The following is a 72,089-nucleotide window of genomic DNA, read 5'->3' as shown; positions in this document are numbered from 1 at the left end:
GATAACCAATTGGAAAGTTGTGAAGATTGGCTACATTAGGATATTGGGGTTAACAGAGATATACAAACACAGGTGAAATATATAATCACCAAAGACCTACGGAATTCCAAGAGAAGACTACTCAACACTGTGTCATAACCTACATTGGGTAGGGATCCGAAGATGAATAGATATATGTATATGTGTAAGAAAACCACATCTTGCACACCTAGAACAAACAAAACATTGTAATCAAATTTGCTGTGATAACAAATAAAATTTAAATTAAAAAAACGGACAAGACGTAATGAGACAAACGTATGGGGGGTTTTCCTGGCACATTCCATTCTAATTTACAACCTAGGAACAGGACTTCCAGGAAGGCTCTGTTGCCCTAGTAACCAGATTTGGGCATGGAGAAATGCTGCAGCCTTGTGACCGTATCCTGCAACAGCAGCTGTTAACCCAGGGATAATGGTCACTTAATATTCACAATAATTGCAGACCCGTAAATGACACCTGCCATCAAAAAAAATCCTGGGATCGAAAATAGACCAAGAAATTCAAAACAGGGCAACATTTCAACACGACAATTTCAAAAGGTATATTTTACTCACACTTTTTTTCTTTTCTTTTTAAACAACAACAACAAAAAAGGCGTGGCAGAACGCTCAACATTAGGAATTATTAAAGACATGCAAATCCAGCCTACAAAAATGTATCCGAATGACCATCAGCAAAAATTCTGCAAACAATAAATGCCAAAGGGGTTGTGGAGAATTGCGTACCCTCAGCTCTAAGTGGGATGTAAACTGGTAAGAGCCATCAATGAAAACAGAATGGAGGAGCCTTCACAAGGTAAACATTGAGCTACGATTCAATCCAGCAGGCCCACTGCTGGGCCTATCACCTGAGAAGACAAAAATCAAAAAGACCCAGGCTAGCAATCCTGCCTTGCAGCAATATTTACCACAGCCAAGACTTGGAAGCAACCAAAATGTCCATCAACAGATGAATGCACAAAGAAGAAGTGGTCCACGTACACAATGGAATATTACTCTGAGAAAAAATATAAATTAAGTTTTATAAACAAACATAAGGAAGGAGACATAAGCTTTTGGAGGTTTATCGGGGCACATTCCACTCTAATGTAAAACCGAGAAACACAACTTTCAGGAAGATTCTGTTTCCCTAGTAACCAGAGTGTGTAATGTAGAAATGCTACCGCCCTGTGGCTGTTACCCACAACAGCAGCTTTAAAAGCTGTGCTAATGCTCACTTCATATTCACAAGAACTGCGGGGCGGCAAATGACACCTGCCGTCTAAATGCCTTTTTTTGTTTGTTTTAATGTCTTGAGGGAGGTAATCGCCAAAAAAATTCAAAATGTGGCACATACTACATGAAAACAATTTGAATATGTAAGTTTTACTCTTTAAAAAGAAAGAAAAAGCATATGGCTAATATCTCAATATAAGGAATTATTAGACGCATGCAAATTCAACCACAAAAAGGTATCAGCTCATTCCAGTGAGAATGACCATCAGCAAAAACAACTACAAACAATAAATGCCGAAGGGGTTGTGGAGAAATGCATACTCTCAACTTTAAGTGGGATGTAAACTGGTAACAGCCACTAATAAAAACAGAAAAAGGTGTCTTTAAAAGGTAAATTGTGAGCTACCATATGATTCAGCGGGCCCAATCCTGGGCCTATGATCTAGGAAGACAGAATTGAATGACACAGGCAGGCAATACTGCACTGTAGCAGTATTACAATAGACAAGACATGAAAACAACCAAAAAGTCCTTCAAAAGATGAATGGCCAAAGAAGAACTGGTACATGTACAGATGGAATATTAGCCAAGGAAAAAAACGGAAACAACATCGTTTGCAGCACCATAGATGAGTCTACAGGTACTCACACAACTTGAAGTAACTCAGAAAGCGAAAGACACATATCCTATGGTATCACTTATAGGTGTTACCTAAAAATTGATACCCGTGAAGATATTTCCACGAAGAAAGGCAATCACAGATTCATTAAAGAAACTTATGGTTAACCAAATGAAAAGGTGTGAGGATTAGATACATTAGAATACTGGGGTTAACAAAGATATACAAACACATGTGAAATATATAATCGCCAAAGACCTACGGAATTCCAAGAGAAGACTACTCAACACTGTGTCATAACCCACAGGGGAAATGGATCCGAAGATAAATAGATATATGTATCAAAGAACCACATCTTCCACACCTAGAACAAATGAAACATTGTAATCAGATTTGTTGTTACAAAAACTAAAAATAAACATTAAATTAAAAAAATGAATAAGAAGTAATGAGACATAAACTTATGGGGGTTTTAACTGGCACATTCCATTCTACTTTACAACCTAGGAACCCTACTTCCAGGAAGGTTCTGAACACTCTGTATTAATTTATATGGGAAGAGGACCTGTTCATAAATATATAAATATATATAATGTTCAAATGAACTAGACTGTGTACACCTAGAATAAATAATATTCTAATCATTACCCTGATTAAAAAAATTAAAACAACAAAGAGGATGTACTCAGACATAAATTGATGGGGTTTTTTCCTTGCACATTCCATTCTAATTTACCACCTAGGAACACGACCTCCAGGAAAGCTCTGCTGCCCTAGTAATCCAGTTTGGGAATGGAGAAACGCTGCTGCCGTGTGGCCGTTTCCCACAACAGCAGCTTTCAACCCAGTGTAATGGTCACTATATAATAACAACAATTGCAAGCCTGTGACACACGCCCTCAAAACAAACACTGGCGTCGAAAATCGACCAAAAAATTCAAGAGAGGGCAAGGTTTCAAGAAGACAATTTCAAGAGGTATATTTAACTCACATTTTCTCTTTTCTTTTTTTTGTTTAACAAAAAAGACCATGGGAAAAGCTCACCATCAGGAACTAATAAAGACACGCAAATCCAATCTACAAAAACGTTTACCAGACCACAGTCAGAATGATCATCAGCAAAAAATCTCTAAACAATAAATAATCAAGGGGTTTTAGAGAACTGAGTACCCTCTAGCTGCTGGTGGGATGTCAAATGGTAAGAGTCAGTAGTGAGAAAAGAAAGGAGGTGCGTTTAAAGGTAAAAATTGAGCTCACATATGATCTGGTGGGACCATTACGGGCCCTATCACCTGAGAAGACCAGAATCAAAAGACACAGGCTGACAATCCTACACTGCAGCACTATTTCCCCTAGCCAAGACTTGGAACAACCAAAATGTCCATCAGCAGATGAATCCACAAAGAAGAAGCGGTCCATGTCCACACAGGAATATTATTCCGATTAAAACATATAAATTAAATATAAAAAACAAACCTAAGGAAGGAGACATAAGCTTTGGGGGTGTATCCGTGCACAATCCACTCTAATTTACAACCAAGGAACACTACTTCATAAAGGTACTGTTTCCCTAGTAACCAGAGTGGGGAATGTAGAAATGCTGCTGCCCTGTGGCCGTGTGCCACAACAGCAGCTTTAAAACCTATGCTAAAGGTCACTTCATATTCAAAAGGACTGCAGGGCTATAAATGACACCTGCCAACAAAATGGGTTGAGGGAGGTAATGGCCAAAATATTCAAAATATGGCACCTACTTCAACAAATCATTTGAATAGGTAAGCTGGACTCACTCTGTAAAAAACAAAAAGTATAAGTACATGCCTATAAGCTCAATATAAGGAATTATAAGACATATGCAAATCCAGCCACAAAAAGGTATCACCTCACACGGGTCAGAATGACCATCATCAAAAATTCTGCAAGCCACAAATGCTGAAGGGGCTGCGGAGAAATGCGTACCCTCATCTTTGAGTGGGACTAAACTGGTAAGAGAAAATCACGTAAACCGAATGGAGGTGCCTTGAACAGGTACACATTGAGGTACCATAGGATTCAGCAGGCACACTCCTGGGCATATGACCTAAGAAGACAGAATTAGAAAGACACAGGCAGGCAAAACTGCACTGCAGCATTATTGCAATAGCCAAGACATGGAAGCTAGCAAAAACTCCATCAACAGATGAATGGAAAAGAAGAACTGGTATATGTACAGGTGCAATATTAGCCCAGGAAAAAAATGCAACAATGCCGGCTGCAGCACCATAGATGAGTCCAGAGTTAATCACAACTTGAAGTAAGTCAGAAAGCGAAGGACACATAACCTATGATATCACTTATCGGCGTTACCTAAAAACGGATACCAATGAAGATTTTTCAGAGAGAAAGGCAATCATACATTCAATCAACAAACGCATGGTTAACCAAATGGAAAGGTGTGAGGATTGGATAAATTAGGATATTGGGATAAACAGAGATATACCAACACATGTGAAATATATAAGCACCAAAGACCTACGGAACACCGAGAGAAGACTACTCAACATTGTGTCATAACCCACATGGGAAATGGATCCCAAGATGGATAGATATATGTATATGTGTAAAACAATGACACCTTGCACACCTAGCAGAAACAAAACATTGTAATCAAATTTGCTGTGATAACAAATAAAAATTAAATTAAGAAAGCCAACAAGAAGTAATGAGACCTAAACTTATGGAGGTTTTTGCTGGCACATTCCATTCTAATTTACAAGTTGGAACGTTACACCCAGGAAGGCTCTTTGGCCCTAGTTAACCAGATTTGGGAATGGAGAACTGCCACAGCCTTGTGACCATCTCCTGCAAAAGCAGATTTAAACACAGTGCTAAGGGTCACTTAATATTCACAAGAATTGCAGCTCTGTAAATGACACCTGCCCTCAAAAAATATCCTGGGTTCAAATATCGACGAAAAAATTCAAAAGAGGGCAACCTTTCAAGAAGACAATTTCAGGAGGCATATTTAACTTATATATTTTTTTCGTTCTATTTTTTGTTTGTTTGTTTAACCATAAAGGCCATGGAAAAAGCTCAACGTCAGGAATTAATAAAGATATGCAAATGCAATCTACAAAAACTTTTACCTGACAACAGTCAGAATGATCATAAGCAAAAATCTCTAAACAATAAATACTCAAGGGGTTTTAGAGACCTGTGTGCCCTCTAGCTGCTGGTGGGATGTCAACTGGGAACAGCCAATAGTGAGAACAGAAAGGAGGTGGGTTTAAAGGTAAAAATTGAGCCACCATATGATCTGGTAGGCCCATTACGGGCCCTATCACCTGAGAAGACCAGAATCAAAAGAAACAGGCTGACAATCGTACACTGCAGCACTATTTACCCTAGCCAAGACTTGGAACAACCAAAATTTCCATCAACAGATGAATGCACAAAGAAGAAGTGGTCCACGTACACAAAGGAATATTACTCCGATAAAAAATATAAATGAAATATAAAAAACAAACCTAAGTTAAGGAGACATAAGCTTTGGAGGTGTATCCGTGCACAATCCACTCGAATTTACAACCAAGGAACACTACTTCCAGGCAGGTACTTTTTCCCTCGTAACCAGTGGGGAATGTAGAAATCCTGCCGCCCTGTGGCCCTTTGCCGCAACAGCAGTTTTAAAACCTGTGCTAAAGGACACTTCATATTCCCAAGGAATGCAGGGCTATAAATGACACCTGCCAACAAAATGTGTTGAGGGAGGTAATGGCCAAAAGAATTCAAAATATGGCACATACTTCAAGAAACCATTTGAATAGGTAAGCTGTACTCACTCTTTAAAAAACAACAAAAAAGTACATGGCTATAAGCTCAATATAAGGAATGATAAGACATATGCAAATCCAGCCACAAAAAGGTATCAGCTCACACCGGTCAGAATGACCATCAGCAAAAAAATACAAACAATAAATCCTGAAGGGGTTGTGGCGAAATTCATACCCTCAACTTTAAGTGGCTCGTAAACTGGTAAGTGCCACTAATGAAAACAGAATGGAGCTGCCTTTAAAAGGTAAACATTGAGCTACCACATGAGCCTGCAAGCCCACTCCTTGGCCTATAACCTAGGGAGACAGAAATATAAAGACACAGGCAGGCAAAACTGCACTTCGGCAGTACTAAAATAGCCAAGACATGGAAAAAACCAAAAAGTCCATCAAGAGACGAATGGACACAGAAGAACTGGTATGGGAACACATGGAATATTAGTCACGAAAAAAAAATGAAACAATGCAGTTTGCGGAACCATAGATGAGTCTGGAGGTAATCACACAACTTGCAGTAAGTCAGAAGGCGAAAGACACATACCCTATTATATCAATTATAGGTGTTACCTAAAAATTGATACCAATGAAGGTATCTCCACAGAGAAAGGCAATCACAGATTTCTTAAACAAACTTTTGGGTAACCAATTGGAAAGTTGTGAAGCTTGGCTACATTAGGATATTGGGGTTAACAGAGATATACAAACACAGGTGAAATATATAATCACCAAAGACCTACGGAATTCCAAGAGAAGACTACTCAACACTGTGTCATAACCTACATTGGGTAGGGATCCGAAGATGAATAGATATATGTATATGTGTAAGAAAACCACATCTTGCACACCTAGAACAAACAAAACATTGTAATCAAATTTGCTGTGATAACAAATAAAATTTAAATTAAAAAAACGGACAAGACGTAATGAGACAAACGTATGGGGGGTTTTCCTGGCACATTCCATTCTAATTTACAACCTAGGAACAGGACTTCCAGGAAGGCTCTGTTGCCCTAGTAACCAGATTTGGGCATGGAGAAATGCTGCAGCCTTGTGACCGTATCCTGCAACAGCAGCTGTTAACCCAGGGATAATGGTCACTTAATATTCACAATAATTGCAGACCCGTAAATGACACCTGCCATCAAAAAAAATCCTGGGATCGAAAATAGACCAAGAAATTCAAAACAGGGCAACATTTCAACACGACAATTTCAAAAGGTATATTTTACTCACACTTTTTTTCTTTTCTTTTTAAACAACAACAACAAAAAAGGCGTGGCAGAACGCTCAACATTAGGAATTATTAAAGACATGCAAATCCAGCCTACAAAAACGTATCCGAATGACCATCAGCAAAAATTCTGCAAACAATAAATGCCAAAGGGGTTGTGGAGAATTCGTACCCTCAGCTCTAAGTGGGATGTAAACTGGTAAGAGCCATCAATGAAAACAGAATGGAGGAGCCTTCACAAGGTAAACATTGAGCTACGATTCAATCCAGCAGGCCCACTGCTGGGCCTATCACCTGAGAAGACAAAAATCAAAAAGACCCAGGCTAGCAATCCTGCCTTGCAGCAATATTTACCACAGCCAAGACTTGGAAGCAACCAAAATGTCCATCAACAGATGAATGCACAAAGAAGAAGTGGTCCACGTACACAATGGAATATTACTCTGAGAAAAAATATAAATTAAGTTTTATAAACAAACATAAGGAAGGAGACATAAGCTTTTGGAGGTTTATCGGGGCACATTCCACTCTAATGTAAAACCGAGAAACACAACTTTCAGGAAGATTCTGTTTCCCTAGTAACCAGAGTGTGTAATGTAGAAATGGTACCGCTCTGTGGCTGTTACCCACAACAGCAGCTTTAAAAGCTGTGCTAATGTTCACTTCATATTCACAAGAACTGCGGGGCGGCAAATGACACCTGCCGTCGAAATGCCTTTTTTTGTTTGTTTTAATGTCTTGAGGGAGGTAATCGCCAAAAAAATTCAAAATGTGGCACATACTACATGAAAACAATTTGAATATGTAAGTTTTACTCTTTAAAAAGAAAGAAAAAGCATATGGCTAATATCTCAATATAAGGAATTATTAGACGCATGCAAATTCAACCACAAAAAGGTATCAGCTCATTCCAGTGAGAATGACCATCAGCAAAAACAACTACAAACAATAAATGCCGAAGGGGTTGTGGAGAAATGCATACTCTCAACTTTAAGTGGGATGTAAACTGGTAACAGCCACTAATAAAAACAGAAAAAGGTGTCTTTAAAAGGTAAATTTTGAGCTACCATAGGATTCAGCGGGCCCAATCCTGGGCCTATGATCTAGGAAGACAGAATTGAATGACACAGGCAGGCAATACTGCACTGTAGCAGTATTACAATAGACAAGACATGAAAACAACCAAAAAGTCCTTCAAAAGATGAATGGCCAAAGAAGAACTGGTACATATACAGATGGAATATTAGCCAAGGAAAAAACGGAAACAACATCGTTTGCAGCACCATAGATGAGTCTACAGGTACTCACACAACTTGAAGTAACTCAGAAAGCGAAAGACACATATCCTATGGTATCACTTATAGGTGTTACCTAAAAATTGATACCCGTGAAGATATTTCCACGAAGAAAGGCAATCACAGATTCATTAAAGAAACTTATGGTTAACCAAATGAAAAGGTGTGAGGATTGGATACATTAGAATACTGGGGTTAACAAAGATATACAAACACATGTGAAATATATAATTGCCAAAGACCTACGGAATTGCAAGAGAAGACTACTCAACATTGTGTCATAACCCACAGGGGAAATGGATCCGAAGATAAATAGATATATGTATCAAAGAACCACATCTTCCACACCTAGAACGAATGAAACATTGTAATCAGATTTGTTGTTACAAAAACTAAAAATAAACATTAAATTAAAAAAATGAACAAGAAGTAATGAGACATAAACTTATGGGGGTTTTAACTGGCACATTCCATTCTACTTTACAACCTAGGAACCCTACTTCCAGGAAGGTTCTGAACACTCTGTATTAATTTATATGGGAAGAGGACCTGTTCATAAATATATATATATATGTAATGTTCAAATGAACTAGACTGTGTACACCTAGAATAAATAATATTCTAATCATTACCCTGATTAAAAAAATTAAAACAACAAAGAGGATGTACTCAGACATAAATTGATGGGGTTTTTTCCTTGCACATTCCATTCTAATTTACCACCTAGGAACACGACCTCCAGGAAAGCTCTGCTGCCCTAGTAATCCAGTTTGGGAATGGAGAAACGCTGCTGCCGTGTGGCCGTTTCCCACAACAGCAGCTTTCAACCCAGTGTAATGGTCACTAAATAGTAACAACAATTGCAAGCCTGTAAGTGACACACGCCCTCAAAACAAACACTGGCGTCGAAAATCGACCAAAAAATTCAAGAGAGGGCAAGGTTTCAAGAAGACAATTTCGAGAGTTATATTTAACTCACATTTTCTCTTTTTTTTTTTTGTTTAACAAAAAAGACCATGGGAAAAGCTCACCATCAGGAACTAATAAAGACACGCAAATCCAATCTACAAAAACTTTTACTAGACCACAGTCAGAATGATCATCAGCAAAAAATCTCTAAACAATAAAGAATCAAGGGGTTTTAAAGAACTGAGTACCCTCTAGCTGCTGGTGGGATGTCAAATGGTAAGAGTCAGTAGTGAGAAAAGAAAGGAGGTGCGTTTAAAGGTAAAAATTGAGCTCACATATGATCTGGTGGGCCCATTACGGGCTCTATCACCTGAGAAGACCAGAATCAAAAGACACAGGCTGACAATCCTACACTGCAGCACTATTTCCCCTAGCCAAGACTTGGAACAACCAAAATGTCCATCAGCAGATGAATCCACAAAGAAGAAGTGGTCCATGTCCACACAGGAATATTATTCCGATTAAAACATATAAATTAAATATAAAAAACAAACCTAAGGAAGGAGACATAAGCTTTGGGGGTGTATCCGTGCACAATCCACTCTACTTTACAACCAAGGAACACTACTTCATAAAGGTACTGTTTCCCTAGTAACCAGAGTGGGGAATGTAGAAATGCTGCCGCCCTGTGGCCGTGTGCCGCAACAGCAGCTTTAAAACCTATGCTAAAGGTCACTTCATATTCAAAAGGACTGCAGGGCTATAAATGACACCTGCCAACAAAATGGGTTGAGGGAGGTAATGGCCAAAATATTCAAAATATGGCACCTACTTCAACAAATCATTTGAATAGGTAAGCTGGACTCACTCTGTAAAAAACAAAAAGTATAAGTACATGCCTATAAGCTCAATATAAGGAATTATAAGACATATGCAAATCCAGCCACAAAAAGGTATCAGCTCACATGGGTCAGAATGACCATCATCAAAAATTCTGCAAGCCATAAATGCTGAAGGGGCTGCGGAGAAATGTGTACCCTCATCTTTGAGTGGGACTAAACTGGTAAGAGAAAATCACGTAAACCGAATGGAGGTGCCTTTAACAGGTACACATTGAGGTACCATAGGATTCAGCAGGCACACTCCTGGGCATATGACCTAAGAAGACAGAATTAGAAAGACACAGGCAGGCAAAACTGCACTGCAGCATTATTGCAATAGCCAAGACATGGAAGCTAGCAAAAACTCCATCAACAGATGAATGGAAAAGAAGAACTGGTATATGTACAGGTGCAATATTAGCCCAGGAAAAAAATGCAACAATGCCGGCCGCAGCACCATAGATGAGTCCAGAGGTAATCACAACTTGAAGTAAGTCAGAAAGCGAAGGACACATAACCTATGATATCACTTATCGGCGTTACCTAAAAACGGATACCAATGAAGATTTTTCAGAGAGAAAGGCAATCATACATTCAATCAACAAACGCATGGTTAACCAAATGGAAAGGTGTGAGGATTGGATAAATTAGGATATTGGGATAAACAGAGATATACCAACACATGTGAAATATATAAGCACCAAAGACCTACGGAACACCGAGAGAAGACTACTCAACATTGTGTCATAACCCACATGGGAAATGGATCCGAAGATGAATAGATATATGTATATGTGTAAAACAATGACACCTTGCACACCTAGGAGAAACAAAACATTGTAATCAAATTTGCTGTGATAACAAATAAAAATTAAATTAAGAAAGCCAACAAGAAGTAATGAGACCTAAACTTATGGAGGTTTTTGCTGGCACATTCCATTCTAATTTACAAGTTGGAACGTTACACCCAGGAAGGCTCTTTGGCCCTAGTTAACCAGATTTGGGAATGGAGCACTGCCACAGCCTTGTGACCATCTCCTGCAAAAGCAGATTTAAACACAGTGCTAAGGGTCACTTAATATTCACAAGAATTGCAGCTCTGTAAATGACACCTGCCCTCAAAAAATATCCTGGGTTCAAATATCGACGAAAAAATTCAAAAGAGGGCAACCTTTCAAGAAGACAATTTCAGGAGGCATATTTAACTTATATATTTTTTTCGTTCTATTTTTTGTTTGTTTGTTTAACCATAAAGGCCATGGAAAAAGCTCAACGTCAGGAATTAATAAAGATATGCAAATGCAATCTACAAAAACTTTTACCTGACAACAGTCAGAATGATCATAAGCAAAAATCTCTAAACAATAAATTCTCAAGGGGTTTTAGAGACCTGTGTGCCCTCTAGCTGCTGGTGGGATGTCAACTGGGAACAGCCAATAGTGAGAACAGAAAGGAGGTGGGTTTAAAGGTAAAAATTGAGCCACCATATGATCTGGTAGGCCCATTACGGGCCCTATCACCTGAGAAGACCAGAATCAAAAGAAACAGGTTGACAATCGTACACTGCAGCACTATTTACCCTAGCCAAGACTTGGAACAACCAAAATTTCCATCAACAGATGAATGCACAAAGAAGAAGTGGTCCACGTACACAAAGGAATATTACTCCGATAAAAAATATAAATGAAATATAAAAAACAAACTTAAGTTAAGGAGACATAAGCTTTGGAGGTGTATCCGTGCACAATCCACTCGAATTTACAACCAAGGAACACTACTTCCAGGCAGGTACTTTTTCCCTCGTAACCAGTGGGGAATGTAGAAATCCTGCCGCCCTGTGGCCCTTTGCCGCAACAGCAGTTTTAAAACCTGTGCTAAAGGACACTTCATATTCCCAAGGACTGCAGGGCTATAAATGACACCTGCCAACAAAATGTGTTGAGGGAGGTAATGGCCAAAAGAATTCAAAATATGGCACATACTTCAAGAAACCATTTGAATAGGTAAGCTGTACTCACTCTTTAAAAAACAACAAAAAAGTACATGGCTATAAGCTCAATATAAGGAATGATAAGACATATGCAAATCCAGCCACAAAAAGGTATCAGCTCACACCGGTCAGAATGACCATCAGCAAAAAAATACAAACAATAAATCCTGAAGGGGTTGTGGCGAAATTCATACCCTCAACTTTAAGTGGCTCGTAAACTGGTAAGTGCCACTAATGAAAACAGAATGGAGCTGCCTTTAAAAGGTAAACATTGAGATACCACATGACCCTGCAGGCCCACTCCTTGGCCTATAACCTAGGGAGACAGAAATATAAAGACACAGGCAGGCAAAACTGCACTTCGGCAGTACTAAAATAGCCAAGACATGGAAAAAACCAAAAAGTCCATCAAGAGAAGAATGGACACAGAAGAACTGGTATGGGTACACATGGAATATTAGTCACGAAAAAAAAATGAAACAATGCAGTTTGCGGAACCATAGATGAGTCTGGAGGTAATCACACAACTTGCAGTAAGTCAGAAGGCGAAAGACACATACCCTATTATATCAATTATAGGTGTTACCTAAAAATTGATACCAATGAAGGTATCTCCACAGAGAAAGGCAATCACAGATTTCTTAAACAAACTTTTGGATAACCAATTGGAAAGTTGTGAAGATTGGCTACATTAGGATATTGGGGTTAACAGAGATATACAAACACAGGTGAAATATATAATCACCAAAGACCTACGGAATTCCAAGAGAAGACTACTCAACACTGTGTCATAACCTACATTGGGTAGGGATCCGAAGATGAATAGATATATGTATATGTGTAAGAAAACCACATCTTGCACACCTAGAACAAACAAAACATTGTAATCAAATTTGCTGTGATAACAAATAAAATTTAAATTAAAAAAACGGACAAGACGTAATGAGACAAACGTATGGGGGGTTTTCCTGGCACATTCCATTCTAATTTACAACCTAGGAACAGGACTTCCAGGAAGGCTCTGTTGCCCTAGTAACCAGATTTGGGCATGGAGAAATGCTGCAGCCTTGTGACCGTATCCTGCAACAGCAGCTGTTAACCCAGGGATAATGGTCACTTAATATTCACAATAATTGCAGACCCGTAAATGACACCTGCCATCAAAAAAAATCCTGGGATCGAAAATAGACCAAGAAATTCAAAACAGGGCAACATTTCAACACGACAATTTCAAAAGGTATATTTTACTCACACTATTTTTCTTTTGTTTTTAAACAACAACAACAAAAAAGGCGTGGCAGAACGCTCAACATTAGGAATTATTAAAGACATGCAAATCCAGCCTACAAAAATGTATCCGAATGACCATCAGCAAAAATTCTGCAAACAATAAATGCCAAAGGGGTTGTGGAGAATTGCGTACCCTCAGCTCTAAGTGGGATGTAAACTGGTAAGAGCCATCAATGAAAACAGAATGGAGGAGCCTTCACAAGGTAAACATTGAGCTACGATTCAATCCAGCAGGCCCACTGCTGGGCCTATCACCTGAGAAGACAAAAATCAAAAAGACCCAGGCTAGCAATCCTGCCTTGCAGCAATATTTACCACAGCCAAGACTTGGAAGCAACCAAAATGTCCATCAACAGATGAATGCACAAAGAAGAAGTGGTCCACGTACACAATGGAATATTACTCTGAGAAAAAATATAAATTAAGTTTTATAAACAAACATAAGGAAGGAGACATAAGCTTTTGGAGGTTTATCGGGGCACATTCCACTCTAATGTAAAACCGAGAAACACAACTTTCAGGAAGATTCTGTTTCCCTAGTAACCAGAGTGTGTAATGTAGAAATGCTACCGCCCTGTGGCTGTTACCCACAACAGCAGCTTTAAAAGCTGTGCTAATGCTCACTTCATATTCACAAGAACTGCGGGGCGGCAAATGACACCTGCCGTCGAAATGCCTTTTTTTGTTTGTTTTAATGTCTTGAGGGAGGTAATCGCCAAAAAAATTCAAAATGTGGCACATACTACATGAAAACAATTTGAATATGTAAGTTTTACTCTTTAAAAAGAAAGAAAAAGCATATGGCTAATATCTCAATATAAGGAATTATTAGACGCATGCAAATTCAACCACAAAAAGGTATCAGCTCATTCCAGTGAGAATGACCATCAGCAAAAACAACTGCAAACAATAAATGCCGAAGGGGTTGTGGAGAAATGCATACTCTCAACTTTAAGTGGGATGTAAACTGGTAACAGCCACTAATAAAAACAGAAAAAGGTGTCTTTAAAAGGTAAATTTTGAGCTACCATATGATTCAGCGGGCCCAATCCTGGGCCTATGATCTAGGAAGACAGAATTGAATGACACAGGCAGGCAATACTGCACTGTAGCAGTATTACAATAGACAAGACATGAAAACAACCAAAAAGTCCTTCAAAAGATGAATGGCCAAAGAAGAGCTGGTACATGTACAGATGGAATATTAGCCAAGGAAAAAACGGAAACAACATCGTTTGCAGCACCATAGATGAGTCTACAGGTACTCACACAACTTGAAGTAACTCAGAAAGCGAAAGACACATATCCTATGGTATCACTTATAGGTGTTACCTAAAAATTGATACCCGTGAAGATATTTCCACGAAGAAAGGCAATCACAGATTCATTAAAGAAACTTATGGTTAACCAAATGAAAAGGTGTGAGGATTGGATACATTAGAATACTGGGGTTAACAAAGATATACAAACACATGTGAAATATATAATCGCCAAAGACCTACGGAATTCCAAGAGAAGACTACTCAACATTGTGTCATAACCCACAGGGGAAATGGATCCGAAGATAAATAGATATATGTATCAAAGAACCACATCTTACACACCTAGAACGAATGAAACATTGTAATCAGATTTGTTGTTACAAAAACTAAAAATAAACATTAAATTAAAAAAATGAACAAGAAGTAATGAGACATAAACTTATGGGGGTTTTAACTGGCACATTCCATTCTACTTTACAACCTAGGAACCCTACTTCCAGGAAGGTTCTGAACACTCTGTATTAATTTATATGGGAAGAGGACCTGTTCATAAATATATATATATATAATGTTCAAATGAACTAGACTGTGTACACCTAGAATAAATAATATTCTAATCATTACCCTGATTAAAAAAATTAAAACAACAAAGAGGATGTACTCAGACATAAATTGATGGGGTTTTTTCCTTGCACATTCCATTCTAATTTACCACCTAGGAACACGACCTCCAGGAAAGCTCTGCTGCCCTAGTAATCCAGTTTGGGAATGGAGAAACGCTGCTGCCGTGTGGCCGTTTCCCACAACAGCAGCTTTCAACCCAGTGTAATGGTCACTAAATAGTAACAACAATTGCAAGCCTGTAAGTGACACATGCCCTCAAAACAAACACTGGCGTCGAAAATCGACCAAAAAATTCAAGAGAGGGCAAGGTTTCAAGAAGACAATTTCAAGAGGTATATTTAACTCACATTTTCTCTTTTCTTTTTTTTGTTTAACAAAAAAGACCATGGGAAAAGCTCACCATCAGGAACTAATAAAGACACGCAAATCCAATCTACAAAAACTTTTACCAGACCACAGTCAGAATGATCATCAGCAAAAAATCTCTAAACAATAAAGAATCAACGGGTTTTAGAGAAATGAGTACCCTCTAGCTGCTGGTGATATGTCAAATGGTAACAGTCTGTAGTGAGAAAAGAAAGGAGGTACGTTTAAAGGTAAAAATTGAGCTCACATATGATCTGGTGGGCCCATTACGGGCCCTATCACCTGAGAAGACCAGAATCAAAAGACACAGGCTGACAATCCTACACTGCAGCACTATTTCCCCTAGCCAATACTTGGAACAACCAAAATGTCCATCAGCAGATGAATCCACAAGGAAGAAGCGGTCCAGGTCCACACAGGAATATTATTCCGATTAAAACATATAAATTAAATATAAAAAACAAACCTAAGGAAGGAGACATAAGCTTTGGGGGTGTATCCGTGCACAATCCACTCTAATTTACAACCAAGGAACACTACTTCATAAAGGTACTGTTTCCCTAGTAACCAGAGTGGGGAATGTAGAAATGCTGCCGCCCTGTGGCCGTGTGCCACAACAGCAGCTTTAAAACCTATGCTAAAGGTCACTTCATATTCAAAAGGACTGCAGGGCTATAAATGACACCTGCCAACAAAATGGGTTGAGGGAGGTAATGGCCAAAATATTCAAAATATGGCACCTACTTCAACAAATCATTTGAATAGGTAAGCTGGACTCACTCTGTAAAAAACAAAAAGTATAAGTACATGCCTATAAGCTCAATATAAGGAATTATAAGACATATGCAAATCCAGCCACAAAAAGGTATCAGCTCACATGGGTCAGAATGACCATCATCAAAAATTCTGCAAGCCATAAATGCTGAAGGGGCTGCGGAGAAATGCGTACCCTCATCTTTGAGTGGGACTAAACTGGTAAGAGAAAATCACGTAAACCGAATGGAGGTGCCTTTAACAGGTACACATTGAGGTACCATAGGATTCAGCAGGCACACTCCTGGGCATATGACCTAAGAAGACAGAATTAGAAAGACACAGGCAGGCAAAACTGCACTGCAGCATTATTGCAATAGCCAAGACATGGAAGCTAGCAAAAACTCCATCAACAGATGAATGGAAAAGAAGAACTGGTATATGTACAGGTGCAATATTAGCCCAGGAAAAAAATGCAACAATGCCGGCCGCAGCACCATAGATGAGTCCAGAGGTAATCACAACTTGAAGTAAGTCAGAAAGCGAAGGACACATATCCTATGATATCACTTATCGGCGTGACCTAAAAACGGATACCAATGAAGATTTTTCAGAGAGAAAGGCAATCATACATTCAATCAACAAACGCATGGTTAACCAAATGGAAAGGTGTGAGGATTGGATAAATTAGGATATTGGGATAAACAGAGATATACCAACACATGTGAAATATATAAGCACCAAAGACCTACGGAACACCGAGAGAAGACTACTCAACATTGTGTCATAACCCACATGGGAAATGGATCCGAAGATGGATAGATATATGTATATGTGTAAAACAATGACACCTTGCACACCTAGCAGAAACAAAACATTGTAATCAAATTTGCTGTGATAACAAATAAAAATTAAATTAAGAAAGCCAACAAGAAGTAATGAGACCTAAACTTATGGAGGTTTTTGCTGGCACATTCCATTCTAATTTACAAGTTGGAACGTTACACCCAGGAAGGCTCTTTGGCCCTAGTTAACCAGATTTGGGAATGGAGCACTGCCACAGCCTTGTGACCATCTCCTGCAAAAGCAGATTTAAACACAGTGCTAAGGGTCACTTAATATTCACAAGAATTGCAGCTCTGTAAATGACACCTGCCCTCAAAAAATATCCTGGGTTCAAATATCGACGAAAAAATTCAAAAGAGGGCAACCTTTCAAGAAGACAATTTCAGGAGGCATATTTAACTTATATATTTTTTTCGTTCTATTTTTTGTTTGTTTGTTTAACCATAAAGGCCATGGAAAAAGCTCAACGTCAGGAATTAATAAAGATATGCAAATGCAATCTACAAAAACTTTTACCTGACAACAGTCAGAATGATCATAAGCAAAAATCTCTAAACAATAAATACTCAAGGGGTTTTAGAGACCTGTGTGCCCTCTAGCTGCTGGTGGGATGTCAACTGGGAACAGCCAATAGTGAGAACAGAAAGGAGGTGGGTTTAAAGGTAAAAATTGAGCCACCATATGATCTGGTAGGCCCATTACGGGCCCTATCACCTGAGAAGACCAGAATCAAAAGAAACAGGTTGACAATCGTACACTGCAGCACTATTTACCCTAGCCAAGACTTGGAACAACCAAAATTTCCATCAACAGATGAATGCACAAAGAAGAAGTGGTCCACGTACACAAAGGAATATTACTCCGATAAAAAATATAAATGAAATATAAAAAACAAACTTAAGTTAAGGAGACATAAGCTTTGGAGGTGTATCCGTGCACAATCCACTCGAATTTACAACCAAGGAACACTACTTCCAGGCAGGTACTTTTTCCCTCGTAACCAGTGGGGAATGTAGAAATCCTGCCGCCCTGTGGCCCTTTGCCGCAACAGCAGTTTTAAAACCTGTGCTAAAGGACACTTCATATTCCCAAGGACTGCAGGGCTATAAATGACACCTGCCAACAAAATGTGTTGAGGGAGGTAATGGCCAAAAGAATTCAAAATATGGCACATACTTCAAGAAACCATTTGAATAGGTAAGCTGTACTCACTCTTTAAAAAACAACAAAAAAGTACATGGCTATAAGCTCAATATAAGGAATGATAAGACATATGCAAATCCAGCCACAAAAAGGTATCAGCTCACACCGGTCAGAATGACCATCAGCAAAAAACTACAAACAATAAATCCTGAAGGGGTTGTGGCGAAATTCATACCCTCAACTTTAAGTGGCTCGTAAACTGGTAAGTGCCACTAATGAAAACAGAATGGAGCTGCCTTTAAAAGGTAAACATTGAGATACCACATGACCCTGCAGGCCCACTCCTTGGCCTATAACCTAGGGAGACAGAAATATAAAGACACAGGCAGGCAAAACTGCACTTCGGCAGTACTAAAATAGCCAAGACATGGAAAAAACCAAAAAGTCCATCAAGAGACGAATGGACACAGAAGAACTGGTATGGGTACACATGGAATATTAGTCACGAAAAAAAAATGAAACAATGCAGTTTGCGGAACCATAGATGAGTCTGGAGGTAATCACACAACTTGCAGTAAGTCAGAAGGCGAAAGACACATACCCTATTATATCAATTATAGGTGTTACCTAAAAATTGATACCAATGAAGGTATCTCCACAGAGAAAGGCAATCACAGATTTCTTAAACAAACTTTTGGATAACCAATTGGAAAGTTGTGAAGATTGGCTACATTAGGATATTGGGGTTAACAGAGATATACAAACACGTGAAATATATAATCACCAAAGACCTACGGAATTCCAAGAGAAGACTACTCAACACTGTGTCATAACCTACATTGGGTAGGGATCCGAAGATGAATAGATATATGTATATGTGTAAGAAAACCACATCTTGCACACCTAGAACAAACAAAACATTGTAATCAAATTTGCTGTGATAACAAATAAAATTTAAATTAAAAAAACGGACAAGACGTAATGAGACAAACGTATGGGGGGTTTTCCTGGCACATTCCATTCTAATTTACAACCTAGGAACAGGACTTCCAGGAAGGCTCTGTTGCCCTAGTAACCAGATTTGGGCATGGAGAAATGCTGCAGCCTTGTGACCGTATCCTGCAACAGCAGCTGTTAACCCAGGGATAATGGTCACTTAATATTCACAATAATTGCAGACCCGTAAATGACACCTGCCATCAAAAAAAATTCTGGGATCGAAAATAGACCAAGAAATTCAAAACAGGGCAACATTTCAACACGACAATTTCAAAAGGTATATTTTACTCACACTTTCTTTCTTTTCTTTTTAAACAACAACAACAAAAAAGGCGTGGCAGAACGCTCAACATTAGGAATTATTAAAGACATGCAAATCCAGCCTACAAAAATGTATCCGAATGACCATCAGCAAAAATTCTGCAAACAATAAATGCCAAAGGGGTTGTGGAGAATTGCGTACCCTCAGCTCTAAGTGGGATGTAAACTGGTAAGAGCCATCAATGAAAACAGAATGGAGGAGCCTTCACAAGGTAAACATTGAGCTACGATTCAATCCAGCAGGCCCACTGCTGGGCCTATCACCTGAGAAGACAAAAATCAAAAAGACCCAGGCTAGCAATCCTGCCTTGCAGCAATATTTACCACAGCCAAGACTTGGAAGCAACCAAAATGTCCATCAACAGATGAATGCACAAAGAAGAAGTGGTCCACGTACACAATGGAATATTACTCTGAGAAAAAATATAAATTAAGTTTTATAAACAAACATAAGGAAGGAGACATAAGCTTTTGGAGGTTTATCGGGGCACATTCCACTCTAATGTAAAACCGAGAAACACAACTTTCAGGAAGATTCTGTTTCCCTAGTAACCAGAGTGTGTAATGTAGAAATGCTACCGCCCTGTGGCTGTTACCCACAACAGCAGCTTTAAAAGCTGTGCTAATGCTCACTTCATATTCACAAGAACTGCGGGGCGGCAAATGACACCTGCCGTCGAAATGCCTTTTTTTGTTTGTTTTAATGTCTTGAGGGAGGTAATCGCCAAAAAAATTCAAAATGTGGCACATACTACATGAAAACAATTTGAATATGTAAGTTTTACTCTTTAAAAAGAAAGAAAAAGCATATGGCTAATATCTCAATATAAGGAATTATTAGACGCATGCAAATTCAACCACAAAAAGGTATCAGCTCATTCCAGTGAGAATGACCATCAGCAAAAACAACTACAAACAATAAATGCCGAAGGGGTTGTGGAGAAATGCATACTCTCAACTTTAAGTGGGATGTAAACTGGTAACAGCCACTAATAAAAACAGAAAAAGGTGTCTTTAAAAGGTAAATTTTGAGCTACCATATGATTCAGCGGGCCCAATCCTGGGCCTATGATCTAGGAAGACAGAATTGAATGACACAGGCAGGCAATACTGCACTGTAGCAGTATTACAATAGACAAGACATGAAAACAACCAAAAAGTCCTTCAAAAGATGAATGGCCAAAGAAGAGCTGGTACATGTACAGATGGAATATTAGCCAAGGAAAAAACGGAAACAACATCGTTTGCAGCACCATAGATGAGTCTACAGGTACTCACACAACTTGAAGTAACTCAGAAAGCGAAAGACACATATCCTATGGTATCACTTATAGGTGTTACCTAAAAATTGATACCCGTGAAGATATTTCCACGAAGAAAGGCAATCACAGATTCATTAAAGAAACTTATGGTTAACCAAATGAAAAGGTGTGAGGATTGGATACATTAGAATACTGGGGTTAACAAAGATATACAAACACATGTGAAATATATAATCGCCAAAGACCTACGGAATTCCAAGAGAAGACTACTCAACATTGTGTCATAACCCACAGGGGAAATGGATCCGAAGATAAATAGATATATGTATCAAAGAACCACATCTTCCACACCTAGAACGAATGAAACATTGTAATCAGATTTGTTGTTACAAAAACTAAAAATAAACATTAAATTAAAAAAATGAACAAGAAGTAATGAGACATAAACTTATGGGGGTTTTAACTGGCACATTCCATTCTACTTTACAACCTAGGAACCCTACTTCCAGGAAGGTTCTGAACACTCTGTATTAATTTATATGGGAAGAGGACCTGTTCATAAATATATATATATATAATGTTCAAATGAACTAGACTGTGTACACCTAGAATAAATAATATTCTAATCATTACCCTGATTAAAAAAATTAAAACAACAAAGAGGATGTACTCAGACATAAATTGATGGGGTTTTTTCCTTGCACATTCCATTCTAATTTACCACCTAGGAACACGACCTCCAGGAAAGCTCTGCTGCCCTAGTAATCCAGTTTGGGAATGGAGAAACGCTGCTGCCGTGTGGCCCTTTCCCACAACAGCAGCTTTCAACCCAGTGTAATGGTCACTAAATAGTAACAACAATTGCAAGCCTGTAAGTGACACACGCCCTCAAAACAAACACTGGCGTCGAAAATCGACCAAAAAATTCAAGAGAGGGCAAGGTTTCAAGAAGACAATTTCAAGAGGTATATTTAACTCACATTTTCTCTTTTCTTTTTTTTGTTTAACAAAAAAGACCATGGGAAAAGCTCACCATCAGGAACTAATAAAGACACGCAAATCCAATCTACAAAAACTTTTACCAGACCACAGTCAGAATGATCATCAGCAAAAAATCTCTAAACAATAAAGAATCAACGGGTTTTAGAGAACTGAGTACCCTCTAGCTGCTGGTGGGATGTCAAATGGTAACAGTCTGTAGTGAGAAAAGAAAGGAGGTACGTTTAAAGGTAAAAATTGAGCTCACATATGATCTGGTGGGCCCATTGCGGGCCCTATCACCTGAGAAGACCAGAATCAAAAGACACAGGCTGACAATCCTACACTGCAGCACTATTTCCCCTAGCCAAGACTTGGAACAACCAAAATGTCCATCAGCAGATGAATCCACAAAGAAGAAGCGGTCCATGTACACACAGGAATATTATTCCGATTAAAACATATAAATTAAATATAAAAAACAAACCTAAGGAAGGAGACATAAGCTTTGGGGGTGTATCCGTGCACAATCCACTCTAATTTACAACCAAGGAACACTACTTCATAAAGGTACTGTTTGCCTAGTAACCAGAGTGGGGAATGTAGAAATGCTGCCGCCCTGTGGCCGTGTGCCACAACAGCAGCTTTAAAACCTATGCTAAAGGTCACTTCATATTCAAAAGGACTGCAGGGCTATAAATGACACCTGCCAATAAAATGGGTTGAGGGAGGTAATGGCCAAAATAATCAAAATATGGCACCTACTTCAACAAATCATTTGAATAGGTAAGCTGGACTCACTCTGTAAAAAACAAAAAGTATAAGTACATGCCTATAAGCTCAATATAAGGAATTATAAGACATATGCAAATCCAGCCACAAAAAGGTATCAGCTCACATGGGTCAGAATGACCATCATCAAAAATTCTGCAAGCCATAAATGCTGAAGGGGCTGCGGAGAAATGCGTACCCTCATCTTTGAGTGGGACTAAACTGGTAAGAGAAAATCACGTAAACCGAATGGAGGTGCCTTGAACAGGTACACATTGAGGTACCATAGGATTCAGCAGGCACACTCCTGGGCATATGACCTAAGAAGACAGAATTAGAAAGACACAGGCAGGCAAAACTGCACTGCAGCATTATTGCAATAGCCAAGACATGGAAGCTAGCAAAAACTCCATCAACAGATGAATGGAAAAGAAGAACTGGTATATGTACAGGTGCAATATTAGCCCAGGAAAAAAATGCAACAATGCCGCCCGCAGCACCATAGATGAGTCCAGAGGTAATCACAACTTGAAGTAAGTCAGAAAGCGAAGGACACATATCCTATGATATCACTTATCGGCGTTACCTAAAAACGGATACCAATGAAGATTTTTCAGAGAGAAAGGCAATCATACATTCAATCAACAAACGCATGGTTAACCAAATGGAAAGGTGTGAGGATTGGATAAATTAGGATATTGGGATAAACAGAGATATACCAACACATGTGAAAGATATAAGCACCAAAGACCTACGGAACACCGAGAGAAGACTACTCAACATTGTGTCATAACCCACATGGGAAATGGATCCCAAGATGGAGAGATATATGTATATGTGTAAAAGAATGACACCTTGCACACCTAGCAGAAACAAAACATTGTAATCAAATTTGCTGTGATAACAAATAAAAATTAAATTAAGAAAGCCAACAAGAAGTAATGAGACCTAAACTTATGGAGGTTTTTGCTGGCACATTCCATTCTAATTTACAAGTTGGAACGTTACACCCAGGAAGGCTCTTTGGCCCTAGTTAACCAGATTTGGGAATGGAGCACTGCCACAGCCTTGTGACCATCTCCTGCAAAAGCAGATTTAAACACAGTGCTAAGGGTCACTTAATATTCACAAGAATTGCAGCTCTGTAAATGACACCTGCCCTCAAAAAATATCCTGGGTTCAAATATCGACGAAAAAATTCAAAAGAGGGCAACCTTTCAAGAAGACAATTTCAGGAGGCATATTTAACTTATATATTTTTTTCGTTCTATTTTTTGTTTGTTTGTTTAACCATAAAGGCCATGGAAAAAGCTCAACGTCAGGAATTAATAAAGATATGCAAATGCAATCTACAAAAACTTTTACCTGACAACAGTCAGAATGATCATAAGCAAAAATCTCTAAACAATAAATACTCAAGGGGTTTTAGAGACCTGTGTGCCCTCTAGCTGCTGGTGGGATGTCAACTGGGAACAGCCAATAGTGAGAACAGAAAGGAGGTGGGTTTAAAGGTAAAAATTGAGCCACCATATGATCTGGTAGGCCCATTACGGGCCCTATCACCTGAGAAGACCAGAATCAAAAGAAACAGGCTGACAATCGTACACTGCAGCACTATTTACCCTAGCCAAGACTTGGAACAACCAAAATTTCCATCAACAGATGAATGCACAAAGAAGAAGTGGTCCACGTACACAAAGGAATATTACTCTGATAAAAAATATAAATGAAATATAAAAAACAAACTTAAGTTAAGGAGACATAAGCTTTGGAGGTGTATCCGTGCACAATCCACTCGAATTTACAACCAAGGAACACTACTTCCAGGCAGGTACTTTTTCCCTCGTAACCAGTGGGGAATGTAGAAATCCTGCCGCCCTGTGGCCCTTTGCCGCAACAGCAGTTTTAAAACCTGTGCTAAAGGACACTTCATATTCCCAAGGACTGCAGGGCTATAAATGACACCTGCCAACAAAATGTGTTGAGGGAGGTAATGGCCAAAAGAATTCAAAATATGGCACATACTTCAAGAAACCATTTGAATAGGTAAGCTGTACTCACTCTTTAAAAAACAACAAAAAAGTACATGGCTATAAGCTCAATATAAGGAATGATAAGACATATGCAAATCCAGCCACCAAAAGGTATCAGCTCACACCGGTCAGAATGACCATCAGCAAAAAAATACAAACAATAAATCCTGAAGGGGTTGTGGCGGAATTCATACCCTCAACTTTAAGTGGCTCGTAAACTGGTAAGTGCCACTAATGAAAACAGAATGGAGCTGCCTTTAAAAGGTAAACATTGAGATACCACATGACCCTGCAGGCCCACTCCTTGGCCTATAACCTAGGGAGACAGAAATATAAAGACACAGGCAGGCAAAACTGCACTTCGGCAGTACTAAAATAGCCAAGACATGGAAAAAACCAAAAAGTCCATCAAGAGACGAATGGACACAGAAGAACTGGTATGGGTACACATGGAATATTAGTCACGAAAAAAAAATGAAACAATGCAGTTTGCGGAACCATAGATGAGTCTGGAGGTAATCACACAACTTGCAGTAAGTCAGAAGGCGAAAGACACATACCCTATTATATCAATTATAGGTGTTACCTAAAAATTGATACCAATGAAGGTATCTCCACAGAGAAAGGCAATCACAGATTTCTTAAACAAACTTTTGGATAACCAATTGGAAAGTTGTGAAGATTGGCTACATTAGGATATTGGGGTTAACAGAGATATACAAACACAGGTGAAATATATAATCACCAAAGACCTACGGAATTCCAAGAGAAGACTACTCAACACTGTGTCATAACCTACATTGGGTAGGGATCCGAAGATGAATAGATATATGTATATGTGTAAGAAAACCACATCTTGCACACCTAGAACAAACAAAACATTGTAATCAAATTTGCTGTGATAACAAATAAAATTTAAATTAAAAAAACGGACAAGACGTAATGAGACAAACGTATGGGGGGTTTTCCTGGCACATTCCATTCTAATTTACAACCTAGGAACAGGACTTCCAGGAAGGCTCTGTTGCCCTAGTAACCAGATTTGGGCATGGAGAAATGCTGCAGCCTTGTGACCGTATCCTGCAACAGCAGCTGTTAACCCAGGGATAATGGTCACTTAATATTCACAATAATTGCAGACCCGTAAATGACACCTGCCATCAAAAAAAATCCTGGGATCGAAAATAGACCAAGAAATTCAAAACAGGGCAACATTTCAACACGACAATTTCAAAAGGTATATTTTACTCACACTTTCTTTCTTTTCTTTTTAAACAACAACAACAAAAAAGGCGTGGCAGAACGCTCAACATTAGGAATTATTAAAGACATGCAAATCCAGCCTACAAAAACGTATCCGAATGACCATCAGCAAAAATTCTGCAAACAATAAATGCCAAAGGGGTTGTGGAGAATTGCGTACCCTCAGCTCTAAGTGGGATGTAAACTGGTAAGAGCCATCAATGAAAACAGAATGGAGGAGCCTTCACAAGGTAAACATTGAGCTACGATTCAATCCAGCAGGCCCACTGCTGGGCCTATCACCTGAGAAGACAAAAATCAAAAAGACCCAGGCTAGCAATCCTGCCTTGCAGCAATATTTACCACAGCCAAGACTTGGAAGCAACCAAAATGTCCATCAACAGATGAATGCACAAAGAAGAAGTGGTCCACGTACACAATGGAATATTACTCTGAGAAAAAATATAAATTAAGTTTTATAAACAAACATAAGGAAGGAGACATAAGCTTTTGGAGGTTTATCGGGGCACATTCCACTCTAATGTAAAACCGAGAAACACAACTTTCAGGAAGATTCTGTTTCCCTAGTAACCAGAGTGTGTAATGTAGAAATGCTACCGCCCTGTGGCTGTTACCCACAACAGCAGCTTTAAAAGCTGTGCTAATGCTCACTTCATATTCACAAGAACTGCGGGGCGGCAAATGACACCTGCCGTCGAAATGCCTTTTTTTGTTTGTTTTAATGTCTTGAGGGAGGTAATCGCCAAAAAAATTCAAAATGTGGCACATACTACATGAAAACAATTTGAATATGTAAGTTTTGCTCTTTAAAAAGAAAGAAAAAGCATATGGCTAATATCTCAATATAAGGAATTATTAGACGCATGCAAATTCAACCACAAAAAGGTATCAGCTCATTCCAGTGAGAATGACCATCAGCAAAAACAACTACAAACAATAAATGCCGAAGGGGTTGTGGAGAAATGCATACTCTCAACTTTAAGTGGGATGTAAACTGGTAACAGCCACTAATAAAAACAGAAAAAGGTGTCTTTAAAAGGTAAATTTTGAGCTACCATATGATTCAGCGGGCCCAATCCTGGGCCTATGATCTAGGAAGACAGAATTGAATGACACAGGCAGGCAATACTGCACTGTAGCAGTATTACAATAGACAAGACATGAAAACAACCAAAAAGTCCTTCAAAAGATGAATGGCCAAAGAAGAGCTGGTACATGTACAGATGGAATATTAGCCAAGGAAAAAACGGAAACAACGTCGTTTGCAGCACCATAGATGAGTCTACAGGTACTCACACAACTTGAAGTAACTCAGAAAGCGAAAGACACATATCCTATGGTATCACTTATAGGTGTTACCTAAAAATTGATACCCGTGAAGATATTTCCACGAAGAAAGGCAATCACAGATTCATTAAAGAAACTTATGGTTAACCAAATGAAAAGGTGTGAGGATTGGATACATTAGAATACTGGGGTTAACAAAGATATACAAACACATGTGAAATATATAATCGCCAAAGACCTACGGAATTCCAAGAGAAGACTACTCAACATTGTGTCATAACCCACAGGGGAAATGGATCCGAAGATAAATAGATATATGTATCAAAGAACCACATCTTCCACACCTAGAACGAATGAAACATTGTAATCAGATTTGTTGTTACAAAAACTAAAAATAAACATTAAATTAAAAAAATGAACAAGAAGTAATGAGACATAAACTTATGGGGGTTTTAACTGGCACATTCCATTCTACTTTACAACCTAGGAACCCTACTTCCAGGAAGGTTCTGAACACTCTGTATTAATTTATATGGGAAGAGGACCTGTTCATAAATATATATATATATAATGTTCAAATGAACTACACTGTGTACACCTAGAATAAATAATATTCTAATCATTACCCTGATTAAAAAAATTAAAACAACAAAGAGGATGTACTCAGACATAAATTGATGGGGTTTTTTCCTTGCACATTCCATTCTAATTTACCACCTAGGAACACGACCTCCAGGAAAGCTCTGCTGCCCTAGTAATCCAGTTTGGGAATGGAGAAACGCTGCTGCCGTGTGGCCATTTCCCACAACAGCAGCTTTCAACCCAGTGTAATGGTCACTAAATAGTAACAACAATTGCAAGCCTGTAAGTGACACACGCCCTCAAAACAAACACTGGCGTCGAAAATCGACCAAAAAATTCAAGAGAGGGCAAGGTTTCAAGAAGACAATTTCAAGAGGTATATTTAACTCACATTTTCTCTTTTCTTTTTTTTGTTTAACAAAAAAGACCATGGGAAAAGCTCACCATCAGGAACTAATAAAGACACGCAAATCCAATCTACAAAAACTTTTACCAGACCACAGTCAGAATGATCATCAGCAAAAAATCTCTAAACAATAAAGAATCAACGGGTTTTAGAGAACTGAGTACCCTCTAGCTGCTGGTGGGATGTCAAATGGTAACAGTCTGTAGTGAGAAAAGAAAGGAGGTACGTTTAAAGGTAAAAATTGAGCTCACATATGATCTGGTGGGCCCATTGCGGGCCCTATCACCTGAGAAGACCAGAATCAAAAGACACAGGCTGACAATCCTACACTGCAGCACTATTTCCCCTAGCCAAGACTTGGAACAACCAAAATGTCCATCAGCAGATGAATCCACAAAGAAGAAGCGGTCCATGTACACACAGGAATATTATTCCGATTAAAACATATAAATTAAATATAAAAAACAAACCTAAGGAAGGAGACATAAGCTTTGGGGGTGTATCCGTGCACAATCCACTCTAATTTACAACCAAGGAACACTACTTCATAAAGGTACTGTTTGCCTAGTAACCAGAGTGGGGAATGTAGAAATGCTGCCGCCCTGTGGCCGTGTGCCACAACAGCAGCTTTAAAACCTATGCTAAAGGTCACTTCATATTCAAAAGGACTGCAGGGCTATAAATGACACCTGCCAATAAAATGGGTTGAGGGAGGTAATGGCCAAAATAATCAAAATATGGCACCTACTTCAACAAATCATTTGAATAGGTAAGCTGGACTCACTCTGTAAAAAACAAAAAGTATAAGTACATGCCTATAAGCTCAATATAAGGAATTATAAGACATATGCAAATCCAGCCACAAAAAGGTATCAGCTCACATGGGTCAGAATGACCATCATCAAAAATTCTGCAAGCCATAAATGCTGAAGGGGCTGCGGAGAAATGCGTACCCTCATCTTTGAGTGGGACTAAACTGGTAAGAGAAAATCACGTAAACCGAATGGAGGTGCCTTGAACAGGTACACAGTGAGGTACCATAGGATTCAGCAGGCACACTCCTGGGCATATGACCTAAGAAGACAGAATTAGAAAGACACAGGCAGGCAAAACTGCACTGCAGCATTATTGCAATAGCCAAGACATGGAAGCTAGCAAAAACTCCATCAACAGATGAATGGAAAAGAAGAACTGGTATATGTACAGGTGCAATATTAGCCCAGGAAAAAAATGCAACAATGCCGGCCGCAGCACCATAGATGAGTCCAGAGGTAATCACAACTTGAAGTAAGTCAGAAAGCGAAGGACACATATCCTATGATATCACTTATCGGCGTTACCTAAAAACGGATACCAATGAAGATTTTTCAGAGAGAAAGGCAATCATACATTCAATCAACAAACGCATGGTTAACCAAATGGAAAGGTGTGAGGATTGGATAAATTAGGATATTGGGATAAACAGAGATATACCAACACATGTGAAATATATAAGCACCAAAGACCTACGGAACACCGAGAGAAGACTACTCAACATTGTGTCATAACCCACATGGGAAATGGATCCGAAGATGGATAGATATATGTATATGTGTAAAACAATGACACCTTGCACACCTAGCAGAAACAAAACATTGTAATCAAATTTGCTGTGATAACAAATAAAAATTAAATTAAGAAAGCCAACAAGAAGTAATGAGACCTAAACTTATGGAGGTTTTTGCTGGCACATTCCATTCTAATTTACAAGTTGGAACGTTACACCCAGGAAGGCTCTTTGGCCCTAGTTAACCAGATTTGGGAATGGAGCACTGCCACAGCCTTGTGACCATCTCCTGCAAAAGCAGATTTAAACACAGTGCTAAGGGTCACTTAATATTCACAAGAATTGCAGCTCTGTAAATGACACCTGCCCTCAAAAAATATCCTGGGTTCAAATATCGACGAAAAAATTCAAAAGAGGGCAACCTTTCAAGAAGACAATTTCAGGAGGCATATTTAACTTATATATTTTTTTCGTTCTATTTTTTGTTTGTTTGTTTAACCATAAAGGCCATGGAAAAAGCTCAACGTCAGGAATTAATAAAGATATGCAAATGCAATCTACAAAAACTTTTACCTGACAACAGTCAGAATGATCATAAGCAAAAATCTCTAAACAATAAATACTCAAGGGGTTTTAGAGACCTATGTGCCCTCTAGCTGCTGGTGGGATGTCAACTGGGAACAGCCAATAGTGAGAACAGAAAGGAGGTGGGTTTAAAGGTAAAAATTGAGCCACCATATGATCTGGTAGGCCCATTACGGGCCCTATCACCTGAGAAGACCAGAATCAAAAGAAACAGGCTGACAATCGTACACTGCAGCACTATTTACCCTAGCCAAGACTTGGAACAACCAAAATTTCCATCAACAGATGAATGCACAAAGAAGAAGTGGTCCACGTACACAAAGGAATATTACTCTGATAAAAAATATAAATGAAATATAAAAAACAAACTTAAGTTAAGGAGACATAAGCTTTGGAGGTGTATCCGTGCACAATCCACTCGAATTTACAACCAAGGAACACTACTTCCAGGCAGGTACTTTTTCCCTCGTAACCAGTGGGGAATGTAGAAATCCTGCCGCCCTGTGGCCCTTTGCCGCAACAGCAGTTTTAAAACCTGTGCTAAAGGACACTTCATATTCCCAAGGACTGCAGGGCTATAAATGACACCTGCCAACAAAATGTGTTGAGGGAGGTAATGGCCAAAAGAATTCAAAATATGGCACATACTTCAAGAAACCATTTGAATAGGTAAGCTGTACTCACTCTTTAAAAAACAACAAAAAAGTACATGGCTATAAGCTCAATATAAGGAATGATAAGACATATGCAAATCCAGCCACCAAAAGGTATCAGCTCACACTGGTCAGAATGACCATCAGCAAAAAAATACAAACAATAAATCCTGAAGGGGTTGTGGCGAAATTCATACCCTCAACTTTAAGTGGCTCGTAAACTGGTAAGTGCCACTAATGAAAACAGAATGGAGCTGCCTTTAAAAGGTAAACATTGAGATACCACATGACCCTGCAAGCCCACTCCTTGGCCTATAACCTAGGGAGACAGAAATATAAAGACACAGGCAGGCAAAACTGCACTTCGGCAGTACTAAAATAGCCAAGACATGGAAAAAACCAAAAAGTCCATCAAGAGACGAATGGACACAGAAGAACTGGTATGGGTACACATGGAATATTAGTCACGAAAAAAAAATGAAACAATGCAGTTTGCGGAACCATAGATGAGTCTGGAGGTAATCACACAACTTGCAGTAAGTCAGAAGGCGAAAGACACATACCCTATTATATCAATTATAGGTGTTACCTAAAAATTGATACCAATGAAGGTATCTCCACAGAGAAAGGCAATCACAGATTTCTTAAACAAACTTTTGGATAACCAATTGGAAAGTTGTGAAGATTGGCTACATTAGGATATTGGGGTTAACAGAGATATACAAACACAGGTGAAATATATAATCACCAAAGACCTACGGAATTCCAAGAGAAGACTACTCAACACTGTGTCATAACCTACATTGGGTAGGGATCCGAAGATGAATAGATATATGTATATGTGTAAGAAAACCACATCTTGCACACCTAGAACAAACAAAACATTGTAATCAAATTTGCTGTGATAACAAATAAAATTTAAATTAAAAAAACGGACAAGACGTAATGAGACAAACGTATGGGGGGTTTTCCTGGCACATTCCATTCTAATTTACAACCTAGGAACAGGACTTCCAGGAAGGCTCTGTTGCCCTAGTAACCAGATTTGGGCATGGAGAAATGCTGCAGCCTTGTGACCGTATCCTGCAACAGCAGCTGTTAACCCAGGGATAATGGTCACTTAATATTCACAATAATTGCAGACCCGTAAATGACACCTGCCATCAAAAAAAATCCTGGGATCGAAAATAGACCAAGAAATTCAAAACAGGGCAACATTTCAACACGACAATTTCAAAAGGTATATTTTACTCACACTTTTTTTCTTTTCTTTTTAAACAACAACAACAAAAAAGGCGTGGCAGAACGCTCAACATTAGGAATTATTAAAGACATGCAAATCCAGCCTACAAAAATGTATCCGAATGACCATCAGCAAAAATTCTGCAAACAATAAATGCCAAAGGGGTTGTGGAGAATTGCGTACCCTCAGCTCTAAGTGGGATGTAAACTGGTAAGAGCCATCAATGAAAACAGAATGGAGGAGCCTTCACAAGGTAAACATTGAGCTACGATTCAATCCAGCAGGCCCACTGCTGGGCCTATCACCTGAGAAGACAAAAATCAAAAAGACCCAGGCTAGCAATCCTGCCTTGCAGCAATATTTACCACAGCCAAGACTTGGAAGCAACCAAAATGTCCATCAACAGATGAATGCACAAAGAAGAAGTGGTCCACGTACACAATGGAATATTACTCTGAGAAAAAATATAAATTAAGTTTTATAAACAAACATAAGGAAGGAGACATAAGCTTTTGGAGGTTTATCGGGGCACATTCCACTCTAATGTAAAACCGAGAAACACAACTTTCAGGAAGATTCTGTTTCCCTAGTAACCAGAGTGTGTAATGTAGAAATGGTACCGCCCTGTGGCTGTTACCCACAACAGCAGCTTTAAAAGCTGTGCTAATGCTCACTTCATATTCACAAGAACTGCGGGGCGGCAAATGACACCTGCCGTCTAAATGCCTTTTTTTGTTTGTTTTAATGTCTTGAGGGAGGTAATCGCCAAAAAAATTCAAAATGTGGCACATACTACATGAAAACAATTTGAATATGTAAGTTTTACTCTTTAAAAAGAAAGAAAAAGCATATGGCTAATATCTCAATATAAGGAATTATTAGACGCATGCAAATTCAACCACAAAAAGGTATCAGCTCATTCCAGTGAGAATGACCATCAGCAAAAACAACTACAAACAATAAATGCCGAAGGGGTTGTGGAGAAATGCATACTCTCAACTTTAAGTGGGATGTAAACTGGTAACAGCCACTAATAAAAACAGAAAAAGGTGTCTTTAAAAGGTAAATTTTGAGCTACCATATGATTCAGCGGGCCCAATCCTGGGCCTATGATCTAGGAAGACAGAATTGAATGACACAGGCAGGCAATACTGCACTGTAGCAGTATTACAATAGACAAGACATGAAAACAACCAAAAAGTCCTTCAAAAGATGAATGGCCAAAGAAGAGCTGATACATGTACAGATGGAATATTAGCCAAGGAAAAAACGGAAACAACATCGTTTGCAGCACCATAGATGAGTCTACAGGTACTCACACAACTTGAAGTAACTCAGAAAGCGAAAGACACATATCCTATGGTATCACTTATAGGTGTTACCTAAAAATTGATACCCGTGAAGATATTTCCACGAAGAAAGGCAATCACAGATTCATTAAAGAAACTTATGGTTAACCAAATGAAAAGGTGTGAGGATTGGATACATTAGAATACTGGGGTTAACAAAGATATACAAACACATGTGAAATATATAATCGCCAAAGACCTACGGAATTCCAAGAGAAGACTACTCAACATTGTGTCATAACCCACAGGGGAAATGGATCCGAAGATAAATAGATATATGTATCAAAGAACCACATCTTCCACACCTAGAACGAATGAAACATTGTAATCAGATTTGTTGTTACAAAAACTAAAAATAAACATTAAATTAAAAAAATGAACAAGAAGTAATGAGACATAAACTTATGGGGGTTTTAACTGGCACATTCCATTCTACTTTACAACCTAGGAACCCTACTTCCAGGAAGGTTCTGAACACTCTGTATTAATTTATATGGGAAGAGGACCTGTTCATAAATATATATATATATAATGTTCAAATGAACTACACTGTGTACACCTAGAATGAATAATATTCTAATCATTACCCTGATTAAAAAAATTAAAACAACAAAGAGGATGTACTCAGACATAAATTGATGGGGTTTTTTCCTTGCACATTCCATTCTAATTTACCACCTAGGAACACGACCTCCAGGAAAGCTCTGCTGCCCTAGTAATCCAGTTTGGGAATGGAGAAACGCTGCTGCCGTGTGGCCCTTTCCCACAACAGCAGCTTTCAACCCAGTGTAATGGTCACTAAATAGTAACAACAATTGCAAGCCTGTAAGTGACACACGCCCTCAAAACAAACACTGGCGTCGAAAATCGACCAAAAAATTCAAGAGAGGGCAAGGTTTCAAGAAGACAATTTCAAGAGGTATATTTAACTCACATTTTCTCTTTTCTTTTTTTTGTTTAACAAAAAAGACCATGGGAAAAGCTCACCATCAGGAACTAATAAAGACACGCAAATCCAATCTACAAAAACTTTTACCAGACCACAGTCAGAATGATCATCAGCAAAAAATCTCTAAACAATAAAGAATCAACGGGTTTTAGAGAACTGAGTACCCTCTAGCTGCTGGTGGGATGTCAAATGGTAACAGTCTGTAGTGAGAAAAGAAAGGAGGTACGTTTAAAGGTAAAAATTGAGCTCACATATGATCTGGTGGGCCCATTACGGGCCCTATCACCTGAGAAGACCAGAATCAAAAGACACAGGCTGACAATCCTACACTGCAGCACTATTTCCCCTAGCCAAGACTTGGAACAACCAAAATGTCCATCAGCAGATGAATCCACAAAGAAGAAGCGGTCCATGTACACACAGGAATATTATTCCGATTAAAACATATAAATTAAATATAAAAAACAAACCTAAGGAAGGAGACATAAGCTTTGGGGGTGTATCCGTGCACAATCCACTCTAATTTACAACCAAGGAACACTACTTCATAAAGGTACTGTTTGCCTAGTAACCAGAGTGGGGAATGTAGAAATGCTGCCGCCCTGTGGCCGTGTGCCACAACAGCAGCTTTAAAACCTATGCTAAAGGTCACTTCATATTCAAAAGGACTGCAGGGCTATAAATGACACCTGCCAATAAAATGGGTTGAGGGAGGTAATGGCCAAAATAATCAAAATATGGCACCTACTTCAACAAATCATTTGAATAGGTAAGCTGGACTCACTCTGTAAAAAACAAAAAGTATAAGTACATGCCTATAAGCTCAATATAAGGAATTATAAGACATATGCAAATCCAGCCACAAAAAGGTATCAGCTCACATGGGTCAGAATGACCATCATCAAAAATTCTGCAAGCCATAAATGCTGAAGGGGCTGCGGAGAAATGCGTACCCTCATCTTTGAGTGGGACTAAACTGGTAAGAGAAAATCACGTAAACCGAATGGAGGTGCCTTGAACAGGTACACATTGAGGTACCATAGGATTCAGCAGGCACACTCCTGGGCATATGACCTAAGAAGACAGAATTAGAAAGACACAGGCAGGCAAAACTGCACTGCAGCATTATTGCAATAGCCAAGACATGGAAGCTAGCAAAAACTCCATCAACAGATGAATGGAAAAGAAGAACTGGTATATGTACAGGTGCAATATTAGCCCAGGAAAAAAATGCAACAATGCCGGCCGCAGCACCATAGATGAGTCCAGAGGTAATCACAACTTGAAGTAAGTCAGAAAGCGAAGGACACATATCCTATGATATCACTTATCGGCGTTACCTAAAAACGGATACCAATGAAGATTTTTCAGAGAGAAAGGCAATCATACATTCAATCAACAAACGCATGGTTAACCAAATGGAAAGGTGTGAGGATTGGATAAATTAGGATATTGGGATAAACAGAGATATACCAACACATGTGAAATATATAAGCACCAAAGACCTACGGAACACCGAGAGAAGACTACTCAACATTGTGTCATAACCCACATGGGAAATGGATCCGAAGATGAATAGATATATGTATATGTGTAAAACAATGACACCTTGCACACCTAGCAGAAACAAAACATTGTAATCAAATTTGCTGTGATAACAAATAAAAATTAAATTAAGAAAGCCAACAAGAAGTAATGAGACCTAAACTTATGGAGGTTTTTGCTGGCACATTCCATTCTAATTTACAAGTTGGAACGTTACACCCAGGAAGGCTCTTTGGCCCTAGTTAACCAGATTTGGGAATGGAGAACTGCCACAGCCTTGTGACCATCTCCTGCAAAAGCAGATTTAAACACAGTGCTAAGGGTCACTTAATATTCACAAGAATTGCAGCTCTGTAAATGACACCTGCCCTCAAAAAATATCCTGGGTTCAAATATCGACGAAAAAATTCAAAAGAGGGCAACCTTTCAAGAAGACAATTTCAGGAGGCATATTTAACTTATATATTTTTTTCGTTCTATTTTTTGTTTGTTTGTTTAACCAAAAAAGCCATGGAAAAAGCTCAACGTCAGGAATTAATAAAGATATGCAAATGCAATCTACAAAAACTTTTACCTGACAACAGTCAGAATGATCATAAGCAAAAATCTCTAAACAATAAATACTCAAGGGGTTTTAGAGACCTGTGTGCCCTCTAGCTGCTGGTGGGATGTCAACTGGGAACAGCCAATAGTGAGAACAGAAAGGAGGTGGGTTTAAAGGTAAAAATTGAGCCACCATATGATCTGGTAGGCCCATTACGGGCCCTATCACCTGAGAAGACCAGAATCAAAAGAAACAGGCTGACAATCGTACACTGCAGCACTATTTACCCTAGCCAAGACTTGGAACAACCAAAATTTCCATCAACAGATGAATGCACAAAGAAGAAGTGGTCCACGTACACAAAGGAATATTACTCTGATAAAAAATATAAATGAAATATAAAAAACAAACCTAAGTTAAGGAGACATAAGCTTTGGAGGTGTATCCGTGCACAATCCACTCGAATTTACAACCAAGGAACACTACTTCCAGGCAGGTACTTTTTCCCTCGTAACCAGTGGGGAATGTAGAAATCCTGCCGCCCTGTGGCCCTTTGCCGCAACAGCAGTTTTAAAACCTGTGCTAAAGGACACTTCATATTCCCAAGGACTGCAGGGCTATAAATGACACCTGCCAACAAAATGTGTTGAGGGAGGTAATGGCCAAAAGAATTCAAAATATGGCACATACTTCAAGAAACCATTTGAATAGGTAAGCTGTACTCACTCTTTAAAAAACAACAAAAAAGTACATGGCTATAAGCTCAATATAAGGAATGATAAGACATATGCAAATCCAGCCACAAAAAGGTATCAGCTCACACTGGTCAGAATGACCATCAGCAAAAAAATACAAACAATAAATCCTGAAGGGGTTGTGGCGAAATTCATACCCTCAACTTTAAGTGGCTCGTAAACTGGTAAGTGCCACTAATGAAAACAGAATGGAGCTGCCTTTAAAAGGTAAACATTGAGATACCACATGACCCTGCAAGCCCACTCCTTGGCCTATAACCTAGGGAGACAGAAATATAAAGACACAGGCAGGCAAAACTGCACTTCGGCAGTACTAAAATAGCCAAGACATGGAAAAAACCAAAAAGTCCATCAAGAGACGAATGGACACAGAAGAACTGGTATGGGTACACATGGAATATTAGTCACGAAAAAAAAATGAAACAATGCAGTTTGCGGAACCATAGATGAGTCTGGAGGTAATCACACAACTTGCAGTAAGTCAGAAGGCGAAAGACACATACCCTATTATATCAATTATAGGTGTTACCTAAAAATTGATACCAATGAAGGTATCTCCACAGAGAAAGGCAATCACAGATTTCTTAAACAAACTTTTGGATAACCAATTGGAAAGTTGTGAAGATTGGCTACATTAGGATATTGGGGTTAACAGAGATATACAAACACAGGTGAAATATATAATCACCAAAGACCTACGGAATTCCAAGAGAAGACTACTCAACACTGTGTCATAACCTACATTGGGTAGGGATCCGAAGATGAATAGATATATGTATATGTGTAAGAAAACCACATCTTGCACACCTAGAACAAACAAAACATTGTAATCAAATTTGCTGTGATAACAAATAAAATTTAAATTAAAAAAACAGACAAGACGTAATGAGACAAACGTATGGGGGGTTTTCCTGGCACATTCCATTCTAATTTACAACCTAGGAACAGGACTTCCAGGAAGGCTCTGTTGCCCTAGTAACCAGATTTGGGCATGGAGAAATGCTGCAGCCTTGTGACCGTATCCTGCAACAGCAGCTGTTAACCCAGGGATAATGGTCACTTAATATTCACAATAATTGCAGACCCGTAAAAATGACACCTGCCATCAAAAAAAATCCTGGGATCGAAAATAGACCAAGAAATTCAAAACAGGGCAACATTTCAACACGACAATTTCAAAAGGTATATTTTACTCACACTTTCTTTCTTTTCTTTTTAAACAACAACAACAAAAAAGGCGTGGCAGAACGCTCAACATTAGGAATTATTAAAGACATGCAAATCCAGCCTACAAAAATGTATCCGAATGACCATCAGCAAAAATTCTGCAAACAATAAATGCCAAAGGGGTTGTGGAGAATTGCGTACCCTCAGCTCTAAGTGGGATGTAAACTGGTAAGAGCCATCAATGAAAACAGAATGGAGGAGCCTTCACAAGGTAAACATTGAGCTACGATTCAATCCAGCAGGCCCACTGCTGGGCCTATCACCTGAGAAGACAAAAATCAAAAAGACCCAGGCTAGCAATCCTGCCTTGCAGCAATATTTACCACAGCCAAGACTTGGAAGCAACCAAAATGTCCATCAACAGATGAATGCACAAAGAAGAAGTGGTCCACGTACACAATGGAATATTACTCTGAGAAAAAATATAAATTAAGTTTTATAAACAAACATAAGGAAGGAGACATAAGCTTTTGGAGGTTTATCGGGGCACATTCCACTCTAATGTAAAACCGAGAAACACAACTTTCAGGAAGATTCTGTTTCCCTAGTAACCAGAGTGTGTAATGTAGAAATGCTACCGCCCTGTGGCTGTTACCCACAACAGCAGCTTTAAAAGCTGTGCTAATGCTCACTTCATATTCACAAGAACTGCGGGGCGGCAAATGACACCTGCCGTCGAAATGCCTTTTTTTGTTTGTTTTAATGTCTTGAGGGAGGTAATCGCCAAAAAAATTCAAAATGTGGCACATACTACATGAAAACAATTTGAATATGTAAGTTTTGCTCTTTAAAAAGAAAGAAAAAGCATATGGCTAATATCTCAATATAAGGAATTATTAGACGCATGCAAATTCAACCACAAAAAGGTATCAGCTCATTCCAGTGAGAATGACCATCAGCAAAAACAACTACAAACAATAAATGCCGAAGGGGTTGTGGAGAAATGCATACTCTCAACTTTAAGTGGGATGTAAACTGGTAACAGCCACTAATAAAAACAGAAAAAGGTGTCTTTAAAAGGTAAATTTTGAGCTACCATATGATTCAGCGGGCCCAATCCTGGGCCTATGATCTAGGAAGACAGAATTGAATGACACAGGCAGGCAATACTGCACTGTAGCAGTATTACAATAGACAAGACATGAAAACAACCAAAAAGTCCTTCAAAAGATGAATGGCCAAAGAAGAACTGGTACATGTACACATGGAATATTAGCCAAGGAAAAAACGGAAACAACATCGTTTGCAGCACCATAGATGAGTCTACAGGTACTCACACAACTTGAAGTAACTCAGAAAGCGAAAGACACATATCCTATGGTATCACTTATAGGTGTTACCTAAAAATTGATACCCGTGAAGATATTTCCACGAAGAAAGGCAATCACAGATTCATTAAAGAAACTTATGGTTAACCAAATGAAAAGGTGTGAGGATTGGATACATTAGAATACTGGGGTTAACAAAGATATACAAACACATGTGAAATATATAATCGCCAAAGACCTACGGAATTCCAAGAGAAGACTACTCAACATTGTGTCATAACCCACAGGGGAAATGGATCCGAAGATAAATAGATATATGTATCAAAGAACCACATCTTCCACACCTAGAACGAATGAAACATTGTAATCAGATTTGTTGTTACAAAAACTAAAAATAAACATTAAATTAAAAAAATGAACAAGAAGTAATGAGACATAAACTTATGGGGGTTTTAACTGGCACATTCCATTCTACTTTACAACCTAGGAACCCTACTTCCAGGAAGGTTCTGAACACTCTGTATTAATTTATATGGGAAGAGGACCTGTTCATAAATATATATATATATAATGTTCAAATGAACTAGACTGTGTACACCTAGAATAAATAATATTCTAATCATTACCCTGATTAAAAAAATTAAAACAACAAAGAGGATGTACTCAGACATAAATTGATGGGGTTTTTTCCTTGCACATTCCATTCTAATTTACCACCTAGGAACACGACCTCCAGGAAAGCTCTGCTGCCCTAGTAATCCAGTTTGGGAATGGAGAAACGCTGCTGCCGTGTGGCCATTTCCCACAACAACAGCTTTCAACCCAGTGTAATGGTCACTAAATAGTAACAACAATTGCAAGCCTGTAAGTGACACACGCCCTCAAAACAAACACTGGCGTCGAAAATCGACCAAAAAATTCAAGAGAGGGCAAGGTTTCAAGAAGACAATTTCAAGAGGTATATTTAACTCACATTTTCTCTTTTCTTTTTTTTGTTTAACAAAAAAGACCATGGGAAAAGCTCACCATCAGGAACTAATAAAGACACGCAAATCCAATCTACAAAAACTTTTACCAGACCACAGTCAGAATGATCATCAGCAAAAAATCTCTAAACAATAAAGAATCAACGGGTTTTAGAGAACTGAGTACCCTCTAGCTGCTGGTGGGATGTCAAATGGTAACAGTCTGTAGTGAGAAAAGAAAGGAGGTACGTTTAAAGGTAAAAATTGAGCTCACATATGATCTGGTGGGCCCATTACGGGCCCTATCACCTGAGAAGACCAGAATCAAAAGACACAGGCTGACAATCCTACACTGCAGCACTATTTCCCCTAGCCAAGACTTGGAACAACCAAAATGTCCATCAGCAGATGAATCCACAAAGAAGAAGCGGTCCATGTACACACAGGAATATTATTCCGATTAAAACATATAAATTAAATATAAAAAACAAACCTAAGGAAGGAGACATAAGCTTTGGGGGTGTATCCGTGCACAATCCACTCTAATTTACAACCAAGGAACACTACTTCATAAAGGTACTGTTTGCCTAGTAACCAGAGTGGGGAATGTAGAAATGCTGCCGCCCTGTGGCCGTGTGCCACAACAGCAGCTTTAAAACCTATGCTAAAGGTCACTTCATATTCAAAAGGACTGCAGGGCTATAAATGACACCTGCCAATAAAATGGGTTGAGGGAGGTAATGGCCAAAATAATCAAAATATGGCACCTACTTCAACAAATCATTTGAATAGGTAAGCTGGACTCACTCTGTAAAAAACAAAAAGTATAAGTACATGCCTATAAGCTCAATATAAGGAATTATAAGACATATGCAAATCCAGCCACAAAAAGGTATCAGCTCACATGGGTCAGAATGACCATCATCAAAAATTCTGCAAGCCATAAATGCTGAAGGGGCTGCGGAGAAATGCGTACCCTCATCTTTGAGTGGGACTAAACTGGTAAGAGAAAATCACGTAAACCGAATGGAGGTGCCTTGAACAGGTACACATTGAGGTACCATAGGATTCAGCAGGCACACTCCTGGGCATATGACCTAAGAAGACACAATTAGAAAGACACAGGCAGGCAAAACTGCACTGCAGCATTATTGCAATAGCCAAGACATGGAAGCTAGCAAAAACTCCATCAACAGATGAATGGAAAAGAAGAACTGGTATATGTACAGGTGCAATATTAGCCCAGGAAAAAAATGCAACAATGCCGGCCGCAGCACCATAGATGAGTCCAGAGGTAATCACAACTTGAAGTAAGTCAGAAAGCGAAGGACACATATCCTATGATATCACTTATCGGCGTTACCTAAAAACGGATACCAATGAAGATTTTTCAGAGAGAAAGGCAATCATACATTCAATCAACAAACGCATGGTTAACCAAATGGAAAGGTGTGAGGATTGGATAAATTAGGATATTGGGATAAACAGAGATATACCAACACATGTGAAATATATAAGCACCAAAGACCTACAGAACACCGAGAGAAGACTACTCAACATTGTGTCATAACCCACATGGGAAATGGATCCGAAGATGAATAGATATATGTATATGTGTAAAACAATGACACCTTGCACACCTAGCAGAAACAAAACATTGTAATCAAATTTGCTGTGATAACAAATAAAAATTAAATTAAGAAAGCCAACAAGAAGTAATGAGACCTAAACTTATGGAGGTTTTTGCTGGCACATTCCATTCTAATTTACAAGTTGGAACGTTACACCCAGGAAGGTTCTTTGGCCCTAGTTAACCAGATTTGGGAATGGAGAACTGCCACAGCCTTGTGACCATCTCCTGCAAAAGCAGATTTAAACACAGTGCTAAGGGTCACTTAATATTCACAAGAATTGCAGCTCTGTAAATGACACCTGCCCTCAAAAAATATCCTGGGTTCAAATATCGACGAAAAAATTCAAAAGAGGGCAACCTTTCAAGAAGACAATTTCAGGAGGCATATTTAACTTATATATTTTTTTCGTTCTATTTTTTGTTTGTTTGTTTAACCATAAAGGCCATGGAAAAAGCTCAACGTCAGGAATTAATAAAGATATGCAAATGCAATCTACAAAAACTTTTACCTGACAACAGTCAGAATGATCATAAGCAAAAATCTCTAAACAATAAATACTCAAGGGGTTTTAGAGACCTGTGTGCCCTCTAGCTGCTGGTGGGATGTCAACTGGGAACAGCCAATAGTGAGAACAGAAAGGAGGTGGGTTTAAAGGTAAAAATTGAGCCACCATATGATCTGGTAGGCCCATTACGGGCCCTATCACCTGAGAAGACCAGAATCAAAAGAAACAGGCTGACAATGGTACACTGCAGCACTATTTACCCTAGCCAAGACTTGGAACAACCAAAATTTCCATCAACAGATGAATGCACAAAGAAGAAGTGGTCCACGTACACAAAGGAATATTACTCCGATAAAAAATATAAATGAAATATAAAAAACAAACTTAAGTTAAGGAGACATAAGCTTTGGAGGTGTATCCGTGCACAATCCACTCGAATTTACAACCAAGGAACACTACTTCCAGGCAGGTACTTTTTCCCTCGTAACCAGTGGGGAATGTAGAAATCCTGCCGCCCTGTGGCCCTTTGCCGCAACAGCAGTTTTAAAACCTGTGCTAAAGGACACTTCATATTCCCAAGGACTGCAGGGCTATAAATGACACCTGCCAACAAAATGTGTTGAGGGAGGTAATGGCCAAAAGAATTCAAAATATGGCACATACTTCAAGAAACCATTTGAATAGGTAAGCTGTACTCACTCTTTAAAAAACAACAAAAAAGTACATGGCTATAAGCTCAATATAAGGAATGATAAGACATATGCAAATCCAGCCACCAAAAGGTATCAGCTCACACCGGTCAGAATGACCATCAGCAAAAAAATACAAACAATAAATCCTGAAGGGGTTGTGGCGAAATTCATACCCTCAACTTTAAGTGGCTCGTAAACTGGTAAGTGCCACTAATGAAAACAGAATGGAGCTGTCTTTAAAAGGTAAACATTGAGATACCACATGACCCTGCAAGCCCACTCCTTGGCCTATAACCTAGGGAGACAGAAATATAAAGACACAGGCAGGCAAAACTGCACTTCGGCAGTACTAAAATAGCCAAGACATGGAAAAAACCAAAAAGTCCATCAAGAGACGAATGGACACAGAAGAACTGGTATGGGTACACATGGAATATTAGTCACGAAAAAAAAATGAAACAATGCAGTTTGCGGAACCATAGATGAGTCTGGAGGTAATCACACAACTTGCAGTAAGTCAGAAGGCGAAAGACACATACCCTATTATATCAATTATAGGTGTTACCTAAAAATTGATACCAATGAAGGTATCTCCACAGAGAAAGGCAATCACAGATTTCTTAAACAAACTTTTGGATAACCAATTGGAAAGTTGTGAAGATTGGCTACATTAGGATATTGGGGTTAACAGAGATATACAAACACAGGTGAAATATATAATCACCAAAGACCTACGGAATTCCAAGAGAAGACTACTCAACACTGTGTCATAACCTACATTGGGTAGGGATCCGAAGATGAATAGATATATGTATATGTGTAAGAAAACCACATCTTGCACACCTAGAACAAACAAAACATTGTAATCAAATTTGCTGTGATAACAAATAAAATTTAAATTAAAAAAACGGACAAGACGTAATGAGACAAACGTATGGGGGGTTTTCCTGGCACATTCCATTCTAATTTACAACCTAGGAACAGGACTTCCAGGAAGGCTCTGTTGCCCTAGTAACCAGATTTGGGCATGGAGAAATGCTGCAGCCTTGTGACCGTATCCTGCAACAGCAGCTGTTAACCCAGGGATAATGGTCACTTAATATTCACAATAATTGCAGACCCGTAAATGACACCTGCCATCAAAAAAAATCCTGGGATCGAAAATAGACCAAGAAATTCAAAACAGGGCAACATTTCAACACGACAGTTTCAAAAGGTATATTTTACTCACACTATTTTTCTTTTGTTTTTAAACAACAACAACAAAAAAGGCGTGGCAGAACGCTCAACATTAGGAATTATTAAAGACATGCAAATCCAGCCTACAAAAATGTATCCGAATGACCATCAGCAAAAATTCTGCAAACAATAAATGCCAAAGGGGTTGTGGAGAATTGCGTACCCTCAGCTCTAAGTGGGATGTAAACTGGTAAGAGCCATCAATGAAAACAGAATGGAGGAGCCTTCACAAGGTAAACATTGAGCTACGATTCAATCCAGCAGGCCCACTGCTGGGCCTATCACCTGAGAAGACAAAAATCAAAAAGACCCAGGCTAGCAATCCTGCCTTGCAGCAATATTTACCACAGCCAAGACTTGGAAGCAACCAAAATGTCCATCAACAGATGAATGCACAAAGAAGAAGTGGTCCACGTACACAATGGAATATTACTCTGAGAAAAAATATAAATTAAGTTTTATAAACAAACATAAGGAAGGAGACATAAGCTTTTGGAGGTTTATCGGGGCACATTCCACTCTAATGTAAAACCGAGAAACACAACTTTCAGGAAGATTCTGTTTCCCTAGTAACCAGAGTGTGTAATGTAGAAATGCTACCGCCCTGTGGCTGTTACCCACAACAGCAGCTTTAAAAGCTGTGCTAATGCTCACTTCATATTCACAAGAACTGCGGGGCGGCAAATGACACCTGCCGTCGAAATGCCTTTTTTTGTTTGTTTTAATGTCTTGAGGGAGGTAATCGCCAAAAAAATTCAAAATGTGGCACATACTACATGAAAACAATTTGAATATGTAAGTTTTACTCTTTAAAAAGAAAGAAAAAGCATATGGCTAATATCTCAATATAAGGAATTATTAGACGCATGCAAATTCAACCACAAAAAGGTATCAGCTCATTCCAGTGAGAATGACCATCAGCAAAAACAACTACAAACAATAAATGCCGAAGGGGTTGTGGAGAAATGCATACTCTAAACTTTAAGTGGGATGTAAACTGGTAACAGCCACTAATAAAAACAGAAAAAGGTGTCTTTAAAAGGTAAATTTTGAGCTACCATAGGATTCAGCGGGCCCAATCCTGGGCCTATGATCTAGGAAGACAGAATTGAATGACACAGGCAGGCAATACTGCACTGTAGCAGTATTACAATAGACAAGACATGAAAACAACCAAAAAGTCCTTCAAAAGATGAATGGCCAAAGAAGAACTGGTACATGTACAGATGGAATATTAGCCAAGGAAAAAACGGAAACAACATCGTTTGCAGCACCATAGATGAGTCTACAGGTACTCACACAACTTGAAGTAACTCAGAAAGCGAAAGACACATATCCTATGGTATCACTTATAGGTGTTACCTAAAAATTGATACCCGTGAAGATATTTCCACGAAGAAAGGCAATCACAGATTCATTAAAGAAACTTATGGTTAACCAAATGAAAAGGTGTGAGGATTGGATACATTAGAATACTGGGGTTAACAAAGATATACAAACACATGTGAAATATATAATCGCCAAAGACCTACGGAATTCCAAGAGAAGACTACTCAACATTGTGTCATAACCCACAGGGGAAATGGATCCGAAGATAAATAGATATATGTATCAAAGAACCACATCTTCCACACCTAGAACGAATGAAACATTGTAATCAGATTTGTTGTTACAAAAACTAAAAATAAACATTAAATTAAAAAAATGAACAAGAAGTAATGAGACATAAACTTATGGGGGTTTTAACTGGCACATTCCATTCTACTTTACAACCTAGGAACCCTACTTCCAGGAAGGTTCTGAACACTCTGTATTAATTTATATGGGAAGAGGACCTGTTCATAAATATATATATATATAATGTTCAAATGAACTAGACTGTGTACACCTAGAATAAATAATATTCTAATCATTACCCTGATTAAAAAAATTAAAACAACAAAGAGGATGTACTCAGACATAAATTGATGGGGTTTTTTCCTTGCACATTCCATTCTAATTTACCACCTAGGAACACGACCTCCAGGAAAGCTCTGCTGCCCTAGTAATCCAGTTTGGGAATGGAGAAACGCTGCTGCCGTGTGGCCATTTCCCACAACAGCAGCTTTCAACCCAGTGTAATGGTCACTAAATAGTAACAACAATTGCAAGCCTGTAAGTGACACATGCCCTCAAAACAAACACTGGCGTCGAAAATCGACCAAAAAATTCAAGAGAGGGCAAGGTTTCAAGAAGACAATTTCAAGAGGTATATTTAACTCACATTTTCTCTTTTCTTTTTTTTGTTTAACAAAAAAGACCATGGGAAAAGCTCACCATCAGGAACTAATAAAGACACGCAAATCCAATCTACAAAAACTTTTACCAGACCACAGTCAGAATGATCATCAGCAAAAAATCTCTAAACAATAAAGAATCAACGGGTTTTAGAGAACTGAGTACCCTCTAGCTGCTGGTGGAATGTCAAATGGTAACAGTCTGTAGTGAGAAAAGAAAGGAGGTACGTTTAAAGGTAAAAATTGAGCTCACATATGATCTGGTGGGCCCATTACGGGCCCTATCACCTGAGAAGACCAGAATCAAAAGACACAGGCTGACAATCCTACACTGCAGCACTATTTCCCCTAGCCAAGACTTGGAACAACCAAAATGTCCATCAGCAGATGAATCCACAAAGAAGAAGCGGTCCATGTACACACAGGAATATTATTCCGATTAAAACATATAAATTAAATATAAAAAACAAACCTAAGGAAGGAGACATAAGCTTTGGGGGTGTATCCGTGCACAATCCACTCTAATTTACAACCAAGGAACACTACTTCATAAAGGTACTGTTTGCCTAGTAACCAGAGTGGGGAATGTAGAAATGCTGCCGCCCTGTGGCCGTGTGCCACAACAGCAGCTTTAAAACCTATGCTAAAGGTCACTTCATATTCAAAAGGACTGCAGGGCTATAAATGACACCTGCCAATAAAATGGGTTGAGGGAGGTAATGGCCAAAATAATCAAAATATGGCACCTACTTCAACAAATCATTTGAATAGGTAAGCTGGACTCACTCTGTAAAAAACAAAAAGTATAAGTACATGCCTATAAGCTCAATATAAGGAATTATAAGACATATGCAAATCCAGCCACAAAAAGGTATCAGCTCACATGGGTCAGAATGACCATCATCAAAAATTCTGCAAGCCATAAATGCTGAAGGGGCTGCGGAGAAATGCGTACCCTCATCTTTGAGTGGGACTAAACTGGTAAGAGAAAATCACGTAAACCGAATGGAGGTGCCTTGAACAGGTACACATTGAGGTACCATAGGATTCAGCAGGCACACTCCTGGGCATATGACCTAAGAAGACACAATTAGAAAGACACAGGCAGGCAAAACTGCACTGCAGCATTATTGCAATAGCCAAGACATGGAAGCTAGCAAAAACTCCATCAACAGATGAATGGAAAAGAAGAACTGGTATATGTACAGGTGCAATATTAGCCCAGGAAAAAAATGCAACAATGCCGGCCGCAGCACCATAGATGAGTCCAGAGGTAATCACAACTTGAAGTAAGTCAGAAAGCGAAGGACACATATCCTATGATATCACTTATCGGCGTTACCTAAAAACGGATACCAATGAAGATTTTTCAGAGAGAAAGGCAATCATACATTCAATCAACAAACGCATGGTTAACCAAATGGAAAGGTGTGAGGATTGGATAAATTAGGATATTGGGATAAACAGAGATATACCAACACATGTGAAATATATAAGCACCAAAGACCTACGGAACACCGAGAGAAGACTACTCAACATTGTGTCATAACCCACATGGGAAATGGATCCGAAGATGAATAGATATATGTATATGTGTAAAACAATGACACCTTGCACACCTAGCAGAAACAAAACATTGTAATCAAATTTGCTGTGATAACAAATAAAAATTAAATTAAGAAAGCCAACAAGAAGTAATGAGACCTAAACTTATGGAGGTTTTTGCTGGCACATTCCATTCTAATTTACAAGTTGGAACGTTACACCCAGGAAGGCTCTTTGGCCCTAGTTAACCAGATTTGGGAATGGAGAACTGCCACAGCCTTGTGACCATCTCCTGCAAAAGCAGATTTAAACACAGTGCTAAGGATCACTTAATATTCACAAGAATTGCATCTCTGTAAATGACACCTGCCCTCAAAAAATATCCTGGGTTCAAATATCGACGAAAAAATTCAAAAGAGGGCAACCTTTCAAGAAGACAATTTCAGGAGGCATATTTAACTTATATATTTTTTTCGTTCTATTTTTTGTTTGTTTGTTTAACCATAAAGGCCATGGAAAAAGCTCAACGTCAGGAATTAATAAAGATATGCAAATGCAATCTACAAAAACTTTTACCTGACAACAGTCAGAATGATCATAAGCAAAAATCTCTAAACAATAAATACTCAAGGGGTTTTAGAGACCTGTGTGCCCTCTAGCTGCTGGTGGGATGTCAACTGGGAACAGCCAATAGTGAGAACAGAAAGGAGGTGGGTTTAAAGGTAAAAATTGAGCCACCATATGATCTGGTAGGCCCATTACGGGCCCTATCACCTGAGAAGACCAGAATCAAAAGAAACAGGCTGACAATCGTACACTGCAGCACTATTTACCCTAGCCAAGACTTGGAACAACCAAAATTTCCATCAACAGATGAATGCACAAAGAAGAAGTGGTCCACGTACACAAAGGAATATTACTCCGATAAAAAATATAAATGAAATATAAAAAACAAACTTAAGTTAAGGAGACATAAGCTTTGGAGGTGTATCCGTGCACAATCCACTCGAATTTACAACCAAGGAACACTACTTCCAGGCAGGTACTTTTTCCCTCGTAACCAGTGGGGAATGTAGAAATCCTGCCGCCCTGTGGCCCTTTGCCGCAACAGCAGTTTTAAAACCTGTGCTAAAGGACACTTCATATTCCCAAGGACTGCAGGGCTATAAATGACACCTGCCAACAAAATGTGTTGAGGGAGGTAATGGCCAAAAGAATTCAAAATATGGCACATACTTCAAGAAACCATTTGAATAGGTAAGCTGTACTCACTCTTTAAAAAACAACAAAAAAGTACATGGCTATAAGCTCAATATAAGGAATGATAAGACATATGCAAATCCAGCCACCAAAAGGTATCAGCTCACACCGGTCAGAATGACCATCAGCAAAAAAATACAAACAATAAATCCTGAAGGGGTTGTGGCGAAATTCATACCCTCAACTTTAAGTGGCTCGTAAACTGGTAAGTGCCACTAATGAAAACAGAATGGAGCTGCCTTTAAAAGGTAAACATTGAGATACCACATGACCCTGCAAGCCCACTCCTTGGCCTATAACCTAGGGAGACAGAAATATAAAGACACAGGCAGGCAAAACTGCACTTCGGCAGTACTAAAATAGCCAAGACATGGAAAAAACCAAAAAGTCCATCAAGAGACGAATGGACACAGAAGAACTGGTATGGGTACACATGGAATATTAGTCACGAAAAAAAAATGAAACAATGCAGTTTGCGGAACCATAGATGAGTCTGGAGGTAATCACACAACTTGCAGTAAGTCAGAAGGCGAAAGACACATACCCTATTATATCAATTATAGGTGTTACCTAAAAATTGATACCAATGAAGGTATCTCCACAGAGAAAGGCAATCACAGATTTCTTAAACAAACTTTTGGATAACCAATTGGAAAGTTGTGAAGATTGGCTACATTAGGATATTGGGGTTAACAGAGATATACAAACACAGGTGAAATATATAATCACCAAAGACCTACGGAATTCCAAGAGAAGACTACTCAACACTGTGTCATAACCTACATTGGGTAGGGATCCGAAGATGAATAGATATATGTATATGTGTAAGAAAACCACATCTTGCACACCTAGAACAAACAAAACATTGTAATCAAATTTGCTGTGATAACAAATAAAATTTAAATTAAAAAAACGGACAAGACGTAATGAGACAAACGTATGGGGGGTTTTCCTGGCACATTCCATTCTAATTTACAACCTAGGAACAGGACTTCCAGGAAGGCTCTGTTGCCCTAGTAACCAGATTTGGGCATGGAGAAATGCTGCAGCCTTGTGACCGTATTCTGCAACAGCAGCTGTTAACCCAGGGATAATGGTCACTTAATATTCACAATAATTGCAGACCCGTAAATGACACCTGCCATCAAAAAAAATCCTGGGATCGAAAATAGACCAAGAAATTCAAAACAGGGCAACATTTCAACACGACAATTTCAAAAGGTATATTTTACTCACACTTTTTTTCTTTTGTTTTTAAACAACAACAACAAAAAAGGCGTGGCAGAACGCTCAACATTAGGAATTATTAAAGACATGCAAATCCAGCCTACAAAAACGTATCCGAATGACCATCAGCAAAAATTCTGCAAACAATAAATGCCAAAGGGGTTGTGGAGAATTGCGTACCCTCAGCTCTAAGTGGGATGTAAACTGGTAAGAGCCATCAATGAAAACAGAATGGAGGAGCCTTCACAAGGTAAACATTGAGCTACGATTCAATCCAGCAGGCCCACTGCTGGGCCTATCACCTGAGAAGACAAAAATCAAAAAGACCCAGGCTAGCAATCCTGCCTTGCAGCAATATTTACCACAGCCAAGACTTGGAAGCAACCAAAATGTCCATCAACAGATGAATGCACAAAGAAGAAGTGGTCCACGTACACAATGGAATATTACTCTGAGAAAAAATATAAATTAAGTTTTATAAACAAACATAAGGAAGGAGACATAAGCTTTTGGAGGTTTATCGGGGCACATTCCACTCTAATGTAAAACCGAGAAACACAACTTTCAGGAAGATTCTGTTTCCCTAGTAACCAGAGTGTGTAATGTAGAAATGCTACCGCCCTGTGGCTGTTACCCACAACAGCAGCTTTAAAAGCTGTGCTAATGCTCACTTCATATTCACAAGAACTGCGGGGCGGCAAATGACACCTGCCGTCGAAATGCCTTTTTTTGTTTGTTTTAATGTCTTGAGGGAGGTAATCGCCAAAAAAATTCAAAATGTGGCACATACTACATGAAAACAATTTGAATATGTAAGTTTTACTCTTTAAAAAGAAAGAAAAACCATATGGCTAATATCTCAATATAAGGAATTATTAGACGCATGCAAATTCAACCACAAAAAGGTATCAGCTCATTCCAGTGAGAATGACCATCAGCAAAAACAACTACAAACAATAAATGCCGAAGGGGTTGTGGAGAAATGCATACTCTCAACTTTAAGTGGGATGTAAACTGGTAACAGCCACTAATAAAAACAGAAAAAGGTGTCTTTAAAAGGTAAATTTTGAGCTACCATAGGATTCAGCGGGCCCAATCCTGGGCCTATGATCTAGGAAGACAGAATTGAATGACACAGGCAGGCAATACTGCACTGTAGCAGTATTACAATAGACAAGACATGAAAACAACCAAAAAGTCCTTCAAAAGATGAATGGCCAAAGAAGAACTGATACATGTACAGATGGAATATTAGCCAAGGAAAAAACGGAAACAACATCGTTTGCAGCACCATAGATGAGTCTACAGGTTCTCACACAACTTGAAGTAACTCAGAAAGCGAAAGACACATATCCTATGGCATCACTTATAGGTGTTACCTAAAAATTGATACCCGTGAAGATATTTCCACGAAGAAAGGCAATCACAGATTCATTAAAGAAACTTATGGTTAACCAAATGAAAAGGTGTGAGGATTGGATACATTAGAATACTGGGGTTAACAAAGATATACAAACACATGTGAAATATATAATCGCCAAAGACCTACGGAATTCCAAGAGAAGACTAATCAACATTGTGTCATAACCCACAGGGGAAATGCATCCGAAGATAAATAGATATATGTATCAAAGAACCACATCTTCCACACCTAGAACGAATGAAACATAGTAATCAGATTTGTTGTTACAAAAACTAAAAATAAACATTAAATTAAAAAAATGAACAAGAAGTAATGAGACATAAACTTATGGGGGTTTTAACTGGCACATTCCATTCTACTTTACAACCTAGGAACCCTAGTTCCAGGAAGGTTCTGAACACTCTGTATTAATTTATATGGGAAGAGGACCTGTTCATAAATATATATATATATTTAATGTTCAAATGAACTAGACTGTGTACACCTAGAATAAATAATATTCTAATCATTACCCTGATTAAAAAAATTAAAACAACAAAGAGGATGTACTCAGACATAAATTGATGGGGTTTTTTCCTTGCACATTCCATTCTAATTTACCACCTAGGAACACGACCTCCAGGAAAGCTCTGCTGCCCTAGTAATCCAGTTTGGGAATGGAGAAACGCTGCTGCCGTGTGGCCGTTTCCCACAACAGCAGCTTTCAACCCAGTGTAATGGTCACTAAATAGTAACAACAATTGCAAGCCTGTAAGTGACACACGCCCTCAAAACAAACACTGGCGTCGAAAATCGACCAAAAAATTCAAGAGAGGGCAAGGTTTCAAGAAGACAATTTCAAGAGGTATATTTAACTCACATTTTCTCTTTTCTTTTTTTTTGTTTAACAAAAAAGACCATGGGAAAAGCTCACCATCAGGAACTAATAAAGACACGCAAATCCAATCTACAAAAACTTTTACCAGACCACAGTCAGAATGATCATCAGCAAAAAATCTCTAAACAATAAAGAATCAACGGGTTTTAGAGAACTGAGTACCCTCTAGCTGCTGGTGGGATGTCAAATGGTAACAGTCAGTAGTGAGAAAAGAAAGGAGGTGCGTTTAAAGGTAAAAATTGAGCTCACATATGATCTGGTGGGCCCATTACGGGCCCTATCACCTGAGAAGACCAGAATCAAAAGACACAGGCTGACAATCCTACACTGCAGCACTATTTCCCCTAGCCAAGACTTGGAACAACCAAAATGTCCATCAGCAGATGAATCCACAAAGAAGAAGCGGTCCATGTCCACACAGGAATATTATTCCGATTAAAACATATAAATTAAATATAAAAAACAAACCTAAGGAAGGAGACATAAGCTTTGGGGGTGTATCCGTGCACAATCCAATCTAATTTACAACCAAGGAACACTACTTCATAAAGGTACTGTTTCCCTAGTAACCAGAGAGGGGAATGTAGAAATGCTGCCGCCCTGTGGCCGTGTGCCACAACAGCAGCTTTAAAACCTATGCTAAAGGTCACTTCATATTCAAAAGGACTGCAGGGCTATAAATGACACCTGCCAACAAAATGGGTTGAGGGAGGTAATGGCCAAAATATTCAAAATATGGCACCTACTTCAACAAATCATTTGAATAGGTAAGCTGGACTCACTCTGTAAAAAACAAAAAGTATAAGTACATGCCTATAAGCTCAATATAAGGAATTATAAGACATATGCAAATCCAGCCACAAAAAGGTATCACCTCACACGGGTCAGAATGACCATCATCAAAAATTCTGCAAGCCACAAATGCTGAAGGGGCTGCGGAGAAATGCGTACCCTCATCTTTGAGTGGGACTAAACTGCTAAGAGAAAATCACGTAAACCGAATGGAGGTGCCTTGAACAGGTACACATTGAGGTACCATAGGATTCAGCAGGCACACTCCTGGGCATATGACCTAAGAAGACAGAATTAGAAAGACACAGGCAGGCAAAACTGCACTGCAGCATTATTGCAATAGCCAAGACATGGAAGCTAGCAAAAACTCCATCAACAGATGAATGGAAAAGAAGAACTGGTATATGTACAGGTGCAATATTAGCCCAGGAAAAAAATGCAACAATGCCGGCTGCAGCACCATAGATGAGTCCAGAGTTAATCACAACTTGAAGTAAGTCAGAAAGCGAAGGACACATATCCTATGATATCACTTATCGGTGTTACCTAAAAACGGATACCAATGAAGATTTTTCAGAGAGAAAGGCAATCATACATTCAATCAACAAACGCATGGTTAACCAAATGGAAAGGTGTGAGGATTGGATAAATTAGGATATTGGGATAAACAGAGATATACCAACACATGTGAAATATATAAGCACCAAAGACCTACGGAACACCGAGAGAAGACTACTCAACATTGTGTCATAACCCACATGGGAAATGGATCCCAAGATGGATAGATATATGTATATGTGTAAAACAATGACACCTTGCACACCTAGCAGAAACAAAACATTGTAATCAAATTTGCTGTGATAACAAATAAAAATTAAATTAAGAAAGCCAACAAGAAGTAATGAGACCTAAACTTATGGAGGTTTTTGCTGGCACATTCCATTCTAATTTACAAGTTGGAACGTTACATCCAGGAAGGCTCTTTGGCCCTAGTTAACCAGATTTGGGAATGGAGAACTGCCACAGCCTTGTGACCATCTCCTGCAAAAGCAGATTTAAACACAGTGCTAAGGGTCACTTAATATTCACAAGAATTGCAGCTCTGTAAATGACACCTGCCCTCAAAAAATATCCTGGGTTCAAATATCGACGAAAAAATTCAAAAGAGGGCAACCTTTCAAGAAGACAATTTCAGGAGGCATATTTAACTTATATATTTTTTTCGTTCTATTTTTTGTTTGTTTGTTTAACCATAAAGGCCATGGAAAAAGCTCAACGTCAGGAATTAATAAAGATATGCAAATGCAATCTACAAAAGTTTTTACCTGACAACAGTCAGAATGATCATAAGCAAAAATCTCTAAACAATAAATACTCAAGGGGTTTTAGAGACCTGTGTGCCCTCTAGCTGCTGGTGGGATGTCAACTGGGAACAGCCAATAGTGAGAACAGAAAGGAGGTGGGTTTAAAGGTAAAAATTGAGCCACCATATGATCTGGTAGGCCCATTACGGGCCCTATCACCTGAGAAGACCAGAATCAAAAGAAACAGGCTGACAATCGTACACTGCAGCACTATTTACCCTAGCCAAGACTTGGAACAACCAAAATTTCCATCAACAGATGAATGCAGAAAGAAGAAGTGGTCCACGTACACAAAGGAATATTACTCCGATAAAAAATATAAATGAAATATAAAAAACAAACCTAAGTTAAGGAGACATAAGCTTTGGAGGTGTATCCGTGCACAATCCACTCGAATTTACAACCAAGGAACACTACTTCCAGGCAGGTACTTTTTCCCTCGTAACCAGTGGGGAATGTAGAAATCCTGCCGCCCTGTGGCCCTTTGCCGCAACAGCAGTTTTAAAACCTGTGCTAAAGGACACTTCATATTCCCAAGGACTGCAGGGCTATAAATGACACCTGCCAACAAAATGTGTTGAGGGAGGTAATGGCCAAAAGAATTCAAAATATGGCACATACTTCAAGAAACCATTTGAATAGGTAAGCTGTACTCACTCTTTAAAAAACAACAAAAAAGTACATGGCTATAAGCTCAATATAAGGAATGATAAGACATATGCAAATCCAGCCACAAAAAGGTATCAGCTCACACCGGTCAGAATGACCATCAGCAAAAAAATACAAACAATAAATCCTGAAGGGGTTGTGGCGAAATTCATACCCTCAACTTTAAGTGGCTCGTAAACTGGTAAGTGCCACTAATGAAAACAGAATGGAGGTGCCTTTGAAAGGTAAACATTGAGCTACCACATGACCCTGCAAGCCCACTCCTTGGCCTATAACCTAGGGAGACAGAAATATAAAGACACAGGCAGGCAAAACTGCACTTCGGCAGTACTAAAATAGCCAAGACATGGAAAAAACCAAAAAGTCCATCAAGAGACGAATGGACACAGAAGAACTGGTATGGGTACACATGGAATATTAGTCACGAAAAAAAAATGAAACAATGCAGTTTGCGGAACCATAGATGAGTCTGGAGGTAATCACACAACTTGCAGTAAGTCAGAAGGCGAAAGACACATACCCTATTATATCAATTATAGGTGTTACCTAAAAATTGATACCAATGAAGGTATCTCCACAGAGAAAGGCAATCACAGATTTCTTAAACAAACTTTTGGATAACCAATTGGAAAGATGTGAAGATTGGCTACATTAGGATATTGGGGTTAACAGAGATATACAAACACAGGTGAAATATATAATCACCAAAGACCTACGGAATTCCAAGAGAAGACTACTCAACACTGTGTCATAACCTACATTGGGTAGGGATCCGAAGATGAATAGATATATGTATATGTGTAAGAAAACCACATCTTGCACACCTAGAACAAACAAAACATTGTAATCAAATTTGCTGTGATAACAAATAAAATTTAAATTAAAAAAACGGACAAGACGTAATGAGACAAACGTATGGGGGGTTTTCCTGGCACATTCCATTCTAATTTACAACCTAGGAACAGGACTTCCAGGAAGGCTCTGTTGCCCTAGTAACCAGATTTGGGCATGGAGAAATGCTGCAGCCTTGTGACCGTATCCTGCAACAGCAGCTGTTAACCCAGGGATAATGGTCACTTAATATTCACAATAATTGCAGACCAGTAAATGACACCTGCCATCAAAAAAATTCCTGGGATCGAAAATAGACAAAGAAATTCAAAACAGGGCAACATTTCAACACGACAATTTCAAAAGGTATATTTTACTCACACTTTTTTTCTTTTCTTTTTAAACAACAACAACAAAAAAGGCGTGGCAGAACGCTCAACATTAGGAATTATTAAAGACATGCAAATCCAGCCTACAAAAACGTATCCGAATGACCATCAGCAAAAATTCTGCAAACAATAAATGCCAAAGTGGTTGTGGAGAATTGCGTACCCTCAGCTCTAAGTGGGATGTAAACTGGTAAGAGCCATCAATGAAAACAGAATGGAGGAGCCTTCACAAGGTAAACATTGAGCTACGATTCAATCCAGCAGGCCCACTGCTGGGCCTATCACCTGAGAAGACAAAAATCAAAAAGACCCAGGCTAGCAATCCTGCCTTGCAGCCATATTTACCACAGCCAAGACTTGGAAGCAACCAAAATGTCCATCAACAGATGAATGCACAAAGAAGAAGTGGTCCACGTACACAATGGAATATTACTCTGAGAAAAAATATAAATTAAGTTTTATAAACAAACATAAGGAAGGAGACATAAGCTTTTGGAGGTTTATCGGGGCACATTCCACTCTAATGTAAAACCGAGAAACACAACTTTCAGGAAGATTCTGTTTCCCTAGTAACCAGAGTGTGTAATGTAGAAATGCTACCGCCCTGTGGCTGTTACCCACAACAGCAGCTTTAAAAGCTGTGCTAATGCTCACTTCATATTCACAAGAACTGCGGGGCGGCAAATGACACCTGCCGTCTAAATGCCTTTTTTTGTTTGTTTTAATGTCTTGAGGGAGGTAATCGCCAAAAAAATTCAAAATGTGGCACATACTACATGAAAACAATTTGAATATGTAAGTTTTACTCTTTAAAAAGAAAGAAAAAGCATATGGCTAATATCTCAATATAAGGAATTATTAGACGCATGCAAATTCAACCACAAAAAGGTATCAGCTCATTCCAGTGAGAATGACCATCAGCAAAAACAACTGCAAACAATAAATGCCGAAGGGGTTGTGGAGAAATGCATACTCTCAACTTTAAGTGGGATGTAAACTGGTAACAGCCACTAATAAAAACAGAAAAAGGTGTCTTTAAAAGGTAAATTTTGAGCTACCATAGGATTCAGCGGGCCCAATCCTGGGCCTATGATCTAGGAAGACAGAATTGAATGACACAGGCAGGCAATACTGCACTGTAGCAGTATTACAATAGACAAGACATGAAAACAACCAAAAAGTCCTTCAAAAGATGAATGGCCAAAGAAGAACTGGTACATGTACAGATGGAATATTAGCCAAGGAAAAAACGGAAACAACATCGTTTGCAGCACCATAGATGAGTCTACAGGTACTCACACAACTTGAAGTAACTCAGAAAGCGAAAGACACATATCCTATGGTATCACTTATAGGTGTTACCTAAAAATTGATACCCGTGAAGATATTTCCACGAAGAAAGGCAATCACAGATTCATTAAAGAAACTTATGGTTAACCAAATGAAAAGGTGTGAGGATTGGATACATTAGAATACTGGGGTTAACAAAGATATACAAACACATGTGAAATATATAATCGCCAAAGACCTACGGAATTCCAAGAGAAGACTACTCAACATTGTGTCATAACCCACAGGGGAAATGGATCCGAAGATAAATAGATATATGTATCAAAGAACCACATCTTCCACACCTAGAACGAATGAAACATTGTAATCAGATTTGTTGTTACAAAAACTAAAAATAAACATTAAATTAAAAAAATGAACAAGAAGTAATGAGACATAAACTTATGGGGGTTTTAACTGGCACATTCCATTCTACTTTACAACCTAGGAACCCTACTTCCAGGAAGGTTCTGAACACTCTGTATTAATTTATATGGGAAGAGGACCTGTTCATAAATATATATATATATAATGTTCAAATGAACTAGACTGTGTACACCTAGAATAAATAATATTCTAATCATTACCCTGATTAAAAACATTAAAACAACAAAGAGGATGTACTCAGACATAAATTGATGGGGTTTTTTCCTTGCACATTCCATTCTAATTTACCACCTAGGAACACGACCTCCAGGAAAGCTCTGCTGCCTTAGTAATCCAGTTTGGGAATGGAGAAACGCTGCTGCCGTGTGGCCGTTTCCCACAACAGCAGCTTTCAACCCAGTGTAATGGTCACTAAATAGTAACAACAATTGCAAGCCTGTAAGTGACACACGCCCTCAAAACAAACACTGGCGTCGAAAATCGACCAAAAAATTCAAGAGAGGGCAAGGTTTCAAGAAGACAATTTCAAGAGGTATATTTAACTCACATTTCCTCTTTTCTTTTTTTTGTTTAACAAAAAAGACCATGGGAAAAGCTCACCATCAGGAACTAATAAAGACACGCAAATCCAATCTACAAAAACTTTTACCAGACCACAGTCAGAATGATCATCAGCAAAAAATCTCTAAACAATAAATAATCAAGGGGTTTTAGAGAACTGAGTACCCTCTAGCTGCTGGTGGGATGTCAAATGGTAACAGTCAGTAGTGAGAAAAGAAAGGAGGTGCGTTTAAAGGTAAAAATTGAGCTCACATATGATCTGGTGGGACCATTACGGGCCCTATCACCTGAGAAGACCAGAATCAAAAGACACAGGCTGACAATCCTACACTGCAGCACTATTTCCCCTAGCCAAGACTTGGAACAACCAAAATGTCCATCAGCAGATGAATCCACAAGGAAGAAGCGGTCCATGTACACACAGGAATATTATTCCGATTAAAACATATAAATTAAATATAAAAAACCAACCTAAGGAAGGAGACATAAGCTTTGGGGGTGTATCCGTGCACAATCCACTCTAATTTACAACCAAGGAACACTACTTCATAAAGGTACTGTTTGCCTAGTAACCAGAGTGGGGAATGTAGAAATGCTGCCGCCCTGGGGCCGTGTGCCACAACAGCAGCTTTAAAACCTATGCTAAAGGTCACTTCGTATTCAAAAGGACTGCAGGGCTATAAATGACACCTGCCAACAAAATGGGTTGAGGGAGGTAATGGCCAAAATATTCAAAATATGGCACCTACTTCAACAAATCATTTGAATAGGTAAGCTGGACTCACTCTGTAAAAAACAAAAAGTATAAGTACATGCCTATAAGCTCAATATAAGGAATTATAAGACACATGCAAATCCAGCCACAAAAAGGTATCAGCCCACATGGGTCAGAATGACCATCATCAAGCCATAAATGCTGAAGGGGCTGCGGAGAAATGCGTACCCTCATCTTTGAGTGGGACTAAACTGGTAAGAGAAAATCACATAAACCGAATGGAGGTGCCTTTAACAGGTACACACTGAGGTACCATAGGATTCAGCAGGCACACTCCTGGGCATATGACCTAAGAAGACAGAATTAGAAAGACACAGGCAGGCAAAATTGCACTGCAGCATTATTGCAATAGCCAAGACATGGAAGCTAGCAAAAACTCCATCAACAGATGAATGGAAAAGAAGAACTGGTATATGTACAGGTGCAATATTAGCCCAGAAAAAAAATGCAAAAATGCCGGCCGCAGCACCATAGATAAGTCCAGAGGTAATCACAACTTGAAGTAAGTCAGAAAGCGAAGGACACATATCCTATGATATCACTTATCGGTGTTACCTAAAAACGGATACCAATGAAGATTTTTCAGAGAGAAAGGCAATCATACATTCAATCAACAAACGCATGGTTAACCAAATGGAAAGGTGTGAGGATTGGATAAATTAGGATATTGGGATAAACAGAGATATACCAACACATGTGAAATATATAAGCACCAAAGACCTACGGAACACCGAGAGAAGACTACTCAACATTGTGTCATAACCCACATGGGAAATGGATCCCAAGATGGATAGATATATGTATATGTGTAAAACAATGACACCTTGCACACCTAGCAGAAACAAAACATTGTAATCAAATTTGCTGTGATAACAAATAAAAATTAAATTAAGAAAGCCAACAAGAAGTAATGAGACCTAAACTTATGGAGGTTTTTGCTGGCACATTCCATTCTAATTTACAAGTTGGAACGTTACACCCAGGAAGGCTCTTTGGCCCTAGTTAACCAGATTTGGGAATGGAGAACTGCCACAGCATTGTGACCATCTCCTGCAAAAGCAGATTTAAACACAGTGCTAAGGGTCACTTAATATTCACAAGAATTGCAGCTCTGTAAATGACACCTGCCCTCAAAAAATATCCTGGGTTCAAATATCGACGAAAAAATTCAAAAGAGGGCAACCTTTCAAGAAGACAATTTCAGGAGGCATATTTAAATTATATATTTTTTTCGTTCTATTTTTTGTTTGTTTGTTTAACCATAAAGGCCATGGAAAAAGCTCAACGTCAGGAATTAATAGAGATATGCAAATGCAATCTACAAAAACTTTTACCTGACAACAGTCAGAATGATCATAAGCAAAAATCTCTAAACAATAAATACTCAAGGGGTTTTAGAGACCTGTGTGCCCTCTAGCTGCTGGTGGGATGTCAACTGGGAACAGCCAATAGTGAGAACAGAAAGGAGGTGGGTTTAAAGGTAAAAATTCAGCCACCATATGATCTGGTCGGCCCATTACGGGCCCTATCACCTGAGAAGACCGGAATCAAAAGAAACAGGTTGACAATCGTACACTGCAGCACTATTTACCCTAGCCAAGACTTGGAACAACCAAAATTTCCATCAACAGATGAATGCACAAAGAAGAAGTGGTCCACGTACACAAAGGAATATTACTCCGATAAAAAATATAAATGAAATATAAAAAACAAACTTAAGTTAAGGAGACATAAGCTTTGGAGGTGTATCCGTGCACAATCCACTCGAATTTACAACCAAGGAACACTACTTCCAGGCAGGTACGTTTTCCCTCGTAACCAGTGGGGAATGTAGAAATCCTGCCGCCCTGTGGCCCTTTGCCGCAACAGCAGTTTTAAAACCTGTGCTAAAGGACACTTCATATTCCCAAGGACTGCAGGGCTACAAATGACACCTGCCAACAAAATGTGTTGAGGGAGGTAATGGCCAAAAGAATTCAAAATATGGCACATACTTCAAGAAACCATTTGAATAGGTAAGCTGTACTCACTCTTTAAAAAACAACAAAAAAGTACATGGCTATAAGCTCAATATAAGGAATGATAAGACATATGCAAATCCAGCCACAAAAAGGTATCAGCTCACACCGGTCAGAATGACCATCAGCAAAAAAATACAAACAATAAATCCTGAAGGGGTTGTGGCGAAATTCATACCCTCAACTTTAAGTGGCTCGTAAACTGGTAAGTGCCACTAATGAAAACAGAATGGAGCTGCCTTTAAAAGGTAAACATTGAGATACCACATGACCCTGCAGGCCCACTCCTTGGCCTATAACCTAGGGAGACAGAAATATAAAGACACAGGCAGGCAAAACTGCACTTCGGCAGTACTAAAATAGCCAAGACATGGAAAAAACCAAAAAGTCCATCAAGAGAAGAATGGACACAGAAGAACTGGTATGGGTACACATGGAATATTAGTCACGAAAAAAAAATGAAACAATGCAGTTTGCGGAACCATAGATGAGTCTGGAGGTAATCACACAACTTGCAGTAAGTCAGAAGGCGAAAGACACATACCCTATTATATCAATTATAGGTGTTACCTAAAAATTGATACCAATGAAGGTATCTCCACAGAGAAAGGCAATCACAGATTTCTTAAACAAACTTTTGGATAACCAATTGGAAAGTTGTGAAGATTGGCTACATTAGGATATTGGGGTTAACAGAGATATACAAACACAGGTGAAATATATAATCACCAAAGACCTACGGAATTCCAAGAGAAGACTACTCAACACTGTGTCATAACCTACATTGGGTAGGGATCCGAAGATGAATAGATATATGTATATGTGTAAGAAAACCACATCTTGCACACCTAGAACAAACAAAACATTGTAATCAAATTTGCTGTGATAACAAATAAAATTTAAATTAAAAAAACGGACAAGACGTAATGAGACAAACGTATGGGGGGTTTTCCTGGCACATTCCATTCTAATTTACAACCTAGGAACAGGACTTCCAGGAAGGCTCTGTTGCCCTAGTAACCAGATTTGGGCATGGAGAAATGCTGCAGCCTTGTGACCGTATTCTGCAACAGCAGCTGTTAACCCAGGGATAATGGTCACTTAATATTCACAATAATTGCAGACCCGTAAATGACACCTGCCATCAAAAAAAATCCTGGGATCGAAAATAGACCAAGAAATTCAAAACAGGGCAACATTTCAACACGACAATTTCAAAAGGTATATTTTACTCACACTTTTTTTCTTTTGTTTTTAAACAACAACAACAAAAAAGGCGTGGCAGAACGCTCAACATTAGGAATTATTAAAGACATGCAAATCCAGCCTACAAAAACGTATCCGAATGACCATCAGCAAAAATTCTGCAAACAATAAATGCCAAAGGGGTTGTGGAGAATTGCGTACCCTCAGCTCTAAGTGGGATGTAAACTGGTAAGAGCCATCAATGAAAACAGAATGGAGGAGCCTTCACAAGGTAAACATTGAGCTACGATTCAATCCAGCAGGCCCACTGCTGGGCCTATCACCTGAGAAGACAAAAATCAAAAAGACCCAGGCTAGCAATCCTGCCTTGCAGCAATATTTACCACAGCCAAGACTTGGAAGCAACCAAAATGTCCATCAACAGATGAATGCACAAAGAAGAAGTGGTCCACGTACACAATGGAATATTACTCTGAGAAAAAATATAAATTAAGTTTTATAAACAAACATAAGGAAGGAGACATAAGCTTTTGGAGGTTTATCGGGGCACATTCCACTCTAATGTAAAACCGAGAAACACAACTTTCAGGAAGATTCTGTTTCCCTAGTAACCAGAGTGTGTAATGTAGAAATGCTACCGCCCTGTGGCTGTTACCCACAACAGCAGCTTTAAAAGCTGTGCTAATGCTCACTTCATATTCACAAGAACTGCGGGGCGGCAAATGACACCTGCCGTCTAAATGCCTTTTTTTGTTTGTTTTAAAGTCTTGAGGGAGGTAATCGCCAAAAAAATTCAAAATGTGGCACATACTACATGAAAACAATTTGAATATGTAAGTTTTACTCTTTAAAAAGAAAGAAAAAGCATATGGCTAATATCTCAATATAAGGAATTATTAGACGCATGCAAATTCAACCACAAAAAGGTATCAGCTCATTCCAGTGAGAATGACCATCAGCAAAAACAACTGCAAACAATAAATGCCGAAGGGGTTGTGGAGAAATGCATACTCTCAACTTTAAGTGGGATGTAAACTGGTAACAGCCACTAATAAAAACAGAAAAAGGTGTCTTTAAAAGGTAAATTTTGAGCTACCATAGGATTCAGCGGGCCCAATCCTGGGCCTATGATCTAGGAAGACAGAATTGAATGACACAGGCAGGCAATACTGCACTGTAGCAGTATTACAATAGACAAGACATGAAAACAACCAAAAAGTCCTTCAAAAGATGAATGGCCAAAGAAGAACTGGTACATGTACAGATGGAATATTAGCCAAGGAAAAAACGGAAACAACATCGTTTGCAGCACCATAGATGAGTCTACAGGTACTCACACAACTTGAAGTAACTCAGAAAGCGAAAGACACATATCCTATGGTATCACTTATAGGTGTTACCTAAAAATTGATACCCGTGAAGATATTTCCACGAAGAAAGGCAATCACAGATTCATTAAAGAAACTTATGGTTAACCAAATGAAAAGGTGTGAGGATTGGATACATTAGAATACTGGGGTTAACAAAGATATACAAACACATGTGAAATATATAATCGCCAAAGACCTACGGAATTCCAAGAGAAGACTACTCAACATTGTGTCATAACCCACAGGGGAAATGGATCTGAAGATAAATAGATATATGTATCAAAGAACCACATCTTCCACACCTAGAACGAATGAAACATTGTAATCAGATTTGTTGTTACAAAAACTAAAAATAAACATTAAATTAAAAAAATGAACAAGAAGTAATGAGACATAAACTTATGGGGGTTTTAACTGGCACATTCCATTCTACTTTACAACCTAGGAACCCTACTTCCAGGAAGGTTCTGAACACTCTGTATTAATTTATATGGGAAGAGGACCTGTTCATAAATATATATATATATAATGTTCAAATGAACTAGACTGTGTACACCTAGAATAAATAATATTCTAATCATTACCCTGATTAAAAACATTAAAACAACAAAGAGGATGTACTCAGACATAAATTGATGGGGTTTTTTCCTTGCACATTCCATTCTAATTTACCACCTAGGAACACGACCTCCAGGAAAGCTCTGCTGCCCTAGTAATCCAGTTTGGGAATGGAGAAACGCTGCTGCCGTGTGGCCGTTTCCCACAACAGCAGCTTTCAACCCAGTGTAATGGTCACTAAATAGTAACAACAATTGCAAGCCTGTAAGTGACACACGCCCTCAAAACAAACACTGGCGTCGAAAATCGACCAAAAAATTCAAGAGAGGGCAAGGTTTCAAGAAGACAATTTCAAGAGGTATATTTAACTCACATTTCCTCTTTTCTTTTTTTTGTTTAACAAAAAAGACCATGGGAAAAGCTCACCATCAGGAACTAATAAAGACACGCAAATCCAATCTACAAAAACTTTTACCAGACCACAGTCAGAATGATCATCAGCAAAAAATCTCTAAACAATAAATAATCAAGGGGTTTTAGAGAACTGAGTACCCTCTAGCTGCTGGTGGGATGTCAAATGGTAACAGTCAGTAGTGAGAAAAGAAAGGAGGTGCGTTTAAAGGTAAAAATTGAGCTCACATATGATCTGGTGGGACCATTACGGGCCCTATCACCTGAGAAGACCAGAATCAAAAGACACAGGCTGACAATCCTACACTGCAGCACTATTTCCCCTAGCCAAGACTTGGAACAACCAAAATGTCCATCAGCAGATGAATCCACAAGGAAGAAGCCGTCCATGTACACACAGGAATATTATTCCGATTAAAACATATAAATTAAATATAAAAAACCAACCTAAGGAAGGAGACATAAGCTTTGGGGGTGTATCCGTGCACAATCCACTCTAATTTACAACCAAGGAACACTACTTCATAAAGGTACTGTTTGCCTAGTAACCAGAGTGGGGAATGTAGAAATGCTGCCGCCCTGGGGCCGTGTGCCGCAACAGCAGCTTTAAAACCTATGCTAAAGGTCACTTCGTATTCAAAAGGACTGCAGGGCTATAAATGACACCTGCCAACAAAATGGGTTGAGGGAGGTAATGGCCAAAATATTCAAAATATGGCACCTACTTCAACAAATCATTTGAATAAGTAAGCTGGACTCACTCTGTAAAAAACAAAAAGTATAAGTACATGCCTATAAGCTCAATATAAGGAATTATAAGACACATGCAAATCCAGCCACAAAAAGGTATCAGCTCACATGGGTCAGAATGACCATCATCAAGCCATAAATGCTGAAGGGGCTGCGGAGAAATGCGTACCCTCATCTTTGAGTGGGACTAAACTGGTAAGAGAAAATCACGTAAACCGAATGGAGGTGCCTTTAACAGGTACACACTGAGGTACCATAGGATTCAGCAGGCACACTCCTGGGCATATGACCTAAGAAGACAGAATTAGAAAGACACAGGCAGGCAAAATTGCACTGCAGCATTATTGCAATAGCCAAGACATGGAAGCTAGCAAAAACTCCATCAACAGATGAATGGAAAAGAAGAACTGGTATATGTACAGGTGCAATATTAGCCCAGAAAAAAAATGCAACAATGCCGGCCGCAGCACCATAGATAAGTCCAGAGGTAATCACAACTTGAAGTAAGTCAGAAAGCGAAGGACACATATCCTATGATATCACTTATCGGTGTTACCTAAAAACGGATACCAATGAAGATTTTTCAGAGAGAAAGGCAATCATACATTCAATCAACAAACGCATGGTTAACCAAATGGAAAGGTGTGAGGATTGGATAAATTAGGATATTGGGATAAACAGAGATATACCAACACATGTGAAATATATAAGCACCAAAGACCTACGGAACACCGAGAGAAGACTACTCAACATTGTGTCATAACCCACATGGGAAATGGATCCCAAGATGGATAGATATATGTATATGTGTAAAACAATGACACCTTGCACACCTAGCAGAAACAAAACATTGTAATCAAATTTGCTGTGATAACAAATAAAAATTAAATTAAGAAAGCCAACAAGAAGTAATGAGACCTAAACTTATGGAGGTTTTTGCTGGCACATTCCATTCTAATTTACAAGTTGGAACGTTACACCCAGGAAGGCTCTTTGGCCCTAGTTAACCAGATTTGGGAATGGAGCACTGCCACAGCCTTGTGACCATCTCCTGCAAAAGCAGATTTAAACACAGTGCTAAGGGTCACTTAATATTCACAAGAATTGCAGCTCTGTAAATGACACCTGCCCTCAAAAAATATCCTGGGTTCAAATATCGACGAAAAAATTCAAAAGAGGGCAACCTTTCAAGAAGACAATTTCAGGAGGCATATTTAACTTATATATTTTTTTCGTTCTATTTTTTGTTTGTTTGTTTAACCATAAAGGCCATGGAAAAAGCTCAACGTCAGGAATTAATAAAGATATGCAAATGCAATCTACAAAAACTTTTACCTGACAACAGTCAGAATGATCATAAGCAAAAATCTCTAAACAATAAATACTCAAGGGGTTTTAGAGACCTGTGTGCCCTCTAGCTGCTGGTGGGATGTCAACTGGGAACAGCCAATAGTGAGAACAGAAAGGAGGTGGGTTTAAAGGTAAAAATTGAGCCACCATATGATCTGGTAGGCCCATTACGGGCCCTATCACCTGAGAAGACCAGAATCAAAAGAAACAGGCTGACAATCGTACACTGCAGCACTATTTACCCTAGCCAAGACTTGGAACAACCAAAATATCCATCAACAGATGAATGCACAAAGAAGAAGTGGTCCACGTACACAAAGGAATATTACTCCGATAAAAAATATAAATGAAATATAAAAAACAAACCTAAGTTAAGGAGACATAAGCTTTGGAGGTGTATCCGTGCACAATCCACTCGAATTTACAACCAAGGAACACTACTTCCAGGCAGGTACTTTTTCCCTCGTAACCAGTGGGGAATGTAGAAATCCTGCCGCCCTGTGGCCCTTTGCCGCAACAGCAGTTTTAAAACCTGTGCTAAAGGACACTTCATATTCCCAAGAACTGCAGGGCTATAAATGACACCTGCCAACAAAATGTGTTGAGGGAGGTAATGGCCAAAAGAATTCAAAATATGGCACATACTTCAAGAAACCATTTGAATAGGTAAGCTGTACTCACTCTTTAAAAAACAACAAAAAAGTACATGGCTATAAGCTCAATATAAGGAATGATAAGACATATGCAAATCCAGCCACAAAAAGGTATCAGCTCACACCGGTCAGAATGACCATCAGCAAAAAAATACAAACAATAAATCCTGAAGGGGTTGTGGCGAAATTCATACCCTCAACTTTAAGTGGCTCGTAAACTGGTAAGTGCCACTAATGAAAACAGAATGGAGCTGCCTTTAAAAGGTAAACATTGAGATACCACATGACCCTGCAAGCCCACTCCTTGGCCTATAACCTAGGGAGACAGAAATATAAAGACACAGGCAGGCAAAACTGCACTTCGGCAGTACTAAAATAGCCAAGACATGGAAAAAACCAAAAAGTCCATCAAGAGACGAATGGACACAGAAGAACTGGTATGGGTACACATGGAATATTAGTCACGAAAAAAAAATGAAACAATGCAGTTTGCGGAACCATAGATGAGTCTGGAGGTAATCACACAACTTGCAGTAAGTCAGAAGGCGAAAGACACATACCCTATTATATCAATTATAGGTGTTACCTAAAAATTGATACCAATGAAGGTATCTCCACAGAGAAAGGCAATCACAGATTTCTTAAAAAAACTTTTGGATAACCAATTGGAAAGTTGTGAAGATTGGCTACATTAGGATATTGGGGTTAACAGAGATATACAAACACAGGTGAAATATATAATCACCAAAGACCTACGGAATTCCAAGAGAAGACTACTCAACACTGTGTCATAACCTACATTGGGTAGGGATCCGAAGATGAATAGATATATGTATATGTGTAAGAAAACCACATCTTGCACACCTAGAACAAACAAAACATTGTAATCAAATTTGCTGTGATAACAAATAAAATTTAAATTAAAAAAACGGACAAGACGTAATGAGACAAACGTATGGGGGGTTTTCCTGGCACATTCCATTCTAATTTACAACCTAGGAACAGGACTTCCAGGAAGGCTCTGTTGCCCTAGTAACCAGATTTGGGCATGGAGAAATGCTGCAGCCTTGTGACCGTATCCTGCAACAGCAGCTGTTAACCCAGGGATAATGGTCACTTAATATTCACAATAATTGCAGACCCGTAAATGACACCTGCCATCAAAAAAAATCCTGGGATCGAAAATAGACCAAGAAATTCAAAACAGGGCAACATTTCAACACGACAATTTCAAAAGGTATATTTTACTCACACTTTTTTTCTTTTGTTTTTAAACAACAACAACAAAAAAGGCGTGGCAGAACGCTCAACATTAGGAATTATTAAAGACATGCAAATCCAGCCTACAAAAACGTATCCGAATGACCATCAGCAAAAATTCTGCAAACAATAAATGCCAAAGGGGTTGTGGAGAATTGCGTACCCTCAGCTCTAAGTGGGATGTAAACTGGTAAGAGCCATCAATGAAAACAGAATGGAGGAGCCTTCACAAGGTAAACATTGAGCTACGATTCAATCCAGCAGGCCCACTGCTGGGCCTATCACCTGAGAAGACAAAAATCAAAAAGACCCAGGCTAGCAATCCTGCCTTGCAGCAATATTTACCACAGCCAAGACTTGGAAGCAACCAAAATGTCCATCAACAGATGAATGCACAAAGAAGAAGTGGTCCACGTACACAATGGAATATTACTCTGAGAAAAAATATAAATTAAGTTTTATAAACAAACATAAGGAAGGAGACATAAGCTTTTGGAGGTTTATCGGGGCACATTCCACTCTAATGTAAAACCGAGAAACACAACTTTCAGGAAGATTCTGTTTCCCTAGTAACCAGAGTGTGTAATGTAGAAATGCTACTGCCCTGTGGCTGTTACCCACAACAGCAGCTTTAAAAGCTGTGCTAATGCTCACTTCATATTCACAAGAACTGCGGGGCGGCAAATGACACCTGCCGTCTAAATGCCTTTTTTTGTTTGTTTTAATGTCTTGAGGGAGGTAATCGCCAAAAAAATTCAAAATGTGGCACATACTACATGAAAACAATTTGAATATGTAAGTTTTACTCTTTAAAAAGAAAGAAAAAGCATATGGCTAATATCTCAATATAAGGAATTATTAGACGCATGCAAATTCAACCACAAAAAGGTATCAGCTCATTCCAGTGAGAATGACCATCAGCAAAAACAACTGCAAACAATAAATGCCGAAGGGGTTGTGGAGAAATGCATACTCTCAACTTTAAGTGGGATGTAAACTGGTAACAGCCACTAATAAAAACAGAAAAAGGTGTCTTTAAAAGGTAAATTTTGAGCTACCATAGGATTCAGCGGGCCCAATCCTGGGCCTATGATCTAGGAAGACAGAATTGAATGACACAGGCAGGCAATACTGCACTGTAGCAGTATTACAATAGACAAGACATGAAAACAACCAAAAAGTCCTTCAAAAGATGAATGGCCAAAGAAGAACTGGTACATGTACAGATGGAATATTAGCCAAGGAAAAAACGGAAACAACATCGTTTGCAGCACCATAGATGAGTCTACAGGTACTCACACAACTTGAAGTAACTCAGAAAGCGAAAGACACATATCCTATGGTATCACTTATAGGTGTTACCTAAAAATTGATACCCGTGAAGATATTTCCACGAAGAAAGGCAATCACAGATTCATTAAAGAAACTTATGGTTAACCAAATGAAAAGGTGTGAGGATTGGATACATTAGAATACTGGGGTTAACAAAGATATACAAACACATGTGAAATATATAATCGCCAAAGACCCTCGGAATTCCAAGAGAAGACTACTCAACATTGTGTCATAACCCACAGGGGAAATGGATCCGAAGATAAATAGATATATGTATCAAAGAACCACATCTTCCACACCTAGAACGAATGAAACATTGTAATCAGATTTGTTGTTACAAAAACTAAAAATAAACATTAAATTAAAAAAATGAACAAGAAGTAATGAGACATAAACTTATGGGGGTTTTAACTGGCACATTCCATTCTACTTTACAACCTAGGAACCCTACTTCCAGGAAGGTTCTGAACACTCTGTATTAATTTATATGGGAAGAGGACCTGTTCATAAATATATATATATATATATAATGTTCAAATGAACTAGACTGTGTACACCTAGAATAAATAATATTCTAATCATTACCCTGATTAAA

The sequence above is a fragment of the Balaenoptera physalus genome (assembly GCF_965194825.1).
Source record: "Balaenoptera physalus genome assembly, chromosome: 2".
Classification (NCBI taxonomy): domain Eukaryota; kingdom Metazoa; phylum Chordata; class Mammalia; order Artiodactyla; family Balaenopteridae; genus Balaenoptera; species Balaenoptera physalus.
The sequence above is the reverse complement of the archived record's forward strand: the minus strand, read 5'-3'. Positions refer to the sequence as shown.